This window comes from Astatotilapia calliptera, chromosome 1 (assembly GCF_900246225.1).
Source record: "Astatotilapia calliptera chromosome 1, fAstCal1.2, whole genome shotgun sequence".
Lineage (NCBI taxonomy): Eukaryota > Metazoa > Chordata > Actinopteri > Cichliformes > Cichlidae > Astatotilapia > Astatotilapia calliptera.
Genome location: NC_039302.1, coordinates 16,771,407 through 16,843,495, shown reverse-complemented (window position 1 = coordinate 16,843,495; position 72,089 = coordinate 16,771,407). Strand labels below are relative to the sequence as shown.

Sequence of the window (72,089 nt, the reverse complement as noted above, 5' to 3'; positions counted from 1 at the left end):
TTCACTCTCAGACAGACTGGCAACACGTTGCAATCAGTCGGACACAGTGTGCACCGAACTTCAGTCACAATAATTTTGTTTGTTTTGCAGTCTCCAGAGATAATAATAATGGATTGGATTTATATAGTGCTTTTCAAGGCACCCAAAGCGCTTTACAATGCCACTATTCATTCACTCTCGCATTCACACACTGGTGGAGGGAAGCTACGGTTGTAGCCACAGCTGCTCTGGGGCAGACTGACAGAAGCGAGGCTGCCATATCGCGCCATCGGCCCCTCTGGCCAACAGCCAACAGTAGGGTAAAGTGTCTTGCCCAAGGACACAACGACCAGGACAGAGAGCCCGGGGATCGAACCAGCGACCTTCCGGTTACAGATACGCTTCCTAACCCCCTGAGCCATGGTCGGGGATGTAGCATTGACCAAACAGTAAGTGAAATTCAAATTTAACAGCGCAGAAATAATACAAAAGTAGTTCCACTTGGGACTTTAACCCACGTCTCCTGGATCAAAATCCCTCACACCACAAATCGGAATGCAGGATTTAAATCATTGAGTAAACTTGTTAGATCACTGCTTGCACATAACCTCTGTTTGGGGCTAGCATCCACATCTACAAAAAAAGATCATATATTGTATCTGCTTCAGTGTAGCAAGTAATAAAGTAATATAGCAAGTAGTTCCTACTGCTGATAGAGACTGAAAGAGTTAAGTTGAAGAGTGATCACACTCTTCTGCAAGGGTGAACCTGGATGAATTCACAGAATTTAAGAGAAAGGCATGTTGAACTACTGAAATGGCTCATGGTCTTTTTTACAACAATAGAAGAAAATTCATTTTTTCAAGGCTAAGCTCCATAAGCCTCAAAGGCTGGAGTGATGTCCTACAGTGGGGCAAAAAAGTATTTAGTCAGCCACCGATTGTGCAAGTTCCCCCACTTAAAATGATGACAGAGGTCAGTAATTTGCACCAGAGGTACACTTCAACGGTGAGAGACAATGTGAAAAAAAATCTATGAATTCACATGGTAGGATTTGTAAAGAATTTATTCGTAAATTAGGGTGGAAAATAAGTATTTGGTCACCTCAAACAAGGAAAATCTCTGGCTCTCACAGACCTGTAACGTCTTCTGTAAGAAGCTTTTCTGTCCCCCACTCGTTACCTGTATGAATGGCACCTGTTTGAACTCATCATCTGTATAAAAGACACCTGTCCACAGCCTCAAACAGTCAGACTCCAAACTCCGCCATGGCCAAGACCAAAGAGCTTTCGAAGGACACCAGGAAAAGTATTGTAGACCTGCACCAGACTGGGAAGAGTGAATCTACAATAGGCAAGCAGCTTTGTGTGAAAAAATCAACTGTGGGAGCAATCATCAGAAAATGGAAGACATACAAGACCACTGATAATCTCCCTCGATCTGGGGCTCCACGCAAGATCTCATCCCGTGGGGTCAAAATGATCATGAGAACGGTGAGCAAAGATCCCAGAACCACACGGGGGGACCTGGTGAATGACCTGCAGAGAGCTGGGACCAAAGTAACAAAGGTCACCATCAGTAACACACTACAACGGCAGGGAATCAAATCCCGCAGTGCCAGACGTGTTCCGCTGCTGAAGCCAGTGCATGTCCAGGCCCGTCTGAAGTTTGCCAGAGAGCACATGGATGATACAGCAGAGGATTGGGAGAATGTCATGTGGTCAGATGAAACTGAAGTAGAACTTTTTGGTATAAACTCAACTCGTCGTGTTTGGAGGAAGAAGAATACTGAGTTGCATCCCAAGAACACCATACCTACTGTGAAGCATGGGGGTGGAAACATCATGCTATGGGGCTGTTTTTCTGCCAAGGGGACAGGACGACTGATCCGTGTTAAGGACAGAATGAATGGGGCCATGTATCGTGAGATTTTGAGCCAAAACCTCCTTCCATCAGTGAGAACTTTGAAGATGAAACGAGGCTGGGTCTTCCAACATGACAATGATCCAAAACACACCGCCCGGGCAACAAAGGAGTGGCTCCGTAAGAAGCATTTGAAAGTCCTGGAGTGGCCTAGCCAGTCTCCAGACCCCAACCCCATAGAAAATCTGTGGCGGAGTTGAAAGTCTGTGTTGCTCGGCGACAGCCCCAAAACATCACTGCTCTCGAGAAGATCTGCATGGAGGAATGGGCCAAAATACCAGCTACTGTGTGTGCAAACCTGGTAAAGACCTATAGTAAACGTTTGACCTCTGTTATTGCCAACAAAGGTTATGTTACAAAGTATTGAGTTGTATTTTTGTTATTGACCAAATACTTATTTTCCACCCTGATTTACGAATAAATTCTTTACAAATCCTACCATGTGGATTCATGGATTTTTTTTTCACATTCTGTCTCTCACAGTTGAAGTGTACCTCTGGTGCAAATTACTGACCTCTGTCATCATTTTAGGTGGGGGAACTTGCACAATCGGTGGCTGACTAAATACTTTTTTGCCCCACTGTATGTCAGTGACATACACGCCTCACTGATGCTGATATTAAATACGCTGGTGACAAAAGCATTGAATTATAATTTAAAGAAAAAACCCTGACACTGTGAAACTTTTTTTTTCTTATATCACAAAGAAACCATTTGTTAGAGCGGCTTTATGTTGGCTTTTGCAAAACCTGAATCATGTGGTGAAAAGCATCCTTGCATTTCTGTTCCTAGGTTGTATTGATTAGCGCGTCGCTACATGTATTATACCTGTATGTCCTTGCCTATTTTGATTTTTTTCCTTTCTGTTTCTTTTGTCCATGTTTCTAAAACTGAGATGAGTTGCTATGGAGACCAGGATACATGTGTAAAAGGGAAGAGGCAAAAAAGCGAAATGTAGTGTTCGGGAGACACTTGAAGGACCATTCAAACTGAAGCCGAAAGAGCAAGCGTACACTGTACGTCACTCACATTTCTTTTTCTTCTTTTTGACTCAATATGCTTCAAAAACACAAAGGCACAATTTCGTAAAGGTGCAAATGATAATGAACAAATCAGCATCTCTCCTCACGCACCTCTGAGTGTGAGTGACGGTCTGATCTTTCATGTGCTGACAGAGGTTAAGCGACTCGCCAGTGATAATACAGCCATTTCAGGCACTCCATCACTTGATAATTACATTACACCGGTACTCCATTGCTTCCACTCGCTTCCGGTAATCTTGTTAAGATCCCAGTGATTGGAATCGTGGTGACAGAGACAAATGACAGCGGGTTGGCCGCCAGTGGAGCCAAGCCCTCTCCATGTCTGACTGAAGGTTTTGAAGTGCATTAAGCCTTTGTCATGTAACTATGGAGCTGTAGAGGCACACAAGCACTGAAAAGCAAAGGCAGACTCTTTAAGTTCTCTATTAAAATAAGTCCATTTGCTAATTTGCACTTTTAGGAAGAACCATGTATCCGCATTTAAGAAATGCGGATACATGGGTTTCCTACACAATGGCTACAGACCATGTCATTAAAAGTAAACATGGCTTCCCCTTTTTTTCCTTTTCCCCCTACTAACAAGGGCTTGTGATTGAGTTGCTATGCTGCCCTCTGGTGTCCATTTGTTAACACTCCACTCAAACCACTGGTGTTTTAGGATCCTGTATGCTGGTTTGCTTCATATGGAGTACAGGCCTGTAAAAATGTACAGCTCTTTTTTTTTTTTAGGTTTCATTATTCCCCGCTGTAGACTCAGAGACAAAGTACAGTAATTTACCAGCCCTGCTTATAGACCTGCTTCACATTTAGATGCTCAGTGTGACAGGTAGCTTAATTAAAGTAAAGGTCTGCCCTGCAGCTATTGACCGCCTGGCCTGCCAGCCTGTGCTGAGTTAACCAGCATTCATCTGTCATCTGCAGCACTGGCTGACATATTTTTTATTAGTCCTTTAAATGAACGCCTCACAGCCTGATATCCACAGACAGGCTGTGACACTGAGACAGTATGAGGGTGATTGACATGATTTAAATCAGAGCAAATACCTGTGAGAGAGAAAAACAAGTGACAGACTTCAACATAAAACGTAACATTATGATGACACTAGATAAAAGGTGCATGGTCATTTAAAGGAGCTACATTTTCTTCTTAAAACATTTTATGACTTGACAGAGAGCAAATGAGGGGTTTAAAAATTAAACAAAGAAAAAAAAAACAATAAGACAACAATAAAATTGATTTAAAGGCTACTTTAGTTTCAGGAGATTTTTAGGATTTATTTTTTTCAGGGGAATGTTAAGACCTCAAAACACAGCTATCCTTTAAATTATTCAAGGATGTAAATAACCACTATAAGGTGAATCCAACCATAGAAGACATCACAGAAATGCTTTCATTAGTTGAGAGTTTTACCACAACAAGTGTACTGACTCTCCTTTCTTTCAATTTAAATGGGCTATAAAAATATAAACAGGCAATGATTTGAATGGGAGGAAAACGGTGCATATGAAGTGAATAAAAAGCCAGTGTATTCTTCTCAAATCAGAACAGAAAAACACACACACACAGATGCATTGAGTTATATGAAGGAACCTCATTCCACCTTAAAATGAAATCTGCTTTAATCTGACAGAATGATAAAACACTTGTGAGTCTCTAATAAGTGTGGCCCCATCTGATGGACCCCAGGTCCTTTTGACCCAGGGGACCAATTTGAGTGGTACACAGCACATGGTGCCGGGCTGAATTGTCGACCCCCACCTCCACCACTAGCTCCACTAGCACCAAAATGGAGCAGGATTAGGGTTCAGTTGTCTTGGCAACCTAAGATGCCATCTGTCATGTGTGTGCTGATCCACGTCGTGTAGCTGAGACATTGTTTTAATTCAATCATTTTTTCATTGCCAGGCAGACTTGTGTCTGTGTGTATTTAACTAGGGCGGAGTTAAAAGACAGGGTCTGTGTGGAAATCTCAAATGTGAAGCTTTAAGAAAAGCAATCCAGCAAACGGCCAAGAAAACAAAGAAAGATGTAGAAGAACAAGAGGCCAGTTTCGGTTAGGGGGTCTTAAGAGAGGAAACAAAAACATGCTGTGAGTAGCTATGTTGTCTGGCTTTGTTTAACAGTCCGGGCTGTGCTCCAGATGCTGATCAGGGGACTATTTATTAACTCTGTGGGTGCATCTGAGTCATTGTTAAATTGGCTTAACAGGTCTTTAAAATATCTCTACTATACAAGCCTCTGCAATTCACAGATTCACACAGCCTCTCTGAAAACAACTGTTGGCTGTTGTAAGAACTACAAAATGGTTTTATATCTAATCTCATATGGGTGTAGCATGAAGTGAGACTAATGCACACCGTACACACATTAAAATTCAATACAGCAAAGGTCAGCGAATGCTAACCAGTGCAAATGAGCAGGAGGGCAGCAGGGAGGTATACTTATCGAGGGAAGGGGGAGTGTCTGATAGACGTAGGAACATGAGGGGGTTGTCCCCCTTGGGGCAGACTGCAAATGAACCAGCAGCCACACCTGAGACACACACACACACACACGCACGCACACACACACACACACGGACAGACACCAAACACACAAAGTGGTGTTAGCTTGTAGCTACCTCCGCCACCTACCTGACTGATTGACGCCCCGGAGCTACAACTATTAAAACAAAACATCATCATCTGAGGAAGTGTAATTAACATCCATGCTGTCTCGGCAGCGTTAATTAACATATTATAATGAGAAAAAAATGTGTTACCACTACAGAGTCCTTAGCAGAAACACTGCTGATGTTCATCTTCTTAACCCTGAAGGGGCACAGGTACAGAGCGGGAGGGAAAGAGAGAGAAAGAGAGCCAGGGACAACAACAAGAGACAACATCGTCACATTACAAAGGTATAGTAATCATCCACAACTATTTTCAGTTGCGGATGATAAAAGTTTATTCATCCCGTGAATCCTATGTATGCAATTCAAAAGCAGGAAAACACTCTCCCAAAAAATCACCCCAGGCGTATATGACAGAGAATGTGCATCTGCTTTTTTGAAATGTAATTAGTTGCTTTTTGTATTTTATAATTTATTTATTACATTTTATGTGGAGTGAATAAATAAAAGTATATTTACGGTGGCCCCTAGAGACAAAGCACGTCCAAACTCTGAACATGTACAAACTCCAAAGCATGTACAGCATGGAGTTTGTACATGCTTCGGAGTTTGTACATGTTTTGTTAGTCCAAGGATCACTGGACTAAATGACTACAGACCTGTGGCTCTGACATCTGTGGTCATGAAGTAATTTGAACACCTGGTCCTCTCCTACCTCAAGACCCTCACGGCCCCCCTCCGAGACCCCCTGCAGTTTGCATACAGAGCCAACAGGTCTGTAGACGATGCTATCAACATGGCTCTACACTTCATCCTGCAGCATCTGGACTCCCCAGGAACCTACGCCAGGATCCTGTTTGTGGACTTCAGCACTGCCTTCAACACCATCCTTCCAGACCATCTCCAAGGCAAGCTTTCCCAGATGAATGTGCCTGATCCCATATGCCGGTGGATCACTGACTTCCTGACAGACAGGAAGCAGCACGTGGGGCTGGGAAAGACTCCCGGACCATCAGCACCGGGTCCCCCCAGGGCTGTGTTCTTTCTCCTCTGCTCTTCTTCCTGTACACTAACTGCTGCATCTCAGCTAATCAAGTTTGCAGATGACACCACCGTTATTGGACTCATCGTGGACGGGGATGAGTCTGCATACAGGAGAGAGGTTGAACGTCTGGTGTCCTGGTGCAGCCACAACAACCTGGTGCTGAATGCCCAGAAGACAGCGGAGATTATTGTGGACTTCAGGAAGCACACAGCCCCACTCCCCCCCATCATCCTGACTGACACCCATATCACCACTTCAGACTCATTCCACTTCCTGCGTACCGCCATCACCCAGGACCTCAAGTGGGAGCCCACCATCACCTCCGTCATAAAGAAGGCCCAGCAGAGGATGTACTTCCTGAGGCAGCTGAATTCAACCTGCCAACACGAACGATGATGCAGTTCTACACTGCAATCATCGAGTCCATCCTCACCTCCTCCATCACCGTGTGGTATGCTGGAGCTACTATCAGGGACAAACAGAGACTGCAGCGTGTTGTGCGCTTTGCTGAGAAGGTGACTGGCTGCAGACTCCCATCTGTGCAGGACCTGTACAGGAGGCTCCGGTCCATTCGGACCAAAACCTCTCGCCATAAGAACAGTTTCTTCCCCTCTGCTGTTGGACTCATGAACAATAACCATATGACTATACTGTGTTCTCTGCATCTGTTCCATTTTTGCACTGATCATCAACTGCATTCATGTATATATCGATCTGCTTAGCACTTTTAATTTTAATTTTTATGTTTATTTAACTGTTGTATTACAGTGTGTTTTGCACTAAGTACCGCAGCAATTTCCCAATGTTGTAAACCTGCTCAACATTTGGCAATAGAACCCTTTCTGATTTCTGAATCTCCAAAACACATTTAAATTCCAAAACACATGAAACCTCCAAAACAAATACAAACTCCAAAACACAACGAAAGTGAAACAAGGTAATTGCAGTTTGTGTTTTGAAGTTTGTACGTGCCCAGCATTATGGACCATTCTGGGCATCCTCTGCATCCTCTGCACACGGCCATAAACAACCAGAGGAGCCTGTTCAGTGAGAGATTGCTTCTCCCAAAGTCAAGGACCACCAGACTTAAAAAGTCCTTTGTCCCACACGCCATTAAACTGTTTAACTCCTGGCTGGAGGGGAGAGGGAGGGGAAACGGGGACAAAGGAGGGGGGAACAAGTAAGCTGTAGTGCCTTTTCACTGTGGAATAGTTTTTGTTAATATCCAACGGTGTAATAGACTCACAATACTAGAAATGTGCGGTTCCCTTGTATTCTTATTCCTATTTATCCCTTTTGTATACTCTGTATTTATATATGTGTATATATGGTACACTTCTGTCGGTGCTGTGCTACTGGAAACCCACCCGAGGGATAAATAAAGTTTCATCTAATCTAATGTAATCTATAGGGCAGTACAGGGCTTTGTATCTACCACTCCACTGTGATATAACGAGCGGTCACAGTCACGTGGCTTTCCGTTGCCCTGGAGGTCCACCCATTTGTAGTTAGGGCAACAGAAGATGCCTGGGACAGTTCACCCATAACTTTAAACTTTTCCTGCTCATACATGCTTGGAACGATCTTGTCACACTGAAGTGGACACGCAACGAGATATCATAGCGTGGCTCATGCACGTTTATCACAGTTTAAACCCCTTGTTTTGCACAACGGAGTACGGCCTCCCGTCTGCAGCTAAACACCCCAGTAGCTTTTGTAATAGCTTTAGCCCGGTCGGATTGGGCAGCAAAGGGCTGCTTAAATGCCGCAAACTCCTCTGCTCCGCCACTTGGATCGCAAGCGCTGACCATAACTATCGCTTGACAGACCCACCACGCGCACCACACACATACTTTTTTTTTCTCTTTCAAATCTGCGGATCACGTGCGTGCCGAACCGTGGAGTGGGATCGGTTCGGATTTCGGATCAACCGTGATCCGTTGCACCACTAGTGACCACAGTGCACACGTCTATTGTTGCTCACAGTGGTTCAAGGGACCGCTCAGGGAGTTTGTGTGTTTGCTCAGACACATGAAAAATTAGAGGGAACATTGACCGTATGTATTTATATATAAACATATATAAATAAAACCACCGTTTTTTTACATTAGTAATTCCTTTTGTGCATAATTTTATATTGTTGTTGATAATAAATTAATTAAAGCAAGAAAACAACCTGAAGAGCCGGTTGAGGGCCGGTTAGGAGCTGAAAGAGCCGGCTCTTTTTAGTGAGCCGAGCCGAAAGAGCCGGTTCTCTAAAAAGAGCCCGAATTCCCATCACTACTCACCATGCTGATGGTATTTTATGGCTGTCAAATGCTATTGTATGGTTTTTGGTAAATTCAGCTAAAGAAATGGAAGGAAAGTATTTGTTTTTGCAACTGGCTTCTAGTAACAAAGTAAAATTGCTTCTTTGGTAATATTCTTGTTATGTGCACATATCACGAGAAAGTCTGGCTCCTTGGAAGAAAAATATAAAAAAAATGAAAGGTGGCTCAGACTTGTGCTGTACACATCTTTATTCATCTATTTCTGGGTTTTAATTTTTAAAAAAACCTAAGTCCTGTTGATATACAAACCATTCAAAAGTACAAAAGGTGGACATTGTGATACCATGATATCTGAATGAAAGCGTGAATTTATCAGCTAATGTTAGCTAACTTAGTTAGCAAGCTGCTTTCCTAACTAGGTGTAAGATGCAATGCAAAAACACACATATAAGCTAAGTAGTGCTATTTAATGACTAATAAAACACTACAATTTCACTTACCAAATCCAAAGCGTAAAGTTCTTGAATTGTGAAATTTTCTTAGTGCAAAAGAAGATGCAAATATGTCTACAGTGTTGGGAAGGTTACTTTTAAAGTGTATTCCACTACAGATTACAGAATACAAAATGGCCCAAAATGTAGTTTGTAACGTATTCCATCACGTTACTCAATGTGACTAACGTATTCTGATTACTTTGGATTACTTGATATATTGTCATGCTTTTTACAACTACATGAATGTACTATTGCTGTGTGATTTATTACTATTAATGAAGGCTAGTCGCTACCAATCTAACATTGTTAGCTGGCGTTAGTTGAGGTTAGTTCATAGACTGCAGACTGTTAGACTTGATAGATAGCATTAACAACCTGCTAGCTGCAAATAATCATGTGCAGTTCTGAAAGCAATACCAACTAGATTTTTAAATCTTAATATAAAATGAGTAAGATTAGGGTGGACATTAGATAAGGCTGCACTTTTTGCAGCAATCTCTTATATAAAACTATTTCTGTATCAGTAATGTTTTTTTTCTGTCTGCTTTCCGAAACTGCACATGATTATTTGTAGCTAGTAGGTTGTAATGTAGCCTTCATTAATAGTAATAAAACAAACAGCAATAGTTCATCGAAGATACTGTAGTGGCACACAACCCAGATAGCTACCACAACTAAAACAAGGTAGTTGCAGTAGGCGAACTTTAGTTTTTAAAAAAGAACTTACTTCCAGATGTTTCTTTAGGTTGGAGGTGGAGTCTTTTGATGCTGAGAGCAGCTTGGTTGCTGGCAAACAGAGTTTACATTGCACATCAGATTTCACCCATCCCATTCTTCTTTAAATGTGAAGTGGTGTCAGAATTTCCAAGTAAGAAATGCATTCCTGCCCGTGCACTGCTGGCTCTGTTGTGCTGGCTCCGGGTCCATTGTGTAACTGACACCACCAATATTAACAGGATGCTTACATTAGCGCTTCTTATTCCGTGTTTTGTTTGGGTTTCCGGCAATGTGTGGAATTACCAAAATAGAGAAGGGATAGCCTAACATATGAAACAGGAAGAGACCACCCTGGAATCCATTTATTTCAACAAAGTAACTGTATTCTAATTATCACCTACTTAAGCGGTTACAATTACTCATATTTTGTATTTTAAATACGTAATGCCGTTACTCCCCAACACTGTATGTCTTTAACATACAGTTTTGTTTTGGTTTTTTTGGGGGTTTTTTCTGCTCATTCTGTTGGTTTTTGTCTTTTGCCCTTCTCCCCCGTCCCTCTTCTCAGCTGTTTCTCTTTCCCTCTTTCTTTCTCCCCTTCTTTCCCCCAGTCAAGTCTGTCCCGTATTCAGTAAGTGAAAATAAAATAAACAACAAAAGGTGAATCAAATGGACCATTACGGCAAGGCTGGGACGGTCAATTTGGTAAAGTAAATCCGTTGGGCATCTTTCTTTGCCTTTAGACAACAATTCTGATGGCAAAAGAGGCAAACGGGACAGGCAAGGAAAAAACAACAAAAAAAACCAAACAAACAAAAAAAAACAAAAAAACAAAGTAACTGTATTCTAATTATCACCTACTTAAGTGGTTACAGTTACTCATATTTTGTATTTTAAATACGTAATGCCGGTACATGTATTCCATTACTCCCCAACACTGTATGTCTTTAACAACAAACAGTTGATTGCTTGCAGAGTGATTGCATAGGCAAAAACTTTACCCTCATATGCCAGTCAGAGGTATTCTTTACGCCCCTTGGTATCACCTCCATGAAACTACTAAGATATTTTTATCTTATTAGTATCTAAGTATCATTGAGATTTTATGTTCCCTGGTTGCTCCATTGCTGCTAGTTGTGTTTGGATGCCTAATAAGAATAAATAATTTAATTAATTAATCTTTAATTAGTTAGCCAATGAACATACATGATCCTTTTCTGAAACACAGCATGACCAAAATTTACAAAATTACACATTTTTGTTGTGAATATGACCAAAAATGAGTGACTGAGTCCATAAAGTCAACAGGAAAGTATTTTCTGAGATGAGAAGACTTATCCATGGACTTATGGAAGCCTTTTTGCAAACACAGGGGACATTAAAAACACTACAGATTCAAGTCACTTCCTCACATGGCTCCACATTTAACATACCTGGAAGATACATCCATATTTTATACTGTAGGGGTGCCTAAAACTAGGACAGCTAACCATTTAGCTAACTTGCATCAGACCAGTCATAAGCAAACGTAAGACTGTCCTCAAACTACAGAGCAGTCTGTAATCTCCACTCAAGACATTTTTTAAAATTCCTTAATTTCACTGATTGTTTTAAGCATCCATATCTGCAAGCACACATAATTAAAACTAATAGAGAAAACAAAACTCCAAACTCTGAGGCATTGAAAGAACCATCTAAATGTAGATGGCAACTTCATGATTCCTTACCCATAGTGTCATTTTTTAAAAAGTTTTTGTTATATTAAAACACTGCAAACAGTCATGCAAACTAGATTTTTTTTAAAGGATCTTTGTTTTAAACATTTTTAATATTCAGTAGCTATTCGACTGTAATTGTAAATGTGTTGCTATGGGAACCAAGTTTACTTTCTATTAACAGCAGGAGAAGGAGAAAAATGTAATTTAATTAAGATATCCTGTTTAAATATATTTATTTAAATATGGAGGGGGGAAAAAATCCCCGACAAAAACGAGGGAACAACAGATATGTATTTCCTTCTTTTCTCCCACGGTCTAACCTGTCTTCAGCGGTTGTAAGCTGACACCACAAACTTGCAGGCATTTAAAAGTGACGGCCCCCTTTACATACTTTAGTGTACTCACATGTGGTGGACCTGAGGGCGCTGAACATCTGGTCGTGAGTGATGTGTGTACCAGACGAAAAACACGTAAGAAGAAGACTGTGAATAAGAGACATCTGTGGAAGAATCCTACAGTTACTGTGAGCGTTTTGTAAGTATATTTTATATTTATGTGGAATTATTATTATTATTATTATTATTGTTATTATTATTATTATCATTATTATTATTATCATAGCTGTGGTCATAACAATTTATTTCAAGAAATAGAAAATGGATCAAAATTTACTATTTCAGAGTTGCTTGTGTATTTTACAACAACTACCACTACATGTAGTTAACCATAACTAACCATAACTTACCTTTTTTCTGTCAGAAGAAAACGTGTCTTTAAATGTCAGCTTTGGAAACTTATTTTCACATAAGCACTCACAGAAGTTACTAAATGAAGAAACTGTTCTGAGGAGCTCATTGTTTGAACCAGTGGAAGATTGAAAAATGTATATCTTGGTACCAGAATTTGATTTGATAGGGTTTTACTGGAGCAAGAGTGTGTTTTATCGAAGGAGCATAAAGAGGTGCAGCAGGCGATAGACCTTCTCATCCTGTGTTGATATGGAGTTTATTTAGTCTAGAAGCATCGTAGGGTAGGTCGTGGAGTGAGAGCTGAAGCCTCTTCTTCATTCAGTAGTTTTACATTACCTCTTCTACTTTCCAACAAGTCAAATGAGACGGACTCAAAACTGATGGAGTAAGATGCTGCCAGCAGCGCTACTGCCGTCCAATATTTTATTGATAGTAATTTCAAATAGTTGCCACACAGAAAGCATCAGATTTTGTTGGAAGCTGAAGAAATGATTTCTACTTGTTTTAACCCCAAAGTAAACACCAAAGCTGTGCCTGCCATGTAGGAAAGGAATGTAGTTGTTTACCAGATGCTGCCAGGCTTTGATTTCATTTAATAGCAGAGCTGAGCCGAGGGTTGCAAGAATCCCATTCATAAATAACATCTTGTCTTACTTAGACACATTTAAATGAATGCTTTGGCTCAGGTCCGTAATAATTCAGGTAGTCAGGTGTGTAACTTTGCTAGTTTTCCTCTAATAGCTCATTTAGAAGTGAAGATTTAGGCTTTTATTTTGAAAACACATTAAAGGGTGTGAGATAACAGTGAAGCACATCTCTCTTTGGAAGCATTAAAGTTTGGGCAAAGTAAACAAGGTGTGAATCAGAGCTGCATGCACGGACCTGTGTGTTTGTTTATTCGGCATTGATGTGTGTGTCTTACAGCCTTTACACGCAGCTCTGCAGGAATATAAAGGCTGCTAGTGTCTGAGAGCTGGGCCAGTGGTTGACCTCTGCCTTCCCTTCCCAGCAGAGCTCTCCTGTAGCAGAGGTGTGAATATTGCACCTGGATGTTTTCTTAGAGACAGAGGCTCCCGTCTGTCAATCTGTAATCCAGCATCAGACTAGGCAGCCTGTGCCCTCCACATATATCTTGCCTCCGTCCCACATCTGCATGAAATGTTTAAAAATGATATTTTACACTGTGTCTAGTCAGAGTGGTATTTTTACAAGTTTCCCACATTCATCTCACACAACCCAAGGCCAGAATTCAGTGCAGCTTTGCCCGACATCTTTTGTGAACATGCTACAAAGAGGTTTGCTGCCAAGAGAAGTCAGCTTTACAGCAAACTACACCTGAACTTGTAGTGCTTATCTGCAACGAAGAGCTACATGTACTTTGATAGATAAAACACAGGTGGTATCAAAAAGCCAGCTGCGATCCTGCTGATCTGGGTCCCTAACATCTATCTTCAGGTGTGCATTTACTTCACTATTCTACTAAAGGTAATAAATATTGGGAGTGGGATTTCCCAGAAACAGGATTTTTATCAGTTATGTTAGAAGCACAGCTCAAAGGACGCCAATATCATTTTGTTTTTGTCTGGTGTGAAACAAGAGTAAAATATTATTATTATTATTATTATTAAAAATCTGACACGTTGTCTAAGCAACACACCAATTTCCCTTGTTGGATGGCTACCACAGCATTTATGAGGGTCTCAGGATCACATACTGTATATAATAGATTGACATGGCCAATGTGACGTTACCTACCTACTAGTTGACTGGTTTTGAACTCTGCATTTTGAAGCTTCAATAGTACTGAAGCATAAATGTGTGAACAAGCGGATGGTTTGGTAAATTCTTAAAATGCCAGCAATCTTTGTCATCAAGCTCAAACCATTTAGGTGCAACACACAGAAATACATATTTGTCTAATATTGGCAGATAGCTGAATAATAAAATCCTAGCTTCAGTCATCATAAGCATGAGTACAAACTTCTTGAATGGGCTGCAACACACAGCAGGCATATTTGTAAGGTAACAATGGGAACCAATCTCTCATTTGGCTCCTGTGTGACTGGTTTTAGTGGAAGTGAAAACTAGCAGACAGCAATCAACTACAGCTCTAGGTAAAGTCTTGATGGTTGAGTCAGTCAAAATCACCCGCCCTACACTGGTTATGAAGAGCCACCGGGAGCAAAACAATTTTTTTGTCAGGCTTTTAATCCTGTAAAACTGTCTACCTTTAATATACAGGCCTACTGTTAGCCTCAGATGGCCACCACATGAGCAGCAGTTTTTGGTATTTCGGCGTTGGCTTAATTTTGTTGCTGCTGTGTCGTGACTTGTAGACTACGCTCAGAGAACGCACACATAAGCATCAATGAGGCTTGTTTCCTGGTGCAGCTGAGGTTGCTGTAGGAATGTGTAGTAAAAAAGATTAAACTTGTCTCTGCTTTTAATTAATGGCAATATATCAGGTTCTGCATTGGGTCAAAGAACTACAAGAAGCATATCCTTATTCCAACTGTAATATTTCCACCCTCTGTGAAGTGTTTTGCCATTTGACAAGCCTTAAAATTAATTGATTTTTTTGCCTATGCTGGACTGCTCAGATCTTATTTTACATCTCACCGGTAGCTTAGAAAAACACCCCCAACATCCAGAATGTTTTCTTGCCTTGTTACTTTATAGTAACACATTAAAGTCAGTCAACTGGCTCGAAGTAATCATATCTCTACTATATATCAGTCAGCACACCCACTGACCCACTGTACATGTTGTCATCTTAATTCTAGCTGATTAGAGAGAGCAAGCCTTTGCATGGTGCTGAGCTTTACGATCGTGACTGCTCTGGGAACAGGACAAATGAGCCATGCAGCAGCACCAGGAGACTGGCTCGGGGCTGTGGCTGTACATCTTATTAAACACAAGCTGCCTGCAGTCAGTTTAATCCCTTTGATTAATGATTGTGTGGATTGTTTGGTTGTGAAAACAGGGTTTGCACATGAAAACCAGTGCTGCAGCTTTGGGAGAAGGTTTCAACATGTTTTGTTGTTTTTGTACATTCACTTTAAAGGACTTACAAATATTACCCTTGAAAAACCATTATATTTTAAATTATGTATTTGGCTTTAGATGTATTATAATCTAATTAGATGTAGATGCACCTTTACAACATTTAGCATATAGGTATATGAGTTATTTTAACTGCTATTCATAGTTTGAATATGTCTGATCTATTTTAACTTTCTTCATGGGTAACAGATATAAAATTAAGGCCCACAGTTATAGGAGGGATAGTGTACATATAGGACAAAGGATGGTGAATATGACAGGAGGGAAAGAGAAAGAATAAGATTCATTGATGTAGTGAAGGAGGACATGCAGAGGGTTGGTGTGACAGAAGAGGAGTGAGATGGAACTCATCCGTAAAGGGAGCAGAGGAAGTCAGGAGGTCAGCTGTGTGAATGTCATACCCTAATTTGAGACAACACTACTCTGCACATTACTGATGAAGAGCAGGTGTGCTTGAAATTACTTACTATTGAGATGCAATAAATGAATAAAAATTGGAGGACCGGAGTCATGTGCGGTCTTAAATGGTCTTCTTTTTAAATCCAGTTTCTCTGGACTAGTGGGATTCATCAAAGATCATTTGGTGCTGAAACATGGACAGTGAAGTTGGAGCAACGAAAGCCACTCTTGGCAGTCCCATCACCCCGAGGCAGTTGACTGGATTGGGGATGAATGGCTGTCTCTCACTAAGGTACAGACACTCTGGACCAGGCCTGGCCTGTCCCCAGGAGTACCACCAGTGGCTCCCCTACCGCCATGACTCCAGCCTTCTGCCCATGAAAGAAGACCTGGCCTTCTGGCTCAACACCATGATGGGTGAGACAACTTTTTATTTTGTAATAAACTGTATTGAATAATACTGTTTTTCGCCAATGATGATCAGATCTTGCGGACCTTAGAGGCCTTCTAGGTTTTTATCCATTAAACACCTAAGTTATATATTTAGGACCAAAGCTATTAAACAATTTCTAAACAATAACCAATACTTTTTATTCTGTATTTGATTGGAAGCCAAAACAAGTAGCTGAGGATTAGAGTAATATGCTCGTTTTCCCTGTTTCTTGCAGCAGAATTCTTAACTAACTGTAATAAAAAGCATTGCAAAAAAATATTGCAGTATTGCACTGCAGTACTCAACTGGATGATCCATAGATAACCTTTAGATTTTGCTGGGACTCAGTCTAGCTATAATACTATACTTTCAAAACAAAACATGGCTACAAAATCTTGAATTTAGTTTGGATTTTTTTTCTAATCCACACAGTCACACGCCCAATAAATGTTAAATGCAAGTTGCGCCTCAATCAGCCATCAACAAGCTTCTGGCTTAATTCTGGTTCAATATTTGATATTTGGTCGATATTACACAAATTTTCAATAAGACTGAGGTCTATTGATTTGAGGTGAAGTTGAAGAATTTGGAAGTCATCCTACAGTCCTTGACAGCTGGTACAGTGTTCCAGAAGGTATTTGGCTTATCCAAATGTCAGACAAGCTTCAGTTCTGAGCAGATGCTTCTTTCTTGGTCTTTGCTCTCTTAGTCCATTTCAGTGTAAAACTTGCTTCACTGTGGAAAATAATTCTGGTGTTCCTGCAGTTCCCAGTTCATTGCAGGGTTGAACCTTGGTGTTCCTGAACATCCAAACCAATTTCCTTTCATCTGAAAGTGACAGTTTTGGCAGAGTGGTGACACATCTGAATAAATTTTACTTAAATGCATTGAAATGCAGTAGTTTAGAAATGTCTCCAAGAGACCTTCCTATTATGTGTAAATCCATAATCCTTTTAGCTCTTCGCTGAGTTTCTTGGACTTTCCAATTGCTCTGAGTCAATCCAATAAGTGCTGTCAAACAAATCCTTTTATGCTGACAACAAGAAACTGACGGTTGTAGTCAATCATGATAGCAAGGTGTTACTAGATCTTTGTGTTGCCAACTTAAAAGAAATGTGTGGATTAGAGAAAACTCAATCTGAATTCAAAGTATTAAAATATATTATTAACACTATTTACAATGTGTGAATATATGAGTCATTATGTTTGGAATCAAACATAATGACTGAAAAAAATTGATGTAATCATGTCATTATTATTTCAAACTTTGGTTCACCCATGTTCACTTTCACTCAGCTACAGTATAATCCAGAATTACTGATTTCATATTGGATTATTCTGAGTGCATCTGATTGTTAAAGAATCCTTCTTATGAAAGCAAATGGATAAGATCCTCTTGGAAAAACCAATAGAGGAACATATTTGATCGACTTCTAAGATCTTTTTTTGAGTAAAGCAAAATGCAAAAAGCAAACAATCCTGAGTTACAGTTGTGACATTTCTGTGTGTCATGTGTGAATTCTGCCCAGGAGTGGACCTCACAGCAGATAATCTGATGGAGAGTTTGGATAATGGCGTTCTGCTCTGTGAGCTGGCTCAGCTGCTGCAGGACAAGATGATACACAACAACAATGGCAAGGTGATGTGACAACACAAAGTAATGTGCACAATTATTTGCACACCAAACGGAAAAGAAGATAAGGCTAATGTAAAAACACGTAATGTGAGTCATTTTAATAACAACAAAATAAAAACAAAACAAATGAAATCTAACTTAAGAACAGTCAGAGTTCAGGTAGAAACTAGGTCAGGTCCGACGTTGGCAGTGATAATGTCTGGCATTTCATTCAGTGCTTGTCTATGTCTTTTATGTCTATTCATGTTTTCTTTCAGTAAGCCTCTCCTTACTACAGTCGTGTTTTGTAAAGATCTTACCCCTGATATGCCCTCCTTGCACGCCAAATGCTGGCATAATGCAATTGGAGAGGAAGTTGTCTCTTCCACTCAGTGTGTTTATGCTCAAACTCACTAAAGAAGGCTTTTCTATTGTTGATCATTGGACAGGATCCATTGTGTACCCTGAAACACTGATCCGGGATAAAGCCAGTCAGTGTGCTTCTTAGAAATGAGAGCTTATGTTTCCACTGCTTCTCTGTGAATGTGCTTGTTGAAAACAATCAATCACAGGTCTTCACAAGAAGAGTGATCCACTGGCGAGCTGATGCAACTTCTGGATCATTTTTCGCCAGGGACAACACGGCCAACTTCCTCTACTGGTGTCGAAAGATTGGTGTTGATGAGGCTTACCTTTTCGAGTCTGAGGATTTGGGTGAGTTAAGACCTAATGAAGCAGAGAAATTCAGACCTTTGTTTCTTTTAACAATACAAGGCTCAAGTGAATCATGCCTCACAGCACTTACAGCACATTACTGATTAACATGAACATGTTGTATCTCAGCATGGTGCGCAGTGTGTCCTTAAAGAAACTGGACAATTGGAGAACAAAAGAAGAAGCGGTAGGCCTAAAAAAACAAAACTGTACAGCAGATGAACAGTATCTGAAAGTCATGTCCTGACCTTGATCTGACACAGGACCTAAGAGATACATCTGGACCTTTAGTTCCATCTACTGTTCACTGAAGTCATTCTTAAGAAAGGGAAACAGAAGGAAAAGGCTGATGCATGCCAAATTACACAAGAACGGGACTGAAAATCAAGTATAACAGGTCCTACGGAATAACAAATCCAAATTTGAAATATTTAGCATTTGAGAGAGAGTTACGACACTGAGACATGATGGAGGCCCAGTGATACTTTGAGGCTTCATTTTAGCCAGCCATGTCAGAGATCTTGTCAAAATTGATAGAATTATAACCACAAAAAAGTCAAATCATCCATCCACTATGCACTGAAAAGGTGTCTGACTGGCAATGGCTTCATTTTTCGGTAGTGATCCAAAACACACTGCCAGTGCAGTAAAAGCATACCTCAATACAGGTGCACACAGTGGAACACTGTCAGCCATGGACTGGCCTCCTCAGAGCCCAGACGTCAACATTATTGAAGCAGCGTTTGATCAGCTTGACAGAGAACTGAACAAAAAGCTTCTATCATCCAAAGAAGAGCTTTGAATTTCCTTCAAGAAGCCAGGAGAACTATTCATGAAGACGACCTAAAGAAATTACAAAAAAGCTTGCTTGAGAGAGTTCAGGCTGTATTGAAGTGGTCATACCAAATATTGACTTTCAAACAAGTCCAAATCCTTTTTTGCCCTTATATACTGTGTTGCCGTGTATTTTTTCCCATGATAGGTGACTATAAACATTTGCACAATACTATAGTAACAGTTGCAAAACTACTACCAATTGTTTCAAATAAAACATTAACAGTCCAGTGAGTCGGTGATACAATGTTTGTGACTCAGAAAAAGTGAAGTATACATATCTCACATCTCACCCCAGTCAAGTCCAATTGAAGTACCGGTTTTAATCAAGTTAAATGCAGTAAGTAAGTCTAAGAAAGAACATTTTGCACTTCTTAGATGGGCATGTCTCTGCAAGGTGGCAGATGCATAGGAATGATAATGTACAGGCTAATCCCCACCAGCAACAATGAGTCTCCCCTGCAGGCAAAGTTACCCACTTCACTTGATTAATTGAAGGAAGTGGGAAAATACAGTTACCACAATTTGACAGACTTAAGTTTACTTCATCAGTGACACAAAGGGGGGATGATATAAACTTCTTTCTTTTGTCAAAACAGATGAGTCAATAGAAACGCAGCTGTTTGCTGATTGTATAACTTTTTTTTTTTTGCCATAAGTGAATGCTGTGGCTAATGTGATGTCTTTGGACTCAAACGTTTGTCATCTTGACAAATAACAAATTAATAATAATGTTTTCTGACACAAACTGAGTTATTTTTATTTCATAAACCATAATGGACTGAAGTGGCTTACTTGTTGATGACTTCATGCCTTCATGCCATCAGCAGCACATCCAGGGCCCTGAGGAATTCCTGGTTCAAAGAGAGAGATGCACAATAGAGACAGAATACCTCCTGAAACATATCCTCTATGTTCAGGCTGCAGGCCCCGCTTTTTTTTTTTCTTTTTTCTTTTTTTTACAAAAACAGAAGCTTATCTCTGGAAAGATCTTTCCTTTCAGATAAGTGACCTTTTTTTATTTGTACCCCTGTATCCTCTTTGTCTGTACGTCACGCATGTGCTGCCTGAAGTCCTCCACAAGCAGCCTCGGGAGGTGTGCCTGTGCCTGATGGAGCTGGGACGGATTGCAGCCAGGTAACTAGGAATAACCAACTGTCCATCCACAGAGCAGCTCCAAAAATAAAACTGTGATTGCATTACACTTAAATGAAATGTATTCTTTTTATATCATTGTTTTCATTCTACTGCCAATAGCTGCATGTTTTCCTGTTTAATTTTCTTTTCTATATTTAATTTTCTTGTCATCTCATTTTCTGTTTATCCTTCATGATGATTTTCACTGCTATAGCAACTCATTCATTACTTTTCACCTCTTAAGTTTTCATTTCTAGCTGCATTAGGTGCTCACTTTAAAATAAAAACTAAGTGATAACTGCTGAAGTATCTCCAAGAGTTTAAGCACCTTGATGTGAAAATCACTATGTTCTCTCTCCTGTGTTGATTTGTTTGTGCAAATGCAAATTTTTTTGTTAAATTTCACTTTCAGGTACGGCGTGGAGCCACCGGGGTTGGTTAAGTTGGAGAGCGAGATGCAGAGGGAGGAGGCAGGGAGCTTATCTCCATCATCCCCTATTTTCATTTTTCCTCCTCTCTCATTGTATTCACCATCCCAGCCATCCCTACCACCTGCCCCTTCTCCCCCTCTCCCTGCACCCGCTCCCCTCACTCCAAGGGCAACCAGTCCATCTGAACCCCTCGCTGCTTCGCTTGCCTCTGATCTTCCATCAGCCACAACAAACCCAGTAACTATGTTTTCATCCCCTCCTCAGTCCCCCCTCTCATCCTGTACTCCTTATACAACCACAGTCTCGACACAAACACCTTTGTTCCCTTCATCCTGCACCACTAACACATCTGCCTCAACTCCGCTGTCAGCGCCTTCACCAGGCCAAACCCTGGAATCCACCACCAAAGTCGGCCTTACCGCAATAAACGCCCGCCGTGCGACAGCTACACCTCCCACTAATTCCCCACCTGCAGCCTTGACTCCTCGCTCATCAAACAGGTCAACCATCAGGAGGAGCTCCTGCACCAGCATTTTGGATGACTTTGTGCGTATTTTGTTTCCAGTGAAATTAATCTCAGTGGTACACTGTTTAAAATACACTCTTTTTGAGTTTGTTTTCTCTGTGGAATCTGTAATAGGTAAGAAACATTATTGAAAATCCACCCTGCAGTTGTCCCATCACCTTCCTGGTTGAGAAACAACCAAAGGGCTGTTACCGTGTTGGGGACAAAGTTCTTTATATACGAGTAAGTATGTTTCCGTTATCCCTTTCTCCTAAAAATTACTTGTATTTTGCAGTAACTTTGAGATCCTCCATACAACTCTTTAGATAATTTAGCCAACATAATAGAAGCAGTAAATACACTCTCTGACCCTTTGTTATGTACACTTTGCCAGTACTGAGTTGGACCCCCTTTAGCCTCCACAGTTATATTAATTATTCATGATATAGATTTAACAAGGTGCTGGAAACATTCCTGAAAAATTGTGGTCCAAATTGACGCGATAGCTTCATGCAGTTGCTGCAGATTTATCAGATCCATGATATGAATCTCCTGTTCCACGACATCTCAATGGATTGAGATCCAGTGGCTATGGAGGCCATTTGAGGACAGTGGTTTTTGGTGACCTTGTGCAAAATATAGCCGCAATTTCCTGTTCTTGGCTGACCACATAGCAGTGCCGTGGTACCCTATGTAGTTCCACTTCTGTACCTCATCTGCTTCAAGGTTCATTGTGTTGCTTGTTCAGAGATGTTCTTCTGCATACCTTGGTTGTAACAAGTGGCTGTTTGAGTTACTGCTGCATTCCTTTCAGGTCAAAGTCTGGTCATTCTCCTCTGGCCTCTAACATTAACAAGACTTCTCTGACTTTCACCCAGAGAACTGCTGGTCTCTGAATATTTTGTCTTCTCTGTAAAGATTGTGTGGGAAAATTCTAGTAAATCAACAGTTCCTGAAACACCCAGAGCACCCAGTCTAGCACCAACAACAACACCACCTTCAAAATCACTTAAATCACCTTTCTATCTCATTCTGCTGCTCAGTGTGAACTCAGTAGGCTGTCTTGACCAAGTCTACATTCCTAAATACACTGAGTTTCTGCCATTTGATTGGCTGATATGTATTAGTGAGCAGGTGAATAGCTGGACCTAATAAAGTGGCTGGTAAGGGTATAAAAACATAATAAACAAATAAGTAGTATGTAAATATATATTTTTAATAGAAGTTCGGTTTACATTGCATTAGTTTGATGACAATGCTTTTAACTTGTTGTTTTTTTAAATAAAATATTAAAGTATGTTTGCTAATAGGACAGGAGGCTTTGTGATACCAAAAGACAAATAATAAACCACACCTAATGGGAGCATTTGTCACAGATAACACATAATCACATATGAGGTGTGAACGTTTAATCAAGAGTTGAGTCAGCAACAAGTGCAATGTGTCAGAGGGACTGATTTGCATCACTTGGGATGGAGACCCTGATGTCTTTCAGCCTCCCTGAAACATCCTCCATCTGTATGCATGTGTTATGAAGGCTCAAGGATGGGGAGGCAGGGTTGCTTGGCAACCAGTGGTCAGGATACGAATGGGCTCACAATGATTGTATTCAGTACATAGACCTTCAGTGAAGAGTTCAAACCTGGAAGAAAAATAAACATGTTTCTTTCAGGGTGATTCTGCAAAGATATGACCCTGGTGCGCATTTTAAATGGCAGCCCACTTGGGAGTGCATGTATGTGGGTACGGTTTTGAATACAAAGATGTACTTCAGTGTCTTTCATACATCCCTCCATCTATAAAAACTGAAAATGTGACCTTGATGCTTGCTGTATGTTCTGAGTACACGATATATCATTTTAACATAAAAATAATCACTGGGAATCTAAAAGGTGAGATCTTGATAAGGTTTCTCACAGGTTGGATCACAGTGTTTGTTCAGGAGATGAAATTTATTAGATGCATAAGTTCTGTTGCAACAGCTACATTATGACATTAGTGTCAGAATGCATATTTCTTACTTCCTATTTAGAGAATCATATCTGTCATATCATAACAGATATAACATATGTTGGAACACCACTTCTTAGAAACCTGAGGAAGTACAGATGCATGATAGCCAAATCATGGGCTGGCTAAATGCATATGCATAAGCAAGATTAAAGCTTTTCTATGCTATCAAAACTGCCTTGTGTGCTCACATTCTTTATGCAGTCTTTCAGATATAACGTCTGTCCTTGAACCTGCATCACGTCTTCATCCCTAATTATTAGTTTGTAGATAAATTGCACTGCTTCCTTTTTTCCCGGTTGCTGAAAAGCAGACAAACATGAGCTGTTTGAATAGAGTGATCAGTAAGCCATCCATTACCTTGAAACCCACAGCTGCCTACACGTGAGTGGGGAAACACACCATAAACCTCCATTTCCATATACCGTGATAACCCCCGTGTCGCTCCTAGGGGAGTGTACCCTTCAGTGTGTACAGACCTTTTTAAAGAGCAGATACTATTGATTACAAAGACAAAGTCATTAGAGATGGGTTTAATCAGACAGCTTGTTAATGAGCGGCTGAGCATGACCGCCCCTCCTCACGTGTAAACTTTCTACCCCGCCTCTCTCTCCCCTTCTCTCTCTATTCCCTTTGGACTCTATTCAATCACGCTGGCCCTGGAGTGCTTTGCTATTCTTTGGTGTTAAAAAAGAGGAAGGCTTCTCTTTCTTCTCTCTGCCCAATTAGGCTCTCGTTCAGCTTTGTAGCAGAGACCCCGTCTGGCTGTGCTGATGGAAGGAAAAGAGATTTATAGCACCTCACAATATTAAGACACATCATGCTAATATAGTGATGAACCTAAAAAGCACTCTTTTTTTTCATGATCACATATAGCTGATTAAAATCGTTTTCATAGAAACACTTCTTCATCTTCCTTTCTCAAGTGCTCTCGAGAAAGACGTTGACTCAACAGAAGCCATGTGGTCTTTGTTCTATAGCCGACCTTTGACATAACAGTGGAACGTGAAGAAATGATGAACAAGGAATGTGTGAAATATTTATGAAACCTGTACTCGGACCAAATCTACTGCCTTTGTTGTCATCGTTTTACCTGTTAGTAAGCTCAGATTTAGTAAACATTACAATGTAGCTGAGGCTTATGTGAGCGACGTTAGCTTTGTAGAGGTAAATTTAAGATTATGCAAATCTTCATCACCACAACTGTCCTCCAAATCATGAACGTGTGTCCAATCTGATGAACATCTTTACTGTAGTGGATTTGGGGATAACTAAAGTCACTAAGCTTTATCTTCTGGCGAATGAGGAGTTATTTTTAGCAAGATATCTCAATTTGACCTTTTAGTGCCATTCAGAATCTGCAATGGTCTAATCAATGTGCTGTCTTATAGGGTTTCTGTTATACTGTCTGCACCTAGACATACACCCTGTATTCAATAAGGAGGTCTCGCTGATGTGAGATCTCTAGTAAAGGGGAAACCGAGTACAACAGGCGAAACAGATTAATGGCATTAGAACCGGTATGGCTCATCAATTTGTGTGTTTGCTGTCAAATTTAAGAACTGAGCGCGCTCACAGCATCAAAATCAGCGCTTGTGGCTAAAGCCTGCCTCCTACTGGCATGTGTATAGAGGACTCCTTTTCCCTGAGTACACTAATGCATCTTTCAGGAGGAGAGGGGGAGAGAGGGAATCGATGGAGGACACAAGGGAATCCAGACGTTAGTTTATGGGCTGCAGACATAGCAGGGAGGGGGAGGAGGGCGGGGGTTACAGAGACAGAAATAAAGGAGCCTGAAATAACAAAGAGGGCTTTGGTAGATCATCTCCTTCAGAAAGATGCTGACTTGTTTCATTTTTTGTATTTTCTTCTTAGATGATTAAGTTGGTCTCTTATTTGACAACATTAGTCCATGTTTGAAAAATTACACCCAGAAAATAGTAGACTGCAGAAGCTATTTATAGTCTACATCAAATAACAAATCTAAGTTTATCTTTCACTTTATTTAATACGTTTAAGCTTAGACAGTCCATTGTTAAGAATCTGGACTGAAACACGAGGTTTGCCAGTGACAGTAAATGAAGACAAAGAAAAAAACAACTGTGTTTAGACAGTTTTTTTTTTAAATTTGTATTGTGACTGATGTTTTGAGAATGATAACCAGTCACACTGATATTTCCTGGAAGTGTGACAGGAGAGTGGTTTATTCAGGATGTCAGACTTGACCCCTGTCAACCTCAACAGTTTAATCTGCAGGATAACAGCTGAGACGCACCACGTCTGGAGTTTCCTCTAAAGCCGCCCGTGTCTCCCGCCTGCGTGTGTGCGTGTGTCTGTGCTTGTACCATTGATTTCTTTTTCATCCCATACACGTGACACACACACACTTCCATACATAAAGCGAGGAGATGTGCTTGTATTATCGCATTCTTAATGGCCCTGTAATGAAGGCTTTATTGCTGATAAGGCAGGGGGTGGGTGGGGGGGTTGCTGGCGCTGACAGAACAACGGATGGCTTTGCAGGGCCTCTTGGGAATGTTAATGTCTGCTGGGAGTTGAGGGACTGAGCTGAACTCATCTCAATTTCTCCTTCCATTGCTTTTTTTTCTCCAAGGCTCTATATTGTGGCATTAGTTGCCATGGCAGCAGTTGGTTTTCAGCTGTAAGGACGGCTGTCTGTGTACGATTTGTTGATTCAGACACGACTGACCTCACTGTAACTACTGTTAACAGACAGACTGGTAACGCTGCAATTATTATCATTTAAAATAGTTCTGCTAGGTGGCTTGTGCTTCAGATCTGTGCGGGTGCGCCATTGTGCGTCACGGTGTGTGTGTGTGTGTGTGTGTGTGTGTGTGTGTGTGTGTGTGTGCGTGCTCAGCTGGTTCCACGAGGAGCTGTTTCATTTGGCTTAATGAGATTTTGACAAAGCTTTCCAAGACATCATTTGCCTTTCATAGCCAGTGCTACACACACTCACGTGTATGTGATTATGTGTGTGTGTGTGTGTGTGTGTGTGTGTGTGTGTGTGAAGCACTGCTTAACATATATTTGAGAGTTCAAAAACATCCTGGAAATGCATCAGCCAGAAACTATATGGAAAGTTTATTACCCAGCATTCCCTCCCATGTCACCTTTGCAGATGCTGAATGAGCGTCACGTGATGGTACGAGTGGGTGGAGGATGGGAGACCTTTATGAGTTACCTGAAGAAACATGACCCCTGCAGAGGAGGAGAAGGAGGAGCAGTGCTGGCAGGTAAATCTGAGGTCAGGCTCTGTAAGGACAAACCAAAGCCACCCAACTTGAACATCTCACCTGACAGTTACATGGTGGTCGGAGCCCATTATCGTGGCAAGAAGTAACTGCCTCCGGCTTCAGGTGGCAGCGGGAACTCTCACCTAATCAGAGCAAAGTGTTCAAGGTCAGTGATTCAACACAGCTGACGTCCATTTTACCTCAAGTTAAAATACAATCCAACCTTTTCTCCTTATACACAGATGTGACTGTTCTTATAGCTGTGTGAAGTACGCAACTGACTGTGATTACAAGCTTACTTAACTCTGCGTATGCCACAGTGCGTTAGGAGGCAAATAAATGGCAACAATTTTATCAATTCACTCGCTTTCACCGCTTCCTGCTGCTGCAATTTGTGCTTCAGCAGCTTTATTTTGAGCTGTAAGAAATTGCAGCGCAGATATTTTTGTCAGCGCACCATCTTTTGGATGTACATCATTACTTCCATATATACTTCATTGTGAAACACTCTTTCAGGAAAAGGTTTTTTTTGGTACTCTGCAATAATGTGTCTGGTGTAAAGTCATGTTTAGATTTGTGCAGTTTCTCAAGCTCACAATGTGTTTATGTTTGTTTGAACTTTTTTTATTTTAGACATCCACATTCCTTAATCATCTGTGTATTTGAGTTTCATTGGATGTTTGCCTGTAATTAAACCTTTTTTCTAAAAAAAATATGTGTTTAAAATAATTGTAACTTTTAAAAAAAATATAGACTTGATTGCTATTGCAAGAACTAAATAAAAGATTTCTTAATGCTGCTTAATGTTTTGGGCCTTTTAACACAGATTTACTCATCCAAGTCTCTTTTTAAAAAAAAAAAAAAAGCAAAAAGCAAAGACACAAAATGTTAAGTTCTCCCTCTAGGTGGCACCATGTCCTCAGTGACAAAAGGCCAACTGCCGCCGTGGTGATTAGTTGGGGAAGTAATGTGTCAACACTGGCGCTATGATGGTGTCCTACCTTCCTGGACATTCATCTCTTAGCTGGACCGTCTGTTTTCAGTTCAGCTCCAGAAAGCACCTCTACCCTACAGATTTAACAGTACAAAACATCTTGCTGCCTCAGACAGACGAGGATCGTCACATATTAAAACTTTCAAGATAAAGGTGCTTTTTTTGTCTTGTTTTTTTTTTTTAAAACAGAGTGATTCACATATAGCTCTGCAACTTTGGAGGGCAGAACTGCAGAGTCCCGGCACAAACACAAAGACAGAAAGCAACAACATGTTAATAATTACATGTTTTATTTCAGTAAAATAAACTAATTAAAAATGGACACACTTTTTCATATATTGAAAGAAACTAACTGTAATGAGATCATGCAAGGCTGTAATGTCTGGCTTTTGTTTTTTGTTTTTTTTTTATCCCCACGTAACATCTGCAGTGGATGGAACCAGTATAAATGTAGAAAATAATAGCTGTGCTACTGAAATGAGAGCCACTCTTAATGGTGGCATTTTCATGGGTCATCTCTCATTGCACAGAGTACTTCTCTAAGTTTCTCATGAAAGTTGGATTATACAACAATTTCCAGTATCTTGTTACACGGTGCTCATCCGTCCTCTAACGTTCGTTGTTTTTTGTTTTTTTGTAATGCTTTGTAAATCTTGCTACTGTGTGCTACTGTTCTTTTGTTTTGAGTTGATGACAAAACTTCAGCTTCAAAACACAGACACTGCTTTGTGTTGGTGTTCATTGAAATTTACTATTTGAGACATGGGGGGCTGGGGGCTGGGGGGTAGCTGTGTGCTTTCAAAATGGATCATGTGTTATGTTTTGACTGCACACATGCAGTGGTGGCAAAAGTCTAATTCCTTCCCCACCCCCATAATACGCAAAAAAGAGTTGTGTGCAGTTGTGCTTCAGTCAGAACAACACATTGTACTTTCACCATGTACATATACATTACACTTCACTGCTTACAGTATATTACTGTGTTTCAGTTTAAGTGCAAACTTAAAACTTCATTAAAACACCACACAGCGTCGCATTCTGTCAGTTAGCAGTGTAGCGAGCATAGATATAAAAAATTTCCATATTTATAGTATGCCCTACTTTCAGGTGGAAACATTTCCACATTAAGAGCCTCGGCCGATTGACCCTGACCTCACAACACTGTATAAACGCGGACTCACAACAGGGTGCTTGTTACATGCTCTGATCATCTTTTGCTCCCTTGTGTGACCTTGCAAACAAATATAGTGCCACCAGCTTAAGACTTCAGGTTCACTAAATCATGAAACGCAGCAAAGTGCAAAGATTCAACAAGACACTGGCGATACAGTTTTCTATCATGCCTCAGTTCATTTCCTCATTGATGGTGATGGTGAAATGACCAAACGTCACACACAGTGTTGTTAAGACACTATAACACCTTTTTTTTTCTAAGAGAGTTAATTGACATAGCTGATAGAATATCTCATGATTCATCTCAGGCAATCAACACTTATAAAAACATCATGGCTGTAATATTCTTGTATCATGTAGTCATGGATCGTGGAGGTGGTGAGTTTTGTCCTTTTAAAATATATTACCTCTAGTGACTCGGGAACAAAAAATTACAGCGTTACAAAAAAACAAAACAAAAACCAAATGGCTTTTGTGGGTTATTCTCGCCCAGTAGTGTTAACAGGGTGATAGTTTTTCCTTTTATATTTAACAGCTTTAAGTCCTACACTTTATTTTCAGACATTTTTACATTGTCCAAACCATGTTGCACACTATGGAATATGTCATTTTCCAACTTAATACAGAAAACCTGGTGTATTTCAAATCAAAAATAAGTTTCCAAGAACGCATTCCTTAAATTTGACTTATTATGGATACTTGTCATTTCAAGTTTTCTCAGTCTAGTTATTTTCGATGTGTAAATTAAATAATTCAAACTGAATGTGTATTTGCAGTACAGCTCGAGACACATGTCTAGGCATATGTTGCTGTAGGTGCTTTGTTTCGACCTCGGATTTGGAGGTGTAAGACAAAAATGAAGAATTCCTCTGTTCCTCTCACACACAACAATGTGTAGTGTACTGTGTTTTTAGCTAGTACACAGTACATTTGCATTTTACTGGTACAAAATATATTTTTACTAAAATGATCAGTCATTGTGTGAATTCCAAGCATCACAGCCTTCAACAGGATTTTTTCTACTTATAATTTTGTTCTTGTTGTTGTTTTCTAAAGATTAACATCCATATAAAAAAAATTGTAAACAACTCTTAAATTCACAATATGCATTTGATTGCTGGACAATGAGGTCCATCACAGAAATGATCTTTTATTGTGCTCCTTTCCTTATATTAAAACTAACATTGCAGGATATTAAATGATGATAGTTTGGCCTTCCACTAATGTTTGATATAGTCTGTTATTGTACTTAGTACAGATGAGAATTCTGTGTGCAGATTGTGCTTGTATTTTTAGTGGCATCACTGAAGTTGCATTTCTTTCTCTTCTAAAATTGCTTAATTCGCTTCTATTCAGAGAAAAGAAGGACTGGCCAATATGAGGTTAAACAGCGGAGCAATCAAATACCTCCTCCATAGTTTGGTTTAATTTTTCTTGCTGTCAGGTTATGATTCAGCCTTCAGCAAACACACCGGTCTGTCAGATCCATGACAGTGCAGCAGATGCTGTGTTTCTTTTACTCAGATTTACCTGCTTACTTGCATTACTTTCACTTGGTAATCGACTGAACTCTGCCGGCCATCACTGCCTCTGAGCAAACAGAAAACAAATATTCAAAATCTACTTTACACAAACAATGATCTGGATCTACACTGAGATGCATTTGTACATATATAATTGTCAAAGAAGCGTCAAACAATTTGCTCTGGAAGGCAAAAATTTTACTTCTGTGTATTTTATCATACTGACCGCACTGCTAGACCCAGTATAGGCTGTAGACGTGTGCCCTGGGGCTCATGTTTGATATCAGTTAGTGTGCTATACTAAAGATAGGCAATGGGCAGTCAGTGCCAAATTTTTTTCTTCTTCTTTTTTTTTTTCCATTACGAACAGTAACACAGCACACTTCACTCGACTGACAGAGGAATGCTGACAGGATGTTCTGGCCTGATGTTTGTTCCTTTTGCTGGATATCTCTCATGATTCATCCATAGTAATTGAGCATGTGTGGAAAGGCTGGTGTGTGTCTGTGTTTGTGTGTGTGTGTGTGTATGTGTGTGTTTGTGTGTAAATGTGTCTCTTGTGTGGGATTGTGTGTGGCTTTATGTATTTAAGAGAGCACCATTTTATGACAATTTCTCTTCAGAGAAAACAGTCACCATTAGATCATCATAAAGTCAGCATTTCAAAAATCAAAACCAAAAGAAAAAAAGTCTTATTTGTGCTATTAGAGCCATGTCCCAGTCAAACATTGCTGTGGGTGTCACTCTTGGCCTTTACGGAGGTCCCTCGGGGATTTTCAAGATTAGGTGTGTGAAATTTGCCGTTACTTTGTTCCTTCTGTCACAACTCAGGCACACTGAACACTGAAGGGGGATGGCGATGCTGAGGGTGTTGTGAGATGGTGATCAGACAAAAACTGTTTCAGAGTTAAACATCAAGGTTGGAAGGGTGTGTTTGTGCGTTCGGTGGTTCAATCGCTTCACAACGCCCCTGTCACACGGTTCCGTTCTCCTGCCTCGGCTTGTGGATGGTTGTGCGAGTGGCAGGCGTACTCAGGGATGGAGCCAAGGTGCAGAGGAAGCCAGCCAGCAATGTGAGACCGAGGCCCCCCCAGGCACAAAACATGGACCAGCCATAGCCATGGCTAATGTCTTCAGGGAGGCCATACATGTAGCGAGGATAGCGGGATAACTCGAAGTTGATTCCTGCCACACATGTGCACAATGAGATGATGCAGCATGTTCCTGTGTGAGTGGAAGAGAACAGGACTGGTTTACATGGTTTTCAATCGATTATTGAATTTTTACATGTACTCTGCATCTTACTGCAGGATGAGAATCATGTTACTGCGGGACATTGAACTGTTATCTCATGTTAACACAAAGGTGCTCTCAGCTGTCATCAAATAAATAAATAAAGTGAATAAAATTGGATTTTGCATGCATGCATTCGTGTGTGTGGATGTGGGCATATGTGCTCTCACAGTACCTCCCATGAGAAAGAGTAGCCCAGCTACATATTGCATGAGGTCATGCTGCTGGCAGCATCCCAGCACTCCAATGATCCACCCGAAAAGAATGATGGACACAGCCATGCCCACAAAGCCAGCTGTCATTCTTCTTAGATCTGCAAGCAGAAACGAAAACTTCACCGAGGGAATCGTAACTTACAGACACTGAATACTAAAGCTAAAGGCTAAAGTATTATTATTACTATTATTGAATTCCTTATGTAAACACGTTGCATCACTGAGAACAAGATCTCTTTTTCATGACACACCTGTGTGCAATAACATAAGTGTAGACAGACTGCTAGACAGGCAGAAACCTAATACAAAGAGACATTATACATGGTCATAAATTATGAAAAGTATTTCCCAGGGTAGATATAGACATGTAATGTTTTAAAATCATCCAATTAAATAAAAAAAAACAACAACATTGCTTTAATTGTTTGGTTGTTGTTGATGGGGTTTTCCCTTTTTTAGTCTTTCAGTTTTTCCAAACTGTGTGAACAGGAAGTACAGCTAATATTAAAATGTCATCAGACATCGTGCAGTAGAGCCTTGTAAATAAACTTTATACATTGCTGCTCTATTTGCGAGGCAGGAAAATCGCACTGTGTTTCACAGTTAGAACAAAGATACAAGAAACACAGGAGAGTAGGACAGTAACAACTACTCTGTGATAATAGTTAAGATAAGCATGAGTCAAGAGGCAGGCATAGAAACAATATCACCATGATAGTGTAGACAAAACTATAGATTGTACAATGATGTTACTGGGAATACAAAAGTCAAATCCCTGGAGTTCCACAGCAGCCTTAAAAGTGAGGCTAGCACCTATCCAATCAACAATTTCATGTAAACTAGGCTACATGCTAACTTAGAAATAAAGTTACCAATGAATGTTTACTTCTAATTGTATTATCAATAGCAAAGTTGTGACGGAACCAACTGGCTGTCCAGTTTCGTCTTTCAGAGGAACTAATATTGTAGTATGCTATGATATACTTACTCGTGTGTCAAGGATTTAACTAATGCCAATAAAACAACTTAATATAGATCAATATAATATTCAAAAATCAGAAATCAGTGAATTCAAAGCTCTAACTGAACTTTATTTCGTGCTAAACTATCTGCTTTTAGACAGCTTTTTCTGCTTTTTCGTGTTGAAACAACCTGCTGTGTTAGAAGAGGAAGTGTTTTAAGACATCATTACGTAGTTTCAATACACAGTTCTTTCTAGGAAATAGTCTTATTTTCCTCATCTTCTAGATAGATCCACACAGTGAAATCAAATGAGGATCCCACTGTATACACAAATAAAACTAATTCAATCTGTTAGTAAAAATAATTACATATATAATTAAACAATTCAAAAAAACTGTAATGCATTAAAATGATATCACTTTTACAGAAAACCTTTTTAAGCCAGAACCATGAAACAGTTGCCAGAAAATTCTAAACTTTGATAAATGAAGTGTTCAGTGAGCCTTCTAATAGCTAATGTAAAAATGTAGTACTCGTGCAACAAAATACAACGAGAATAAAAATGGAAAAATATAGCAAGAACACAAATAACAAGAATAAATGCAAGGATGTATTTTTAACTCATCTTAACTGAACATCTCTGCATTACCAACGCACTGTATCACCCGTACTGAATATAAAACAACACACCTACAGGCAATAAGATAAAAGTAGTGGAACATGATACTGGAAATCACTACTGATGGAATCTAAGGTCTGGCAACTCACTATCTCATATTAACCTAAAGGTGCTCTCGGCTGTCATGAAGAACAGAAACTGAATAAAATTGTATTTCGTCTGCAGACTCATGTGAGGATGTGCTTTTCACAGTACCGTGATACAAGGATGCCAAGAAGTACAGGTCTACTCAAGGGTTTAAAGGGGAGGTTTAAGAAAAGAAGCCCCTGTGTTAATAACCCTGATAACCGTGAGGTCAGTATAAGGTCAGCAACACATTTACTATTGATAGGCAGCTATGTGTTAAAAGTGGTAAATATAGGTATTTTAATTATTCAGAAATGGATAAGTATCCACTGCGACGAAGCGAGCGTCTTGCTAAGGCTTATAGGTTTATAAAAGACTGCAGGGAATGACAGCACAAGGAGATTATTTCACATAAACGTTTCCAGCAAGACTGAAAAAGACGTGGCTTTTGCAAATGCATTTGAAATAGTGAGGGGGGAAAAAGACAAAAAAAACATATTTATGTTTAATATTTCCACACTTATATCATCATATCTGTACTGTAAGGCAGCGGTCCCCAACCCCTGGGCCTCGGACCGGTACCGGTCCGTGAGTCGTTTGGTACCGGGCCGCGAGAGTTGAGGCTCAGGTGTGAAATGTATAGTTTTCTGGGCTTTTATTGGTTTTCAGCGTTATTTTGTTATCGTTTTTATCGTTAACTCGGTTTTCCTGGGTCTTTTCACGTGTTATGAATAAATCTTCTTTTTTTCGGTACCGGTACTAGTTTTATTTTGTTGTATTTATCCGCAACACCTTAAAGGCCGGTCTGTGAAAATATTGTCGGGCATAAACCGGTCCGTGGCGCAAAAAAGGTTGAGGACCGCTGCTGTAAGGTATAAGAACAGTATTTTGATTTTGGTGTTATACGCAGTTGTACATTTTTGCCATTATTTAAATTGCATTTATACAGTATGGGTACTTGTATGTATAGTTGTATCTTTTAATATTTGATGACATCTAGAAGGCAAATAAAAATCACAATAAAATGTATTGACAGAAACAAAAATGTCTATTTTAATTTGTTGTTGAATGTGTTTTCACATAATTTTTTAATAAAAAATCAGCAATCCATCCATCCATGCGCTTCCGCTTATCCTTTTCAGTGTCACGGGGGGCGCTGGAGTCTATTAAAATCAGCAATGATTTAATAAAAGTTTATAAATAAAATTCACATTAGCCTCTGGAAGTGCTCAAGTTACCTTCATTTGCTAAAACTAATTAATTTTGTCACTGCCTCTCACATGAAAATAGTTTCGGACATGTTTGAGGCTGACAAGAACTGACAGGATGAAAACACTGTTATGTGAACATGGCATCTTTCATCTAGTGCATAGGTGTCAAACTCTGGCCCGCGGGCCAAATTTGGCCCGCAGCCTAATTACATTTGGCCCGCGAAGCCATACCAAATTACTATTAGAGCTGGCCTACTGGTATTATACAGCTAATGTATATATTGTTTAGTATTAAGCTTTGCTTGTTCCATATTCAGTTTTTCAGCAAAACGTGTTTGAGTCAATAAGAAAAGATTCATTCTTATATCTGAAGGAATAAATATATTTCAATAAATATATTTCAATAAATATTAACGTTAGCCCGCGACTTTGTTCCAGTTTTGAATTTTGGCCCACTGTGTATTTGAGTTTGACACCCCTGATCTAGTGGATCAATTTTAGTTTAACAAGCAGAGCTAATGGTAGTTACAGTAAAACTGTCTGTCGGTACAAAGAATAAATAAGAGCACAATACAAAATGTGTTTGTCTGTGTCCACCTGCCAAACTTATGTTCAACTTTTACTTCTGGTTTGGGTCTCCTCCACCTCCAGAGGGAAATATCTAGCTGATAAGCTGCTATATGTTCCACTGCCTGTTCCTATTTTTGTCTGCTATTCAGTGCTGTGCAAGCAAGTCTAAAGTGAGTTCCTTTTTCTCTGAAAACAGTGACACTAAATAAGAGAAGAAATGCGTGTTGATTCAAGTAGCAAAACAACGACTAAAACAGGGATAACTTTCATAACTAGCGTGGTTAGTGGTAGCAGGTGTGCTGCTGTTTCTCTTTTTTTGATTAAATGTGCAAACATCCTTTACTTTCTCATGCAGCTCTGATTTTTCATTGGTGTTTCACAGGTCAACAGTTTCAGGACTTAGTAATAAATATTGCATGCTTGAGCTGTTTTTATGGATTGTATGATTAAGAGCCTGTATGTGATAGTTATGTAGATGCTAAGAGCAGTATGATAAATCCAGAGCACTAATAGTAAGACTAAAGCAATCCTGTTGTACAAACAATAAAAAAACACCACTTTCCCTTCGACTACACATCATGTTGAGTATTGATATTCATTAAACAGAAGCAAATGTGATTTAATGTGAGAAAAAAGTGAGAAAGACTTCCAGCAGTTCTTTAGCTGGCAACATGGTGTTATTTTGATTTGGTAATAATAGAGACATTTGTTTGACGAAAAAAAGACATAGGACCCAACACAGTGCCTTGGTGCACACCAATGTCACTCAAAAACAAAGCCCATTACTAAAAAAAGATTGTTATTTAATTTTCTCTTTTTATTTTTTTAATTATCATTAAGCTAGTCTAGTAATGCTATGATCACACTAGGAAAAACAGTGGCTGGAAACTGTGTGAAATAAACTTCTAATCTTCATGCTTCAAAGATGTAGATTACATGAGCAAACCACTTGCAGTCACTTGCTGTGTGACTTTGACTTTGAACAGCAGTACGATGGAATTAGCCTGCTATCAGATTGTGATTGAATGGGTTCAAACTGGCAACGACATGCAATCTGTTTGTGATAATGCAGCAAATAATTGTGATAAATCAGTTAAAATAACAAATCTGTTCGCATCTACATAAACAGAAATCCACATTAACTTCAGAGTCCAGCCAGAACCTCAGAGATTTAAAACAGAAATTTAGATTCCCTCCAAATAGTGAAATTGTTGCTGTAGATCAGCAATTTCAAGATAATATCAAGAATGCCACCAAATGACAACCAGCTGAGTCGAGTATCCAATACAAAAAGAAACGTCACAGATGAGATGCACTTATCAGACTTGCTGAGTTAGACTGTAATGTTTTGGCAATCAGTCTGCTTGTATTGATCAGACAGCAATTATTTACAATGCCAAACCCTTTCGAGTCTGACCGAAATTCTTTGTAGAAAAAATACATGTGTATTAATGAATAACTCCAAAAACCAGATAGTCAATCACCAAACACAAACACAGCCAACACCAGCTCCATAAAGACAAAAACTTTAATACTTACGGAGTGCATGCCACTCATCCTGCCGTATAGTCTTTGTGATGTTGATGGGTAAATTTCGCGGTAAGATGGACGAAGAATAGTGATACTTGACTGGGATACATCTCTGAATTATGCCTGGCAGAAGAAAATGGAAACAGTTGTAACTGGAGGACAAATTCCTTTAATTCAAGTAAGTAAGAGGGTAACAAGCAAGAAAATTAAGTAAGAATTGCATTCTGAACCTTCGCCCTACTTCTGGGATTGTAAGATAATGTGTGTATGCAAACATGGTAGAAAAGCTTCTTATTTATTTTCCACCCTCACTGGGTTTTAATTTTCTGAGCTGGCCTTATTAACCTTGTTTTCCCAACCACTCCTACATTGTTATTAAGGGAGGGGATTAGGGAAACAATATGGAATATGGATTATTCCACCGACAGCCACAACTGTTAACTGTTCTGCCTTTAAAGTGAATCTATTTTGATTTTTGCATTTGGTTTTGGGAACCAAAGTCTATAATCCAGATCCTGCTTTTCATATCAGATCTCATATTAAGGAAAATTGTGGATACTTGGCAAGCCATTAAATGTCCCACACACCTATTGAAGATTAACATAAATTAATTTAGCTTCATGACTGGAGCTGTGATCAGTGAACCGACTGACGCCTCCCTGAGTCTCCTTTTTGCTTTGTTGTGAGTTCAAATGGGACAAATCAGACATTTATCACAGCTACGGTACAATGAGTTTGATTATTACTCGTAAGCATATCGGTGCCCAGCTTTAATCTGATAACGCAAGTGAAGGAATCTTTGAAGGTGTCACATATTGTGAAAGTCTAAGTCCAAACATCTATAGGGGTAAACTCTGTTCCACATATGCTGAAAAACTATGTGAACAAATTAAGATTTTGAACTCCTAATACTCTGTATAGATCTGGAAATGCATTCAGAAATGTTTGCATTAATTAAGAAAATAATCTCCCAGATGAGACACAATCAACTATTAAAATGCTTTGCAGCTTTGACCTTTCTTTTCATCTGATTCCGAGTGCAGTTCTGTAAACTGTCTCACTTAAAATTTGTGTTATTATCATTTATTGTTTGCCTTCAAGCAGGATGACAGAGTTTAATTAAGGTCACTTTAAATCTGACAGACTGGTTGACGTCTGATTGCACAGTAATCACATTTTGGCTGCTTGAGCAGGAAGTAACAACGTTAGCACAATTCTGATGTTCAATTACATACATTTGTGAGATCTAAATGTAATAACAGCGGACGAATCTGCGTAATGCTTCTGGTGTATATTCATTGTCACTGTAGTGAACATGCCAATGGCAAAGCAGAGCTACTGCAGCGAAGAAAGATATAGTTTGGTTTACATGTTATTATTCTCCACATAATGCTGGTGCTTTATAGCCAGTGACCATTATAAATAATCAGTTTTCTTCTATGCCATCTGTACCACTCTTTGCACAAAACATGATAAATGAATGTGAAGCTATAAAACCTGAAGTTAAAGATGATCCTAAGACTCAGGCAGGGCTATCTAAATCGAGTAATAAAATCTATTTACTTAGACTGCATACAGTATTTACTTCTGCAGGCACTTATAGTAAATACTGTAAGTTCTATTATGCTTGAAATTGAGCCAATTCTAATCTGCACCTCCGTTCTTGCTGATAAGAGCTCAGTATGGTAAATATCCCAAAGGCATGGAGGCTAGTAGCAGCAAGAACTTTTAACATAAGTTAAATGTGTTGTAGTCTGTCAACACGCATAGTGCAAGATGTGGACATAGTCTCATGAACACAGCTCATAACCAACATAGTAGTGCTCGTTTAAAACTCAAATGTTTTAAAAAGAAACACAGTCCAGTTAAATAATAATACAAAGTACAGCCTGAAATAACCAGAACACTGAATCACAACCATTCAGAGACAAAATCTGAATAAGCTTCATCAGAGTTACTTGCTGCTGCAAAAACTACATCGCACTAATGTGTTTATGCCATAAAGTCAGCCTTTACAGGACAATGGGGCAATCAGTGAAACATTAACAGAACACTGAAATGATGTAAGTGCACTGCTCTTACAATATGATGATTTTTGAGAGCAGAAAAGAAAATGCACTGTAAATTATTCATTGGAGAGCCTGAAATCTTGTGTTATTCGTGCAATTAAATGGTTTTTAATTGTAAAATGAGTGGCAGTAGTTATAGTAGTTGGGGGGGAGGAAAGTGGGAAGTATTATGTAACAGAATTACTGCAAGGTATCTAAAAGGCTGCTAGATTTGGTGTGAATTGGTTTCAGTACAGCATGCTGTGGCTAAATGAATGTTATTTACTGGTCTGTTTTAGCCATGCTGATCTACTTTTATTGTGACACTAACCAACAACAACAACAACAAGGACCACAAAAAGTCCCCCAGTTTCAGGACCTTACTCTTTTCCAGGTATGACATCAGGCCTGATACAAAGGTTTTCATTGTTGTTCACTGAAGGATGGCTGTGCACTGAGTTGTCTCTACTGTAGCCTAATATTTAAAGCACTTGCATTAAAGATTCAGCTTCTGGTGCACACTGAAATTGTTTTATTTATCATATTGACTATTACTAGACCGCTTAGGCTCTTATAGACAAGACTATCCTCTTGTTATAATAATATTATAGAGAGAGAGAGAACGAGAGAGACTTAGCACCATGGACAGCGAAATTACCCGCTAAATTAAAAGACACAATAGATTCCAAAAGGCCATCCTCATGTTTTATAAAATGTCAAAGCAGAGACATGCTGATGTGAGAGGCCTCTGGATGAGTGTGTGTGTGTGTGTGTGTGTGTGTGTGTGTGTGTGTGTGTGTGTGTGTGTGTGTGTGTGTGTGTGTGTGTGTGTGTGTGTGTGTGTGTCAGGCTAGGTGAGCTCATCGCTGAGCATCACGGCCTGGTGGTGCACACAAGAAAAACCAGGCTCCAGACTGCTCGTGTTTACCTTTGTAAATGAGGTCCTCGGTCTCCGGGTCGAATCCTTCCCGGTGACATTTCCTCCAGAGACCAGAGATGGTGGAGTTAAACTGCCGGCTACAGTGAGACTCCATGGCAGACGCCCCGGCCAGAAAGTGCCGCTTCCTCCTGAAGACAGGAGCAGCATCTGGGCCGTTACCTTCCCTCTCCAGGCTCTTTGGAGGCATCTGGAGGGGGAGGTTGTGGCTCGAAATGTAGATGTAACCCGGGTCGTTTCGCTTACTGGCATAGTTTTTACACCTCTCTCGATGTCTCCTCGCGTCCGTCTCGTACCAATAATCGGTGCAAATCGCCATGGCGAGCAGCCCCAGCGCGCAGAGAGCCAAGAAGAGCCCCGTGCCCGTTAATATTTTCATAGCGGCCATCTTCCCCACTCGACGGAGAGCCCAAACAGTCGCAAGAAGGTTCCTCCGTGGCCGTGGTGATACCGCGTGAAATAAATCACGACGGCACTCACAACCTCGCGCAGTCCCGCGCTGGGAGCATGGTGCTGAAAGGCCAGTGATGTCCGGACTAGATGCTGCGGTCTATTGTTGTGGTACCCGGTGAATGCAATGTTGTTCCCACCATCTGTTATGGTACAGGAGGAGAGGGGATGGATGGCGACCAACGCTGTGAGGAGGAGGCAGGGGCAGTGATGTAGTTGCGCTCTCTCTCCTCCAGGTTGTTGCGGGATGGGGGAGCAGACAGAAAGCAGCTCTGTTGTGGGGGAGTGCTGGTTTTTAATGCTCGGATAGTCACCTTTTGCACTAAACGTGTAAAAGACAGGTGCTGTGGAGTCACAGCTGAGCAGTGTGCAACCGATCCTTCAGATTAAGAATCATCTACTCTTTTTTTTATGTGTGTATTTATTGTTATTTATCTCCCACAACTGCGTTCCTGCACAGCAGCAGAAACGATGCACAGTGTAGAAATGATGTGACATGCTTTAAGTGATAATTGTTCTATACTGGGCTTCATAACTCAGCCATCCAGGCAATGTTCACGAGATGGCTGCCAGCTGATACACAATCACATGTGTTTCAGAAGCGAGTTCCAACACAATTACATTTGTTTCAATAAAGGTACAAATAGAGCTATATATATTCGTGTGTCTGTGTGTGTATATATATATATATATATATATATATATATATATACTTGTGTGTATTGCACGTATGTATTAGATAATGGTCCAGCAAGAGTAAATCTGTTAAAGATTCATTTACTCTATATTGGGCCTCTGCTTTGTTACAGAATAGTTTACAATCCCAAAACATTACTTTCCAGGACAAGCACATATTTTAATCTGGGCACCCCAGGAGAAAACATGTCTTGATGACATGATGACTTTAGTAGATTGAACATAGACTGAATTCCCTTAAGGCCTTTATGAATTAATATATATAATTTAAGTTGTAAGGCTCATTTTTTTCCCCCGTAAGCAGAAACGTCACTTTACATTTTACTACCCAACTACCTATAATGTCGCATGTGCATGCCTCTTTCCCCTTCAGAATTCTCTTAATACTTCATGACATAGATTCAGCAAGATGTTGGATGCATACCTCAGAAAGTTTGGCCCACATCAACATGATAGTATGACCCAGTTGCTGCACATCCACGGGGCGAATCTCCAGTTCCACCAGGAGGCCATTTGAGTAAAGTCATTGTGTTCAAGAAGCTAGTTTGAGATGATTTGAGCTTTGTGACATGTGACTGGAAGCAACCATCAGAAGATGGATGTGGTCATAAAGGCATGGACATGATCAGCAACAGTATTCAAGTAGGCTGTGGAGTTACTCAGTTGGTACCAAGGGGCCGAAAGCGCGCCATGAAATTATCCCCGACACCATTACATCCCCAACGACCTGAATTAGGCAGGATGGATTAGTGCTTCCACGTTGTTTACACTAAATTAAATTCTAAACCTGATTTCTAAATGTCACAGCACAGAAATTGGGACTTACCATCATCACCATCAACATTGTCCAATTTGGCGAACCTGTGTGAACTTCCTGTTCTTAGCTGACAGGTGTGGAATCTGCAATGGGTTTCTGCTGCTCTAGCTCATCTGCCTCAAGGTTTGATGTGCATTCACAGATGCTCTCACACATGAAACCCTTGGTTCACTGGTTATTTCAGTTACTGCTGCCTTCCCATCACTTCGAGGAAGCCTTGACCATTCTCATCTGACCTCTGACATCAACAAGGCATTTTCACACAGAGAAACTGCTGCTCACTGGATATTTTCTCTTTTTCAGAGATGTCCCCAGAGACGTTCATGTGGGAAAATTCAAGCAGATCAGCAGTTTATGAAACACTCGGACCAGCCCCTCTGTCACTACCAAACATGCCAAGTTCAAAGTCACTTCATTCATTCCTCTGATGCTCATCTTGAACTTAAGCAGGGCATCCTGACCATGTCTTTTCCTAAATTCTTTGAGTTGCTGCCATGTGACTGTCTAACTGGATACTGCATTAACAAGTAGAACAAAGTGGCGGGTGAGTGGATGCAGAAAAAAAAATTTCAGTGTAAAGTTATGAAACACAAAAGCTTTTGCAAAGCTTCATGTTTTGATTTGTTTTTTGTTGTTGTTTTTTTTAACACTAAACAGTTAAATCCACTCTGAAAAGTGAAGTTATTAAGAGGACGGTGTAAACATCATCAAAATATTATGATTAACATCCATCTGTCACATATTCCAACCCCCCGACTCCAGGAAATAAACTCTTGGGCTAAACTACGCAAGGATGAGAATAAGAATGAAAGATTTGTTTGTACCATTTGCCAGTGAAACCTCTTCCACTACAGAGTAAATAGTGGTTGCTGGTTGTCCTTCTGTGCTGTGACTTAGGAAGGCTCCCACAGACAATAAGCTGCTCACAGGCTGATGACTAAGGAAGGCAACCCGTGGAGGAGTCGTTATGGCAACAGAAGCTTGCCAAATAGACTGTGTTGAAATTGGACAAGTGTGAACACACAATCAATACCCCCCCACACTGCCATATGACATTTTAGGCAAAGGACCTTTTGCAGTAAAATTATGCTCACGGTGGACAACAAGGTCAGCTGAACACGTCGCACTGTCTCAGCACCCGCGCACAACTCTATCAGTCAAAATATCCCCAAATCCACTGAATCATGTGTCCCAGTGCTTCCTCTTGTCTGCTAAAGCATGGTGCTTAAAGTTAAAAATAAAATGGCTTCTTTAAACAGAGATGCTGGAAATTTACTGGTGATTTTATTCAGTGGTGGAAACTTTATATTAACAACATGACATGAACATCTGCATGGTTAACTTTCTAAAAATGTGTCTTAAGCATTACAAAACTGTTAGTGAAAACTAAATATGAAACCATACCAATCATCTTCTTCCTCGTGAACTAATTTCAACTTTGTCAGAGTCAAGTATACGGCGCCGGCACAGCTTTGTAACGAGCCCCGACTTCTGTTCGACAAAAGGTGCAGCCTGTGTTATGTTAGGGAGATAAAAGCATATCGAGTGTACTTTGGTGAGGAGCCGACTCTAAAGCGTTAAACCGTCCTGATTTCTTGGCACTTATTTCTGAACAAGGCAAAATGACAATGTGGTGCACGTCTGATGAATCCGTTTTCTCGTTTTCAATAAATACGCAGCAGCTACATGAGAAACAGAAGATGGGCAGCAGTAACAACACACAAAAGATTTAAACAATGTAGCTCTGAATACACTATAAAGAGGGAGGTCCTTGTACAGGGCCGGTAATACTTGTTCTGACCAGGTACGTCAGGCGTACCCGTGTAAAGATACATGTGCAAAACATCATGATTATCTGTTCAACAAAAGACAACTTGGTAACAGAACTCCAAACGATCCAAGTTTGGCACATTTTGAAGTGTCCACATCATTTGTTCCGTCGACAGTCGTCCATCCGTAAGGTGCCAATGCTCTGTCAGACGTTTTTTTAAGCATCACACAAAAGTTTCTATGAACATATATGACGGGTAAAAGATATGAGGAGAACAGGATGTTGCTCCGCTATTAAGTTTTAGTTTTTGGTAAGGCAAAAAGGGTGTTTCCGCCATTAGCAGTCGAGAATGGCAGAGAGCAGAGCCATGACAGCCACGCCACAGAAAATGAGCAGTACCTGCATCAGGGAGTGTCTGGAAAAGCAAACAAAAAGATAATAAAACTTTAGACATTGAGACTAATTTGAGCACATTAAAGGAAACCATCTGCCCTTTTTGAAACCACAGAGCCAGTTTTCCATTCCTTGCTAAGTTTTATTCTACTAAACGATCGGTCACAAACTACACACTGGCTCTTTCAGCCATCTCCAATGTCTCCCCCTGTGGCCTCGAGCAAAAACTAGATTAATATGGAGCATGGGAATAAAAAAATGGCCATTTGTTTTAAGGGTGTGCAACCAAAGGACTGATAAGCTCATTACCCATCATAAGAATGACTACCACTCCTACAATCCTCTATTCTGATTCCTTTGCACAAACACAGGTAGGACTGAAACTGTCCTGCAGAGCTTTAAATAGCTGCTTTGTTACAAAGCTAGCCTAACCCCCCCCCCCCCTCCCATAAAAAGGCTAATATATGCTTTCCTTTTACTTCACACTTATAAAAAAAATAAAGTAATTTGTTATTTCAGTTCTATAATTTCATATACGCATCAAAATCAAGATGTTGCTATAATAAAATGCTACTGCAACTAAAAGCAGTTAGGTGTGTCAAAAGATTTCAATATTTAAACCTATTTGTGATGTTGATAGGCTTCTTTATATTAGGCTGAAGCATGTTTTCCATGCAGATTTATTTTAGGTTAAACAACAAATAAACAAACAAAACCCCACTCTGGCTGTTTTGATAGTAAATGCTGGTGTCCCATGTATTAATCCATCTTGGCTCACATTATTGCCAAAGAACACATAAAGATGTGTATAAATATACATGTGGTGTGAGTCAAAGCCGGACGTTCGGTTTCCGGCAATACCAATCACAGATGAACATCTGTTTGTGAAAACATGCAAATTATTAAAACAGATAAAAACAAACAAACAAACATGTGATTTAAAATAATTCTTCTTGTTTGAAATCCATTCGACATGCTGGTTAGACCCCGAGAATAATGCTGTTGATTTCCTCAGTAGCAGTAAAAGCACTTTAATAAAGGACTTCTTTAATAAACATCCATCATACCTGAAACTGGATTCCTCGAGAAGGTCGGGCACTACATTCACCAGGGCTATATAGAGGAAGCCTCCAGAAGTGAAAGGCAATATCCAGCTACTGGCATTTTCTAGGCACAATATGAAAGTCTTCTTACTGAACATGGCGACTGTAAAATGCACTCCAGTTATTAATAATGTGTTTGCTTGTGTGTTGTGTATTGGCCCCATCCTACCTGTGCCTTTTGGTGACTGAGCGCACAGAGCGAAGAAAGCTCCGAGGACCCCAACCAGTGCTGTAGACAGCTGCATGCGAGCAGCACTCCATCTGTCAAACCCGGCCCTCAGCAGAATGGCAAAGTCCCCCACCTGCAGATGATGATGTTACCCACATAAAAAAAATGGGTAAACATTCAGCGTGTTTACAAACACTAGAGCACTTCCATTCTTCCGATACGCCTTAAGCAAAGTAAACTGTACAATTTAGCAGCAACTCTGATCCTCACCTCGTGTGGGATTTCATGGAGCAGGATTGCGAAGGTGGTGAGGAACCCAACCTGCAAGAAATGTATCATTAGTGCTGCTTTGTCCTACACAAAGAGCCTAAAGAAAACCACAACTGAGTCAGGTATGCGTCAATTATTTCTTGTTTTGTTTTTAGCATGAATTAGGGAAGACAAAATCTCAGCAGATCACTATAAGTGAGCTTAAATTTTTTTAGCCACAGTCAAGGAAAAATGAAAATCTCATGAAACAAAAAATGTAGTTCATACATCAGTAAGGTCAAGTGACAGTGAAGGTAACTTAAGCTGGTTTAGGCTTTAAAAAGCTAGAGTAATAGCAGCAATGACCACCTGCTTTTGAAACAAGACCTCATTGATCTGAGGGAAGTTGACAAATTTATAAAGTCCTGATTATTTCATTCTCAAAATAAATATGTTGAAAGCACGATCATAGACCAGTGTGAATGAAAAAAATTGCTAATTTTACACTGTGCTAAATGCACAACGAGTAAACAGAAGACACTGGTGAGATGTCTTGTATGTGCATGTTTGAGACATTGAGTTAACTTCCTCTCTGGCACACGGATCCATAGTTCACGCTGCTTGCCTTATGTCTCTCCAGCTGGACTCCCATCCCACTGCTACAAATATACAATAACTTACTGAAGCGATACAAATTCATGTTACTGCAGTTTGGAGTGCAGATTTTTTCAATAAGACCGTAATGCACCAACTCAAAGGCTGCTCCCACAAGCCGAGGCCGTATATTTCTTCAATTTCAGACACTGTTTTGTCGTTTGGAATAATTATTATTGTATTTTGTATTAAAGTATTTATTATTCAACCTTTTGAAGTGCAAACAACCAACTTTGTATTCACACTTACCCACACTCAGTGGACATTATGTTACTGAGTCTGATGTTTCCTCCTCTGAGGTTCCAATAACAAACCACTGACATGTATTTATAACGCTGTGAAAAAGTATTTGCCCCTTTCTGACTTCTTTTTTTTTGGTGCATTTTTGTCACACTTACACGTTTGACATCAGATAACCTGAGTAAAAACAAAACACTTTTTAGACGATGATTTTATTTATGCAAGTGGGGGAAAAAGCTACGAGGTGGTTGAATTATTTGTGATTAACCACTCAGTTTCACTTGCCATACCTGCAAAGTGAAGCAGGTTAAAAGATCACCAAAAGTAACATATCATACCTCAATCATGTAAGTGTGACAAATTAAAAAATCGTGAAGGGGAAAATATTTCGGTGCATTGTATAGTTTGTATAGTATACATTATACTTGTATAGTGTAAAACATAAGGCCCGAGGGCCAGAATCAGCCCAACAAAGGCTCCAATCTGGCCCACTGGAAGGAGTGAATAGACTATGATGTTTAAGCTTTCCCCCCCTACTTATATTAAAATCACTCAGGAATTAAATGTTTAGTTAAATGTTTTTACACTGACAGAAACGGCACTTTCACTTGTCAGGGCCAGTTCGATGAAAACAGAGTAAAATGTGTGTCTTCAGACAAATATTGCTTCTTGTTCAAGAAACAGAATTTGAGGGGCTGCTACTCGACAGTCAACATTCAAATACAGTATCTGAAAAGCTTCCATTATAATTATAAAAGAGTCCAGCATCAGCTACTGCACTGTATTTACAGTAACCAACTGTCAGTATGTGACTGCAACTTCAGGGAACATCGGCAATTATATTGTAAAACCAGGAGTTCTTTCATGAATATGCATGCAGGAGACTAATTGTGAATAATCACATTCTCACAAAACTACTTTGCTGAATCAGTGTGGTTTTGAATTTGCATATTTTCAGCACAAAACTATCCAGATAAACTAAAACAAGGCGCCGCCACTGTTTTAAAGCACACTTTCGAGACTGTCACAGCTCTGTTGCCATATTGGTTAGCTGGCATAAAGCACACATAGAGCTTGAGTTATTGCTGGACCCAAAATAATAACTGCATCTGAAACCAAGAGCAAAATAAAGAGCAAGCACCTGAGCTTGAAAAAGCAAAGCTGCTAATATTACATGCAGAGTACTTTAGATGTAGGACAAGCTGTTGGCTTTTGTGTGTAAACTACAAAAGAGGTGTCACCTTATCTTACCTTTTTGCTAACCAGGAAGCTCCCAGATACTGCCAGCCCATGGGTGAAGTTGTCAATGCAATTGGCGAGTAGGTTTAGGTATCCACTCATCTGTGACACAGAACACATGACACATATGTCACTGTTAGTCACATTACTGCATATTAGTCAGAACTGAGAAAACAGCAGGAATGGATCACTTCTGTTACAGCACAGCCTCGGCAGAACTCCACTGCAACATTACATCCATGACGTAAAGTGTAGATGTTTACAAAGTTTACTTTGTGGACCACATACAACTAAAAAAAAACTATTCTGGAAAATAAAAATAGTTTCTAGTTGACTAAATGCTCGAGACATCTAGAAAATAATTAGCGCAATTTCAGTGTCTTTAGTGTCTCAGTGTTTTTCCACATTTAGTCAGTCTAATCTCACCATAAACAAACACATGAACAGGCCTTGGGTTATGTCCAGATGTCTCCAAATTTGACTTTGGTGAAATTTTTCCATGATGTGACTTATTCTTGCAACACATTTTTTTTAATGGTGCAATAAAGCAGATTTTTTTTGTTTTTTAAATTTCTTCTCTGGAGCTCTGGCCGACCAAAGTTCAGTCTTATCTAACACATGTTTGACACCCACGCCACTGCGAACGAATAAACTAAGCATAATAACACATAAAAAGATTTTGGTGATTAACTCTTGACTTTCTCTGCCAACTTTCTTGTTACCGTCTCCAAAAATAAATTGTTTATTATGCTGTCACTAAACACTCCCTGGTTCAAAAAACTCAGTGCTCCAAGCATGATATGTGGGGAAAGTGAAACAGCTTTGTTTTTCAGTAAGCTCCTGCTTTGTCTTTTCAAGGATCCCAGTATTTATTTGCACATACACAAATTGCATGTAAATGCAAAAGCAATGTGGTCCAATTCCCGGCTTGTATACCGCCACCAAACAAACTTTATACACAAAATGGAAAACAAAATTTAAAAAAAAATTAGTTACAAAAAGTTATGACTTTATACTTTTAGCTCAGTTGTGATCTACCCATTTTCACAAATCAAGGTAGGTTAAATATACACACAAAAACACATAAAGACAGACAGACACCTCCCCAGTGTATTCATCAGACTGGTCATATACTGGTGGAAACCCTTATGTATGGGATCACATTTGATCAGATATTAAATTGGTATCACTAACCTTTAAAATCTTTAATACATACGCTATATGTGTAAACAGCAGCACAATCTGTTTGGTGCAAGTATACAAGCTGCGAATGGCACCCCATTGCTTTTGCATTTATGCACGTGTGCAAATAAATATTTACATACTTGAAAAAGGTAAAGAAGAAGCTTATTGAAAAGGGAAAGAAAAAAAAGAAAACTGGTCCACTTTCACTACATATCATTCTTGTTGCAGTCAGTTTTTAAACGACAGAATTGGATAGGGCGCACCATGTCCAATACAGGGTTGTGACTGAGGGTGAAGTCATATCCCAGCTGTCACAGGATAGGGCAAGGTACACTCTAGGTACACATAGGTCACCTGTCTATCACAAAGCTAACAAAGAAAGACTGACAACCTTGCACACTCCACCTACAGCCAATTTAGAATCATCACCTGGCTGAATATTAGTAGTTATACCTAAATTATTACAATTAGCAAATTAATAAGAAAACACAGCCCAAGCCATCCTAAGAATTCCTCTATAGACACCTCGTGAGGTGAGGACAACCATGTAATTTAAGACACTTTCACTGCAATTTCAATAGGTGTTACAAGGGGCCATAACACCCCCTTAAAAGGGTTTATTTAGGAGAAAAATACATTTTGTAATAATTATACCTGTTATAATAGTTGCTGCTGGTGCATTACTGAGGACCAGCTTTGAGGCAACTATGAATGCTATAGCCATGAGCAGGGATATGGTCCACTCAGCAAACCCCAGCTGGGAAACCCACCCAAAACTAACTTGTATTAGCTACACTTCATTGCCCCCTTCTTAAATAAGGATCTGAAACCTAAATAACCAAGTCCCATCATACTTCACACACCTCAAAGTAGGGCAGGGCAATATGGCCAAAAATATTTATCACAATATATATTTGAAAATTTGCGATAATGATATAACTGATGTGAGACAAAATACTTCACAACTCCACAACTTTATAAGTGCAAAAAATCCCCATCACTTTATTTTCACTTAAACAAACAGCTGTTTTTAACAGTGCAAATGCAAATTTTTCGCTGACAGCTTAACCAAAAGGCACTTTTGGTTAAACATGCAAGCGGACCGGAAATAACTACGGTCTGCTTGCATGTTCTACAAAAAAAAGAAAAAAAAATTGCTTTGGTTGCCATCTGACAGACAAAAACGAAACCAGTTCCACATCACTGAAGTGCACGTTTTTAAAAAACAATTCTGGTTAATCTGTTTCATTCAACGATCCGCTTTTGCCCTTCTCATTCTCCTTCGCCGCTATGCTTTTTCCGCCATGTGTGTATGAAAACAAAGGCACTGCGCAGATAAGACTGTGAACTTTCCTTTGTGTCCTCTCTCACCCTTAGAATGACCCTCACTCAGCCTGGCTCTGGCTGAGATCTCAAAAAAGGAGTTCTTCATCCCCACTGTCGCCATGTGTTTTGCTCATAAGGAATCGTTGTACGCTTGAGGTTGTGCATCTTTACAATCCATTGCACGATGAGATAACTATTGTTGTGAACGGGCACTATATGAACATTTTTATATTGAATTAACCCATTATTTATGTTACCAACCAGCTTATGAGACATTTTAAAATGTAGCTTATACCCTAAAAAATAAAATTGTTAGAGAAAAAGGCATTGCAAAGGACCCACAACAGAGTCGTTCTACAGCAGAACTGATTATGCAAGTCTCTCTTCCTGGTTTCACTGAACCAACTACGTTGCTATTTATTACTCAGTTGGAGAAAGTAAATTTTTTTTTCTTTAAATGTATTTCTTACATAAGCAAACCATGTCAAATTCTTACCCCAAGTGATGCCCCCATCTTTCATCATTTTCTGTCTTTTTGTTAACCGGGATATGTTTTGGTTGTCAGCCTTACCTTGATTTTCTCTGATCCTTCCTGCAAACTCTGCTTGGAGGATTTCCATGACTCAGCATGGTGCCTGTTACTGAGTGATACCACTGCTTTTCCACTGAAAACTGAATTAGGCTGTGTCTGTGGAGGAAAAAAACGGAAGGGGGGGGAGAAGGCACAAATGAACACATCTTCTCAACAAGAACTTTAAAAAAAAAACAAAAAAAAAAACCTCATTTAAAATACAGTTATGGTCAAAACAGTAAGGAAATGGTAATGCCTGAATCCCACAGTGCAGTAAACAGTCATGTTACTGCTGCTCCTGCCGTGTGTCAAACAGTTCACCCACAGGCAGCTTAACAGCTGGTAAAACATTCTCATTATATTTTGACCTTCTTACATTTGCGCTAATAAGCAGTCGTTTGTACTTTTCATTTGTTTTCTCAGAAACAACGAAATCTCCTTTAAATTCGACTGCCGCTCCATCATGTTTACATTTTCATATTATAAACAAAACAGAACGAGAGAGCGAGAACCATTCATCTTAGGCTATAGGGTTTGTTTTCCGAGAACAGCCAGCTTCCTTGTCCCATTATTCAGAAACCACTTACGCTGCCATTTAAACTGATAGTCAAATTAAATGAGAGGGAAATAGGTTGCTGACTGCTGGTCGCCGAAAGGAAATTTTTGCTCCATGTGTACGATTGAAGCATGAGGAAGTAATAAAGCGTGATGAATTTTGGGGGGTTATCAATCTCCTCCAACAGATTGGAGCTAAACTGTCGGTGCCAAATAGTCTGAGTTTTGCCTAATGAGAAATTCAAAATGACCTAAGAAGCCAGAAAGTGATAAAAATCCTATCTTGACATTTTCCATTTGACTCTGAGGCTCTCCACGCGTTTGTTCGTTCTTCTTAAACACTGACCCAATTAGAGTAAAGAAATTTAATTCAGCTTGTTATACTTTTTGCTTCCTATGGAAAGATTTGCCACACAATATTATCAGAGAAAACACCTATAACCACCTTCTCGTTCTCTCATTTCCCGTCTCTTGCTGCCTGTGTCTATAAGTTGAGTATTATCCTTTGGACACTCAAATGGCTAAAGCAGCTGCTACACCCCAGCGCTATAAATAGACACCAGTGGAGGAGCTGAGCCATGGACTCCAATCTTCTCCCTCAATAGCAATAGAAAGATAAGAAAGGGAATGAGGCTGCCTTTACAAACGTACTGCTATCAGCCAGTGTGTTTGTCACTTTATATTATCTCCATCAACCCCTAAACAATAAACTTAAACAACTAAGAATGCTACAGTATTTAAAGTTAATAGTTCATTTATAGATATTTAAATAATAACTATAAATAGTTGTTTTTTAAACCAGTGCACATAAATGCCACGTCTCATGTAGGTGAGGTTGTTCATGAGTAAACATATATGTTTACCTACAGGGGATGGTAAAGGCAGAATTCAGATGAATACACATATAAGGTGTTGTGAAAATGTGTTTGCCTCCTTCCTGATTTCCTATTTTGTTGTATATTTGTCACACTTAAATGTTTTAGATCATCAAAAAAATGTAAATATTAGACAAAGATAACACAAGTAAACACAAAGTGCAGTTTCTAAATAATGTTGTTTACTATAAAAGGGGAAAAAAATCCAAAGCTACCTTTTCCCCCCACAAAGACAGAGCAGACACTCACTTTGCTTTCATGCACATATGCCCAAATTTATCACCCCAGATACATCGGTATCTGTATTGTCTGATTTCTGCAAATGATTTCTGATTTCTGATGAGATGACTCAGGAGGGGTGGGTTATTTTTATCCTCCCATGAGGCTCTGTGGAATCACCAACGGCCAACAGTGTTGTGGAAAAAGTATTTGCCCCTTCCTCATTTCTTGTTTTTGCACATTTGTCATGCTTACATATTTAAGATCATTACATTACAATAATGCGGTTTTAAAATTACTATTTCATTTATTAGGGGAAAAAGCTATCCAAACCTGATCTCCCTTGTTAAATTATTAATTCTGACTAACCACATTTTGTGGAAAATTGATTTCAACTCCACTAGGCCCCACCCAGCCCAGATTAATGCCAGAACTGTTGAATCACTTGTATAGATGCTGTGTGACAAAATAGCTCAGAAAGCAGCTTAGAAAGAAAATCATTGACATCTTTCAGTCTGGAAAGAGTTACAAAGCCACAATAACTAGAGAACTGCAGTTAAGATCAGAGGTCATGACTGAACAATAAGAAAGAGACTGAGCAAAAATGGCATCCACAGGAAAGTTCTAAGCCAAAAAAAACCCTGCTGGGCAAAAAGAACACAAAGGCTCGTGTCACATTTGAAGCTGGAATAACTTTGGAATAACCTGGATGACTTGTCATAAATGCTGGAACCATGAATTCTGCTCTCCACCTGAACATCCTGAAGGAGACTCTCCGAACATCAGTTCATCCCCTGAAGCTCAAGCACTTGGGTTATGCTGCAGTACAATGATCTGAAACACACTAGCAAGTTTACCTCTGTATAGTTAAAAAAAAGTGACCTAGTCAAAATCTTGGACTTAAATCCAATTGAGATGCTTTGGTGTGACCTTAAAAATGCCGTTCATGGTCGAATACCCTCCAGTGTGGCTGAAATAAAACAATTCTGTAGAGTGAGCTACAATTCCTCATTGCTATTTACCACAAACACTTGATTGCAGTTCTTGTTGCCAAGGGTGGCACAACCAGTTATCAGGAGCACATACTTTTTCACAGCACTGTTTGGCATTGCAGCCAGACACCAGAGGAACGTATCATTATAGTAGTGCTATCCAACCTCTGAAAAAATGTGCGGCCCAGACGTGCAAATAAAGAAGTGCACGGATGAAAAAGGGACGCACACACAACGGGAGTTTATTTCTCACGTCCAGCGTGAAGAAATGTTTGCACACTGATATAAGCTGAGGGATTTACCCAACCATAATAATAAATGCTAATTAGTGAACATAAGTAGCTGGATATCAGATAAAGAGCTACAACGTTGAGTCACGATATTTTTCGGCTCTTTAATTAGGGGTCCAGATACACAAGTGTATGTGCAAGTACAACCTTATGCTCTAATTTTAAAATCAGTCCAAAAGTCAGTTTTATCCTCCTGTTGTCTCTCATTTGATGATAGGTATGAGGGATCAGTGTAGCTGCACCACATACACACCAATTTCAAAGTGCGCAGAAGTCCAGACCCAGTCACATCTGCTGGGAACGTCACTTACATGTAAAAGTGCAGCACGAAAGCATAGCTTGGCAGATTAAATTGATCATGAATCTCAAAATAATCACAATATTAATATGAAGCATCAATTTGGAAATGAGATAAAAATTGACCTGACTGTCAAGCTACCCCAAATCACTTTGATCATCATAACCCTATTACTCAGCTGTACGACACGTAGCTGTCCTCCCCTCTGTGCTGATAGTAGTGCGGACATGAGCAGTGTTTGTGTAATTTGTTAGCCTGTTAAATACAACGCTGGAAAACTGGCAACAATGACCCTGTCCAATATACAAATCCTTACAAATGAGCAAATTAAAGAGAAGACATAAAAATCCATCTCTGACAGCACAGTGATGCTGTTAGCATCGTTAGCTTTCTGTGTGGACTTTGCTTGCTCTTTCTGTGCCTATTGGGGTTCTTCCCAGATCCTCCAGGGTGAACTGATGCTTCTAAATTGGCTATAGATGTGAATTTGAATTCTGTCCAGTATCTGTCCCCGATTTGGTCAAATAGCTCACAAAATGGATAGATGGCTATTTCTCTCTCACTGAACAAGAATGCCGATGTGCATATTTCCCAAAATCTCAAGCTGTTGGTGAAAGCGTCATGTGATGTTTCAGTCATAGAAAAAAACTGGCAGAATTATGCTGACTGAACACAAATGCATTCTGCACCAAGCATACCAATGAAAAGATAAATATGTGAAGGCTTGTATTGACATGTGTGTGCGCAGCACTGAGCATATTCTTCTGAAAACGCAGCATTTCAGCAGAAATACTTACAGTCGAGTTAAAATTCAGGTCAGAAACTGAAGTGGAGTTCTTGGGGCTGTCTTGGTCTGGGAACATTTTCTCCAGGAGCAGGAAGGCCAGCAGACCGATGATTACCCACAAGCCTTGTGTCATGTAGTGGTTTTGTTTACCAGCTGGAAGGGTAGCAAACAGACTGCAAATAAGGCTGAGAGAGCAAATACACTTCATAAGATGCTTCAGGAGAAGCAGACTGTTAACAGTGAAAGCAAGCTGGTGTCTAAATATTACAATGATAGTAAACATTATTAGCAATTATAGAAGAATAGGTCAAATTGAATAGAGGTGGTGAAGGCACTGGTGGAAAGGAGACCCACCTGAAGAGCCAGAGAGCTCCCAAGCCTCGGGAAGTAGGTGGAGGAATACATCACCCAGGAGACCACCAATAGCAAAGCTCAAGAGCTGTTTCAGCTTATGGCATCCAGCTGACAAAACACACACACACAAAATATCAAGGTAACAATTATTTTGCGGAGTAAAAGTTATAAATAATTTTATACAATTTTCATGTTTTTGGTTTACAATTACAAGCACAAACTGATTCCACTTTCCACTAATCATTTTGTCACAAGAGACATTAATACACAAGAGAATCTCTGGCTCACCTTACTAATATTAACCATGCTTACTCACACGCCCTGTTTTTATTCCTGAGGAGTTTCCTTGGTAATGACTAATGTCTCACAGCCTAAAATACACATTTGGCCTGCCACGTTCTTTAGGGTGGGGCACCTGAAAGAGGCCTCAGACTGACCTACAATAACATGTCTAGTTACTGAAGCTCAACAGTAAAAACCTCTCTCACTCTTCAACCATATGTTAACTGGTTAAAATTACAGGCAGGTATTGTAAGGGTACATTACTGCCTGCAAGGGATGGGTACTAATGCCTGGTACTAAACAGGCAATGGGGTGAAATGTTAAATAATGAATAAGCTCTGACGTAATTGGTTCTGCTCTCAGGACTGGGGGAGGATGTAATGCATTTTCACCATTTCCAATCTAGAAACTTCTCTTGTAGACTGCGTGCGAGGCCCACTGGCACAATGCTGCACATGTATCGAGACCCTTCGTTTAATAACAACCACAAACGAGAATGCAACATACAAAAATGTGTCTAGAATTCAACACCACTCACTGCCACAAGCGCTGCAAGTCTTTTCTTGTCAGGGCAGAAATGACTAATATCTTGAAATATCTAGCGGACATCACTTACTGATAATGTCGTTTTCCACTGCCATGTCCAAAACAAGGAAAATACTGCATGTGACTGCACAACTCAGTATTTCTCATTGAAAATCCACTGCACAAGTAGTGCCAGATCTATTAGTCTCAGATGTACAAAATTTTGGTTCCAATTAGAAAATGTCGGTACGTGAATAAGTTACGACTAAGGTGCTAAACATCACAGTGCCTCAGTGCAGCCTCACAGAGCTGTTGGTCCGGCTTCCATTTTCCCGCCTATCGGGCATTTCTCCTTTCATTTTTATTTGGTGTGGACCTGGGTGACCTTTAGACTGACAGTTTGAGAGTCTTTCTGTTCAGTATGGTATTTTAATGCCTCGTGGCAGGGGGGTGGAATCATTATCATGAGGTCACCACAGGAGACGATCTGTTTACCAGGAAGCAGCAGTTTTCCAAAAGGTTTGAGTACCCTTCACATTAAACCATGAGGAATGTGCAGCTGGGTTTAGGAGAGGCTGACCAGAACTACTTGTTGATCATACCGGGATTTATTATTCAACAGCTGGAAATCTGGAGATTTTAGCTATATCGTTGTAAGAAGCTTTGAGAATCAGCGATGCCAGGTCAGACTTCTGTAACTGTAACATACTTCCTTGATTCACTACAAGCATTTGAAGTCTGAACTCTTGTCCTTTAAAACACTGCCATCTCGGTTTATGTTGACTATTGACTATACTATTGTCAAATGTATTTTTGAGCAAGTAAAAAGGATTATAAATCTAAAAGTTTTGGCCAATTGGTGACAACTAGGGACAAATAACCCTCTAGGGAATGCCCAGACTGGTCGGCGAACTTTTATGAGAATACACATATTTTTGGTTGGCAGATGGTCACCAAGCAGTCTCTACACCCATGTGACTGAGGTCTTCCATATTTACATCACCAAGTAACAATGCAATGCCATAAAGCCCCGCAGAGCAATTATTTAGTGTGCCCTCAAAGAAAGAATGATAAAACGAAATGTTCTCTTGTTGGCTGCAAGACCAAACACAAGACTGCTCATGCATTCCTCGACATCAGAGCAACTGAAGACTCAGTGGGCGACCTTTACTGTAATAGCTATGTTAGCTCAAGAGAAATCTTTTTATGTTTAAGGTTAACAACATCCAGCGTGACAAGGGTTACCATCTGTTGTCTTCATTCTGTGTGCATGTTGATTATATTTAATACAATTACAGTCCCGCCAACTGTGTTATTGTTTACATGTGTGTTTTGTTTGTTTTCACTGTCAGATGCATGAACATGAAACAGTGACACAAACGCAGCCCATTAAAACAGGTGCACCCTAGCTTTTGTTATGCCAAATGACCCTCACAGCATTGTCTATTGTTTCACCTACACAAATATGTGTGATCGGCTTCTCTTGCATAGCGTCACATATGGTAAATGTCTATGCAGGTTTATCATTGCAGTTATAAAATACATGTTATAATATAAATAATGCACAGGCATACTGATGTTGCACATCGTCTCTCTCACCTTCTGTTTTGAGGGCTGCTCCAGCTTCAATGGGAATGACAAGAAGGGGGAAAATCCCACTGAGGCCTACAGCAACAGAGCCCACGAGAGACAGGAGCCAAATATGAGCACGCTCACTGGCTAAGAAGTCTGCTACTGCCTGGAGGCCTGGGAGGTCATCTGTCAGGCTGGGGCCTGGTCCTGCAGCTGTGGCCGTCGCATGAGCCATAACTGTTTGTGTCATCTTCTGGTTGCTCGATGCCCCCCTGGAGGTCAGCATCAGCAGGGCAACCGGGATAAACAGAGCCGCTACAGCCCAGCTGGGCCTCCAGTAACGTCCACCTTTCATCCGTTCCAAGGTCCGAAAAATACTTGCAACCAGTAATTCTGTAAAGGAAGGAAACTATAACAAAAACAGGTCTTCTCTGTAGCTTATAAATGTACTTTTAAAAAAACAACAACAAAAAAACATATAATTAAACTGAAAACTTCTAAAACCTTTCAAAACGGTTAATCTTTGCAGCTGAGTAGATGGAATTGGTGTTTCTGCTGCAGTTTTTTTTTATTTTTATAATAAAATAAAATGAAAAATGAACAGAAAGATTGAAACACAATCTACAAACATCCTTCTGAAGAACAGCGATTATTTCCATGGAACAATTTCTTAAAAGTTATAAATCACACACAGTACTGTGAAAAAAATCTTGAGTCACCCCTCATTTCTTTTTATTTCGCTCAAAGGAAGCCAGGCTCTCTCAAGCTATTTCAAAATGTGTCCACTCATTTTTTCAGCCCAGTTCTTGACCCTTAACATTTTCATAGGACTTTTTTTTTGGAGCCAATTAACACTGACCTATGAAGCATAAAAAGAGATTAACAAGTGTTCTGTTTACACATATCGGACAACTTTTAACCAGAAGTAATTTCAAATTATGTCTTTAGTCAGTTCCAAAAAAACAAAATTTTATTCCAGTTTCTTTAACAGAATCTAAAAACAACAAAGATTTCACAGTTTGCCAAGCATAAAAAGTTTGTTTGGTTTTTTTTGCACTAGGAAGGTGATTCCCACAGACCTAATACCGTAAAACTTCACATATCTCAGTATGGTATGAAGAGAATCCTTAACAATTTGAGAAAACTGGACAAGTGGAGGACAAAAGAAGAAGTGGGAGGCCTAAAAACTGTCTATAACGGATGGAACAGTATCTAAAAATCATGTCCTCAAAAAGAAAGAAAGAAAGAAAGAAAGAAAGAAAGAAAGAAAGAAAGAAAGAAAGAAAGAAAGAAAGAAAGAAAGAAAGAAAGAAAGAAAGAAAGAAAGAAAGAAAGAAAGAAAGAAAGAAAGAAAGAAAGAAAGAAAGAAATTATTCCCAAAGAGTAATGTCTTTAAGACATATATAAAAAAAAAGAAAGAAAAAAAAACACACACACCAAAGACCTGACACAGGACCTAAGATGATCCCGGTACTGTTCACTGAAGGCTCACCAGAAATGACCTCAGTGTAAAGGAAACGGAAAAGCTGAAGTATGTAATTACACATCATAAAGTCAAAGATAACTTTTAAAAAGACGAGTATAGGCCCTGAGGCCCTGATAGTAAAAAAGACTACATTTTATGTATGTATGTATGGCAAACTACATACACAAAAGACTACAAATGCAAAAGTTCGCGCTGACGTCTATTCCAACGTAGGAAGTGTTATGAACAGCTGATCGGATCGGTAAAGCGTGTTTCTGGAATATTATGTTTTTGTTCCTGCAAGCGCTTTTTATGCAGTTTTTGCAAAGCTTTATGTGGAAGGAAACCGTGACCGAGGACAAGCTGATGACACCTCCGGTTTCATATGCAAAACAAATTATTGCGCTAGCTTACGCGGTTCAGGTTCTACAGGGATTTAAAAATAGTTACACAAAACGGAGCGTGCTGCTCTGACCGGCTTTAAAGGGTTAACAATGACTTTAAAAAATAATATAAAATAGTGTGCAACACCACTGAAGTTTTTTTAACCTCTCTTTTCAACCAACGGCAGTCACTCTCCAAATAACTTCTGCTTAGTTTTCCGAGCTTCCTTCGGGTTCTCTTAATCAGCGGTCTCCAACCTTTTTTGCGCCACGGACGGTTTATGCCCGACAATATTTTCACGGACCGGCCTTTAAGGGGTCGCGGATAAATGAGGGAGGGGCTAATAATCGGCTCAGTCATTTTTAATGATCGTTGAAAGCCCAGATCGTAATCGTGATTAAAATTCGATTAATTGAGCAGCCCTAACGCAATGCCACCTGGAAAGTGTCTGTTTTGCAACACCTTCCAAACACACTGCCAATGAAGTAACAACATACCTGGATAGAAAAAAAGCACACAAACACAAACAGAACAAATAGCAGCAACATTCAAAGAAGAGCTTTGAATGTCTTTCAGGAAGCCTGGAGAACTATTCCTATATTTCCATTTGTGTTAGTATTTAAGTGGAAAAATATTTAGAAATGAAAGGTGACTTTAGACATTTGCCCAGCACTGTAAACCAGGACCAGTATACACTATATACTGTGTATGTAAGTACTGGGGGATGACACAGTTTTATTACTGGCGCTGTACGCCACCACAAGAGATCTGAAATTAGATATGTCAAGACGAAACTCAAGTGCAGGTTTTCAGAGTTAAATCCACGGTTTCATGAAAACTATCATACTAACTATAGATATTAAGATATTACTGCCATTTTTTATTGCCTCAAAAAAAAAAAAACTTAAATAAAATCATTCTAAATAATACAAGCTGCTTTTACCTCTTGTTGTTGGTTTACTAGAACTGGGAGCACTGATCCAAATATCAATAGTATCAATAGCAATGGTGGTTAACACCTCAAACATGCACTATGAAAAATGTCTGAAACGTTTTGTGTTGACTGCCACGTCCATTGTATTTATAACCTATTGAACTTTTAAACACAAGAAGCTGACCTGCTTTAGAGCATTTACAAAAAAACTCCACTTTTAATATGCATGAAAAGATGAAAGGTGTGTTTTGTTCAGAGATGGGCAGTAACGCGTTACTTGTAACGCGTTACTGTAATCTGATTACTTTTTTCAAGTAACGAGTAAAGTAAGGGATTACTATTGCAAAATCGGTAATTAGATTACCGTTACTTTCCCGTAGGAACGCTGCGTTACTGCGTTACTAAAACCGTGATTTTTTTTGCGAGAATGTCTCATGACAGTGACGTAAGCAAGTGCGACGTTGGTGACAGCAGCTGTGTGCAGATCAACAATGGATAATATATCGAGTGCGGAGAGAGTATGAGCGTGCAGCGTTTAAAGTGTGGAAGTACTGACCTTACTTTGAGTTTGATTCCATAAAAAGTGACAAAAACATTAGCGTCCATCGTGCGTGGGAAGAAAACTTCTTTTTACAGCGAAAAAACCCCCTAAACTTCCGAGCAAGCACCGAGTAGCTACGACGTGATGGGAAACTCACAGAGACACTCGCGCGGATTCTTCAACTGACCGCAGCACACCTGCACCAGGGTAACCCTCCGCCTACCCTGCTCCTGCTTTACAGGTGAAAATAGAGCAAAAGGACCGCTGAGTCTTTGACTTTATTTATTTTCTGCTGTGTTTTACTTGCATCTGTTTGAAAGAGTGAGTGAAAACACAAAAAATATTTTATTTTATGTGCTGGAATGTGTAGAAAATAGGTTTAACTGTTAAACTAATTTATTCAAGTCAGAGAATGTTGCATATAATTAAATGTTTTGCTTGATGCATAAAGTTAAAAGATTAAAACTGATAAAACAAGTTTTAAAAAGAGACTTTTCCATTTGATTACATTTTGTATGATGGATTATGTAGAAAAAGTAGAATTGGGCTGAAAGATCTATCACTTTATCACCTCTTCAGGTTGTAAATCGTGTTTTTAAAAAGTAACTAAGTAACTAAGTAACTAAGTAATTAATTACTTTTGAAAATAAGTAATCAGTAAAGTAACGGGATTACTTTTTTGGGGGAGTAATCAGTAATTAGTTACTGATTACTTTTTTCAAGTAACTTGACCAACACTGGTTTTGTTACCAAATTATTGTGAAAAGTGAGAAAAAAAATCAAGTGCTTCAATTTGCTATGATGATACTTAACTCATAAGTCATAACACACTGAGGTCCACTCCATAAGCTGCCTTGTAGGCTAAAAATATCAGTATTGATATTGATATTTCCAATACCTGCACTGTATTTACTTGATATTTGATTGATACCAAAATTTGCAATCTGGCCGAGCACTACTATTTACAGCATTTACAGCCTGTATCTGTCCACAGCTTTTGTCCACTAACAAAAACGAGACTATAAATTATAGAGCTGTAATTCATAAACCCTTCCTATAATTTGTATATACAAGAATACCCTCAAACATAAGCCAAGAGTATCCCTGTATTTATTAGGATAAACTGTAACTTAAATACGGTGTTAGGTAACAGTAGCACTACACATACTGGTCCCATTAAAACATCTGTGGATTTGATTTTTACTCAACTTCCATCAATAAATAGAAACTTTTTAAACTCTCGGTAAACACTGGAGGCATTAAAAAGACTTTGGCATACATGTGACAAAAGTTCAGCTATGCTGGAGGAAGAAAGTTCCAGAAATAGCAGACAGACTTCCTCCTGGCAGGAGCCTATTGATATTTTTGTACAAGCCTTTTTTTTAACAGTGACTGCGAAAAGTTTAAGTGCCTTTAATTTATTATCGATTAATCACATTTTTGCAAGGGGGAAATGTATAACACGTTTACGTCGCTGTTAAACATCCAGTTTGACACTTCCCTGCTTGGGATTTCCCTGGAATTGCAGATTTAAGCAGCACGGAACATACGCAGTTGCGCTGTGATATTAACCGCAGAGAAGATGCAAGGACGGTGGTGAAAAAAGTCGCAAGCAGTGCGGCAACTTAAAAAAAAGCGGTTAACTCAAAGTTGTGTCAGCCAAGTTTACACTTGGGGTCTGGTTAGCAGGCTAACGTTAGCCCGTAAACGTGCAGACGGGCACAGCTACAGAGATTAGCCTCGCTGACACGCAGCCACTTCACATTAAAGCTAACCCTGCTATAGCTAGCACCAATTTCACAAACTTACAGATGGCGTCAGTGGTCAGGAAACCAAAACAAATAGCAGTCAGCATGTGGCTTTTTTTTAATTTATCTCTAATACCTTGTGATTTCGGCAATCTTTGCACCAGTGTGTCCCTGCCATCCAGGCCGGCTTGATAAAATGCAGGCTGAGTTCCTCCAGACTCCAGCTGCTGCTGCTCCTGCAGACAGGGATCCGTTAGCTGCAGCGCACCAGAGACTGCGGGTCACCGCGGCTTCCCCAGTCTCCGAACCATACGCTGCTCCAGACAGCCACGTATCAGGATCATGGAGGGGAAACATAAACAACAGAGGAGAGGCACAGCATGGATCCCGCCCCACCAAAACGCTCCAGGAAGTAACTTTATTGCCCCCCTCCCTTCTTTCACTCGGGACCCTTAAGCTCTCTAAATCAAGGCCAAATATCAGCATACTTTTCTTGCTCGGGTAATTTTTATTTTTACTTCAGTGAAATGGCGGGATGTAACTAGATACCACTAGCACAAAAAAATCAAATCCTAACCCAAAAGAATTGTATAATTGGTAAGAGTGTTTGAAACAGATTTCAGAATCGACTGATCCGATTAGTCGAACAAAAAAAAGATTATTTGCATCAAATATAAAAAAAAACATGCCTCCCATGTTTTTCTTTTTTTAATGAGAGTAAACTGAATAAGCATTTGTTTGTTCTGCAAAGTAAGACAAATAACTATTATTGTGCTTTAACAGTTTACACTTTAAGTATACACTTTAAGTATATATAATAATAATTTTAATTAGCCTATAACAGAACAGATAATTCATGTTATCTATAAAGAAAAGTTTGGCTACCATCAGGTGTAAAATGTTTCTTCTACATTTTACACCTGTGATGGACTATCATCACAGGTGTAAAATGTAGAAGAAACAGCTATATACAGTTGTGGTCAAAAGTTTACATACACTTGTAAAGAATATAATATAATGGCTCTACCGAGTGTCCCGTTATTTCTAAAACTCTGATTTTTCTCTGATAGAGTGATTGGAACAGATGCTTCGTTGTCACAAAAAACATTCATGAAGTTTGGTTCTTTAATGACTTTATTATGGGTTAACAGAAAAAAGTGATCACATCTGCTGGGTCAGAAATATACATACAGCAGTGCTAATATTTGGTTACATGTCCCTTAGCCATTTTCACTTCAATTAGGCGCTTTTGGTAGCCATCCACAAGCTTCTTGTTGAATCTTTGACCACTCCTCTTGACAGAATTGGTGCAGTTCAGTTAAATTTGATGGCTTTCTGACGTGGACTTGTTTCTTCAGCATTGTCCACATGTTTTCAATGGGGTTTAAGTCAGGACTTTGGGAAGGCCATTCTAAAACCCTTATTCTAGCCTGACTTAGCCATTCCTTTACCACTTTTGATGTGTGTTTGGGGTCATTGTCCTGTTGGAACACCCAACTGCGCCCAAGACCCAACCTTCATGCTGATGATTTTAGGTTATGTTGAAGAATGTGAAGGTAATCCTCCTTCTTCATTATCCCATTTACTCTCTGTAAAGCACCAGTTCCATTGGCAGCAAAACAGCCCCACAGCATAATACTCCCACCACCATGCTTGATTGTAGGCATGGTATTCTTGGGGTCAAAGGCCTCACCTTTTCTCCTCCAAACATATTGCTGGGCATTGTGGCCAAAAAACTCGATTTTTGTTTTGTCTGACCACAGAACTTTCCTCCAGAAGGTCTTATCTTTGTCCATGTGATCAGCAGCAAACTTCAGTCGAGCCTTAAGGTGCCGCTTTTGGAGCAAGGGCTTCCTTCTTGCACGGCAGCCTCTCAGTCCATGGAGATGCAAAACACGTATGACTGTGGACAATGACACCTGTGTTCCAGCAGCTTCTAATTCTTGGCAGATCTGCTTTTTGGTGATTCTTGGTTGACTCTTCACCCTCCTGACCAATTTTCTCTCAGCAGCAGGTGATAGCTTGCGTTTTCTTCCTGATCTTGGCAGTGACGAAACAGTGCCATGCACTTTATACTTACAAACAATTGTTTGCACTGTTGCTCTTGGGACATGCAGCTGCTTTGCCCCAAGTGACTTTCCTGACTTGTTCAAGTCAATAATTCGCTTTTTCAGATCCATGCTGAGCTCCTTTGACTTTCCCATTGTAGCGTTTGTGGGCGTTTGTATCCAATGAGCCCTATTTAACTGGCCTAAGAGAAGTCACCAGCTGTCGTCACTCATAATCACTCACAAGCAGTTAAGAGGCCATGCTATGAAGCTCAGTTCACTGACAACTTTCTAAGTCACCAAAATTGCTAATTCATGTTGCTGTATGTATATTTTTGACCCAGAAAATGTGATCACCTTTTTCTGTTAACCCATAATAAAGTCATTGAACAACCAAACTCCATGAATGTTTTTTGTGACAAAGAAGTATCTGTTCCAATCACTCTATCAGAGAAAAATCAGAGTTTTAGAAATAACGGGACGCTCGGTAGAGCAATTATATTATATTCTTTACAAGTGTATGTAAACTTTTGACCACAACTGTATATAGTCATTGTGGCTTACGATAATTAGATATATGGATTAATCTTACTGCCTTCATGTGGAATATTTTTAGTATCTGAGGGATTTTTTGGCCTAATATCACTGCAAAACTAAACAAACCAGAGTGTGAAAAAAAACCCCAAAACAAAATAGAATAATGGTCAAAAAGAGAGATGCATACTGTCATTATCATCCTCATCGGTCCCATTATTGTTGCTGTTAGATACAGTATGACTGTAAGTGTCATTACACAATGCAGGTCTTATTGCAGACAGTGTTACTTAATATAAATAAGGAAGAGAGTGTAAACTACAAGCAAGTTACTCCTTTGCTGCTTTCGTTGTATTTATTTACAGGAATCAAAAACACTTAAGTTCTGGCTTGTCTTCATATTTAAAAGCTGGTACAATTTTATCTTTAAATTCAGTTAATAAAAGTTTTAGAAAATGAACGTGGTATACTGTTAACCTTTATGTCCATTATGTGTTTTATTATGAAATCAAAGCTAAGTAGGCAAACAGGTCTTATTATCACTATTACAGGTTCCCTGTGCAGTTTCCTGCTTCTATTAATGCAATAGAGGAACATTTTAATGTGTGGGTTCCTGTTTTGTTTGTTCATGGACACACCTAGGTGGTCATGACTTATCAGCAACTGTGGGTAGGCCTATGTTTTTACTTTTGTCCACTATAATAAGGGAGGAACTAAAGTTTTTAATTGCAGTGGGTCACAAATGAATAAGTTACTTGTTGTTGTTCTGGATATTATTAAAACTTAAAACCAGTTTGAGAAGATTATAAAATATGTTGTTAACAATTAAACCAATGCTTTGCAATTTTCTAGCTTTATGACCTCTTAAAAAATAACTGGTCAAGTTTCAGAAGTTTTGCAGTAGCCAGCAGCTCCTGAAAGACAGAGTTCCCCTATGATGTTTAAATAATATGTGATTCAGTTAACTGTCTGAGAACTAAAGAGGTAAAATTGGGCTTCACAATATCACACACAAAAGGCAAAGATAATAGAAAAGTGAGTGTTTGAAAGAAGACCTGACAGACCTGAGTTTGGGAGACACTGAGCTACATCTCTGTAACGAAATATATATAGTTAAAACTGGATGCAGCTCAATCAGTAGCTAAAACAAAATTCGGCTTAACGAGGTTTGGTGTCTTCTTTATGTTTTTTAGTGTTTCGTTTATTTTAAATGTGCACATTAGAGTTGTTTCTACCATATATGGATCTGTAAGAGGGTCCACTTCCTCATCTTTCCTTCAGTGGAGCTGTTCAAGAAGTGCTCTTTATAAACTGCCTGACCACCAGGTGGTGCATGTGACAGGAGTTTTAAATTACAGTGTGACATTTGCCCTGACAGTCAAGAAAATGGCCATTGTATGCCGACAAGATTTTAACTTAAGACTGGACGCATGTGGAAACTACTTTTAAAAAACTATAAGAAGTCCTCATTCCCCCCCCAACTTTAGCATTTTTGCAATGCAGCATCATTGATTCATTCTTAAATCTTTTGATTCTGTAGGATTAGAAAATGTGGAAGAAGCCAGTCTCATGAGTAATGCGTACTATTTATGACAAATCAGTCTTATGAGACATACAATCCATAAAACACCTTGAACATAAACACATGCTTTTCTTTTCCTATTTCTTTTTGTGTGCAATGACTTTACACTTGTTTTTCAAAGGTAAAAACATTTCAGTGGGCCAGCTTATCCACCACTATTTCCCACATTCTTTGTTTCGATCAATTCCTAAAAAAGTAAGACTTTTTTAGTCCTTTAAAAGCAGAATATGGACAAGCTGCAGAATGAGCGCTAATATACGTAAATAAAAGGATTGCGCAAACAGTCTTAGCCCCTCTCAAGGGCATGTTGTTGAAGTCAAATTGACAACATGCTCTGAGGTTGTTTTTAACATTTGAAGTCTAACCAGAGTTTAAGTTCTCAGATTTTTAAAAATAACTGTGGCTCTGACAGGCGGACTTAGCAGAGTGAGATGTGAAGATAACAAAAAAAAAACATGATTAATGTCCGCACTGAGTCATCCTTGTCTGACTTGAGCAATACATTAAGAAAGAGGAACTTGGTTTTTTGGTGGGATAGAGGACCACAACCTTATATGGTTATCTATGGGTTTCTGTGCTTGTATAGCAATGAAGAGTTTCAAAAAGAAGTTAAATTTAAAAGCTGTTAAACTGACCGTGATGATAGATTATTCTTGTTGTGCTAAATAGAAAAAGGGCGAAACAGGGGAAAAAAGTAACTTTCCACTGTGAACGGTTGCGTGTGTTCGTTTGCGTGCATCTGGGTGCGTGTGCGCATGTCCGCTTGCCTTGTGATTCACCCTTGTCTAATAATACCCACAGCCAAGTCTAATAGCTGATGCTTGTGGAGTCCAGAGAAAATGAGGAATCAGGAATAAGAAGTGAGAGGGCTGGATGTCCCCTTACACGCTTGTCAAGCGACCGTTCCATGTCATTGTGAAACACATGATGGCCACTGAAACCTCTGGGGACTGTCAGCCAGGAAATGTAGGCCTTCGTTGTGGAGTGTCCACCCACAGAACTGAAATATTCTGTGTGTGTTTTTCCACAATTCTTGAGAAAATTGCAAGTGAAACAGAATGCATTTTGTCCAAAACCCACCCGCTGACACGAATCACAAACCGGAGGGCCCAGTTTTCTGTAGGCTAATACAACCCTTGCACATAAATGCTGGATTGCTTGCCACTCAGTGATGATGTTTTGTCGGGTGTGGGCTCAGATCACATTGTGCAAAACTGCATTGCACGACAAAGTGACAGTATCTGATCGTAAATTGTGGCTGTAATTAGCCCTGCAAGAGTGTCAGTATACAAAAAAAATGTCTCACGCGTATATTTCTATTCTTGTAAATAAATATACTTTGCTGTTTTTGCAGATAGCAGGCCATGATGCATGTGCATACACGATAGATCTTTACACGTTGTCACACCATTAATCGAATTTTGCCAAATTTAACATGCATGCAACAAACACACTTCAGTGTTTAAAAAGTTGCTTTGTCTTGTTTACATGGTGACTTCTTCATTGCAATTTGTTTTATGTTAGACATGTGAAATAATGTGTTTAGCCCTTGGTATAACCTGGCAACAGCCTGGTAACAGATGCTTTAAATGCTTCTTGCAATCATTCTGTGAGAACAAGTACAAATCAAAATGCATCTATCTAACTTCACGCTGTCTTTTTTCCTCCTGCCACCCTGCTTTGCCACTGATTTAATTCAAAGGGGAAGCATCTATTGTTTTAGCCATGCCGATTACCATTCAGTTCATATTGTCACAACACTTCTGTTTAAGCTGTTTTTGTGCTTACATGTATTGCAACCCTTGTCACAGAAGTGTAGTGGATAAAATAGACTAAGCTTAAAGCAAAATTGCTTAAAACGCCAATCAAAGGTCACTTCTCTTGTGCCACCTTTCTTTCATTCTTTGCAACAAATGCGCATCAAACTGATAAGAAATAATAATAAGAGGTTTGAAACTAGACTGCTGATGTGGCCGAATGAGTTGAACTCATCAACATTAGGAGTTCGCGCTGGATTCACAGCTGTAACAACTTGTCTTGTAGGAAGTTTGTCACCTTCTTGTTTTAATAGGGAAGAAGAAGAAGGAGAAGAAGAAGAAGCCTTATGGTACCAACCTAAATTGGTAGATTTAAGGAAGTTTTTAGTTCCCCTGCTAATTCAGAGATATATAGAAAGCCTGCATTTTTCAGCCACCTTTGGCAATTTGCTTCCAGTAGTTCAGCAACTCCCGTGTAGAGAATTTACAGCTGGATGCTGTACATCAAGTGATGGTAAGACCCAAGCAGTATTTTTTTTTTTTTTTTGTTCTCTCTGAGCGAGAATGTGGGCGTTTCTTAACTGATACGAGTTCGCTGTTAGTAATACTTTGTGTTTTTGTACAGGTTTTTAAAAGTGCAGTTTAGAACCAAATATATTCAAGCATTTAACCAACATAGTTCACATCTTTTATTTCAGTAATTTGGTTTTCTTTATTTGGATGTGTTTAATTTTCAGAAGATTTTAATTTGTTTTGTTAACATTAAATATAAGTGCAGATAGATATTCGTCTGTTTTACTGTTTGCCTTTTTGCATGTAACGTCACTGTATTTACTCAGAATGCACAATTTTGTGCAAGAAATGCATGTGACTGAGTTTGCTTATTTATTTTTATTTATTTTCTTTTTTTTGTAAGTTGGTTAGTGTTAGAGTGTTAATCTTTAATAAAAGCCCGCAGAATATGTTTATATACAAATATTTGTGCTTTACTTTCATAGCTTTAATATTTTCTGCTGCACAGAGTTAACCAAAGTTTATATCTACAAGCATCTGCTGTGAAGAAAGTGTAGTCTGCCTGGGGACTTTCTTTTAAGGGTGGGGGTTATAACCTTTTTTTTTTAACTGAATTACTCAACTCTCTCAGAGAAATGGTGAGCGAAGACGATTACGAAATTCGAATACTGCCACAGGAGTTACAGAGTGTGGACATCAACCTGCAGTCATTCTGGTCAAACTGATGTTCTGTGCAGGGGGAGTGCAACACTTCCTGTTGCGACGTACCCTGTATCCTGTTTTCCACAGTCAGTGGTCATGCATGTCATTCCCCTCAGCAAGGCTGTGTGGGCACAACCTCGTGACCATGCGTTGTGAATTTTCTGAGACTGAATCAAGGGAGACTCCACATGTCTGAGAAAAACTCTAAATGTCAGCAGAAAAAAAAATCTGCAGGCCTACGACGGCACGAAGAATTTATGCACGTCTGTTAAGAAAAGACTAAAAGTCTAAAATGTGTTTGACTTCAGTGAAGGACTGTATAATCCCTGTGTTTTGCAGTGTTAAGTAAGCTGTAACAGTACCATTTGATCAGCAGCAGATTACTTCCCTCAAAATATTAGTAATACCTTAAAATAAGCACATACAGGCAGTGATGAGAACACTAACACCTCCACACTGCTGGCCTTGACAAGACATGAGGGGCCACGCTACGCGACCGTGAATTAAGAGGTGGCAATTTAACTGTTTGCCTACATGTGTGGACTTGCAGATATGTATCTTGTGACTGTATTCAGACTGAAAACTGTGAAGTGCTCAGTTACACCCTGTATTGCGGCCAAACCAGAATGCAGTCCTTGGTCTGAGCTGCTGCAGGTCACAAGTATGTAATTTCACAGTGTGTCACTTACACTTACACTTAAATTTATCAACGCTGAGAGCCTTATTTTATATCTCACTGGACCTGTTTGCCTTAGAATAAGCAGCCTCTATTTAGGTACAAGACATCTCATGCTGCATGCCCTGTTACTGGGTGTACATTTTTAATGTGCAGCAGCAGGGACAGTGCAGGTATGTTAGCAGATGTCCTGCTGTTGTGTATGTTGGTTAACGACTGTGGCTTATTGGGGCATGTTATGGAAGTTAATATCTATGGAACTTATTCAATCCACCTCCACTTTTTACTCTTTGATGTTATTGTTGATGAAATCGGGCAGCTAAAGATTTGCAGTTGGTTTGCTGCCATTGGTTATTCTTATTAATAATAAAATATTATTATTGTTAGCTGACTCAACGCCCAGGAAATCAACGAACAAAAGAAAAGTAGGTCAAGTCCCTAGAAAACATGGACACTCCCAACAAAGGTGGTTCTGTTGACAAAATCTTTTACCGCGAGCTTTTCCTTTTTTTTGGATTGAATTGTACAAGAAAATAAAGCAGAAACTCATTGTGCTATGCTAACCATCCACTGACTGCAGCTTTCAATTTACCCTAATTAAGGAAATAATATTGATTTGTGTAATTCTCGTTGAACAAGTGGTAGTAAAACACCCAGAAGTAAAACAGGATTTAAAAGTATTCAAGCAGTGATATGGGACTTTTTAACAAAGCCACTAAAGGAAGAAGGACTATTAGGAATGAAATTGCCATGAATGGACCAGCCTCTTTAATATTTACATTCAAAAAGGAGGTTCATTTGCATTCAGCATTAGTAAAATATACAAATGAATTAATGATATTGAAACTTAGGCAGCTGCCTTGTATTTTGATGCTGAGTCGAGGTTAATGCCTTGCTCAGTAACCCTTAAATGTCATTAAGAGTGGGTACAAAATGTACAAACACGTACATTGCAGCAGATGGAAGATTAAATATGGAGCCCTCTGAGTACCTTTAATTTATACTATTCCAGTCTGCTTAGATTTTTTCATGGTCATTATTTTTTTTCACATCTGCAATGTGGGAGTATCTCTGCCAACGGAGATAAGTACAAACAACTTTGGCACAGCGATCACGCTGAAACTGGACATTAGGAGCACCTGTTTTAAGAGCAGCTGTGCTGAGCCTCGTCATGTTTTAGCAAAATGTCTGCCAGTGGTATAACAGAGCCCTAAGAAATAAACGCATGCACACAGTGTTAAGTAAAGGGATACTTTTCCAAAGGTTGCAAAGAAGTTTTTAGATTGTATTACAGTTCACAGATGTACCTAATAAAGTGACCTCTGACTGTATTTCAGCAAGAGGTTAGTCAAAGTCACTGTAAAATCATACACACATGACAAATGGAAGGCTTTCAGAGAAACACTGTGTTGCATGTGATGTCTTGTGGCAATGGTTTTTATG

The 72,089-nt window shown here is 39.5% G+C and overlaps 3 protein-coding genes across 4 annotated transcripts; 1 reads left to right on the top strand and 2 right to left on the bottom strand.

The window, feature by feature from the left end:
• The first annotated feature begins 15,917 nt into the window (after positions 1 to 15,917).
• Positions 15,918 to 27,338, top strand: gas2b (growth arrest-specific 2b). The gene is made up of 7 exons (XM_026166588.1): positions 15,918 to 16,429; positions 17,975 to 18,084; positions 18,633 to 18,774; positions 20,682 to 20,745; positions 21,158 to 21,722; positions 21,817 to 21,924; positions 26,834 to 27,338. Exons 1-7 carry the CDS (start codon positions 16,207 to 16,209, stop codon positions 27,053 to 27,055), a joined length of 1,434 nt encoding a protein of 477 aa, XP_026022373.1. The 5' UTR covers positions 15,918 to 16,206; the 3' UTR covers positions 27,056 to 27,338.
• A 1,358-nt stretch (positions 27,339 to 28,696) lies between these two features.
• On the bottom strand, positions 28,697 to 40,936 carry tmem276b (transmembrane protein 276b). Its single transcript, XM_026166577.1, has 4 exons — positions 40,142 to 40,936; positions 37,175 to 37,288; positions 32,107 to 32,244; positions 28,697 to 31,862 (listed from the first exon to the last, which is right to left on the bottom strand). Exons 1-4 carry the CDS (start codon positions 40,536 to 40,538, stop codon positions 31,612 to 31,614), a joined length of 900 nt encoding a protein of 299 aa, XP_026022362.1. The 5' UTR covers positions 40,539 to 40,936; the 3' UTR covers positions 28,697 to 31,611.
• Positions 40,937 to 43,375: 2,439 nt separating this feature from the next.
• On the bottom strand, positions 43,376 to 63,297 carry slc39a13 (solute carrier family 39 member 13). Of its 2 annotated transcripts, none has more exons than XM_026166556.1 (10): positions 62,971 to 63,297; positions 57,790 to 58,171; positions 55,384 to 55,491; positions 55,040 to 55,182; positions 51,014 to 51,130; positions 47,944 to 48,033; positions 45,820 to 45,870; positions 45,550 to 45,682; positions 45,345 to 45,444; positions 43,376 to 44,299 (listed from the first exon to the last, which is right to left on the bottom strand). In XM_026166556.1, exons 1-10 carry the CDS (start codon positions 63,010 to 63,012, stop codon positions 44,221 to 44,223), a joined length of 1,245 nt encoding a protein of 414 aa, XP_026022341.1. In that variant the 5' UTR covers positions 63,013 to 63,297; the 3' UTR covers positions 43,376 to 44,220. The 2 variants fall into 2 exon arrangements, with proteins under 2 accessions (XP_026022341.1, XP_026022350.1); XM_026166565.1 differs by having other exon boundaries at positions 57,790 to 58,155; positions 62,971 to 63,294.
• Positions 63,298 to 72,089: the final 8,792 nt, after the last annotated feature.

Bases quoted from the DNA above. Each gene is read 5' to 3' on its own strand.
- gas2b (XM_026166588.1), top strand. From the start codon at position 16,207: ATGGACAGTGAAGTTGGAGCAACGAAAGCCACTCTTGGCAGTCCCATC. The intron at 16,430-17,974 runs GTGAGACAACTT...AATTCTGCCCAG, and splicing joins CTGGCTCAACACCATGATGG to GAGTGGACCTCACAGCAGAT. The intron at 21,723-21,816 runs GTGCGTATTTTG...AATCTGTAATAG, and splicing joins CCAGCATTTTGGATGACTTT to GTAAGAAACATTATTGAAAA.
- tmem276b (XM_026166577.1), bottom strand. From the start codon at position 40,538: ATGGCCGCTATGAAAATATTAACGGGCACGGGGCTCTTCTTGGCTCTC. The intron at 37,289-40,141 runs GTAAACACGAGC...TTCTTCTGCCAG, and splicing joins CGAGGACCTCATTTACAAAG to GCATAATTCAGAGATGTATC. The intron at 31,863-32,106 runs GTACTGTGAGAG...CCACTCACACAG, and splicing joins GCTACTCTTTCTCATGGGAG to GAACATGCTGCATCATCTCA.
- slc39a13 (XM_026166556.1), bottom strand. From the start codon at position 63,012: ATGGCAGGGACACACTGGTGCAAAGATTGCCGAAATCACAAG. The intron at 48,034-51,013 runs GTAAGGCTGACA...TCTGTGTCACAG, and splicing joins AAGGATCAGAGAAAATCAAG to ATGAGTGGATACCTAAACCT. The intron at 45,445-45,549 runs GTAGGATGGGGC...TATTGTGCCTAG, and splicing joins TCAGTCACCAAAAGGCACAG to AAAATGCCAGTAGCTGGATA.